This window comes from Phoenix dactylifera, chromosome 13, assembly GCF_051530095.1.
Source record: "Phoenix dactylifera cultivar Ajwa chromosome 13, Ajwa_hap1_PhDact_Kaust_v1.1, whole genome shotgun sequence".
NCBI classification, from domain to species: domain Eukaryota; kingdom Viridiplantae; phylum Streptophyta; class Magnoliopsida; order Arecales; family Arecaceae; genus Phoenix; species Phoenix dactylifera.
The window spans coordinates 16,656,984-16,729,072 of NC_143202.1; positions in this window are offsets into that span (position 1 = coordinate 16,656,984).

Genomic DNA, 72,089 nt, shown 5'->3' on the forward strand with positions numbered 1-72,089 from the left:
GATCCCCTGTAACAGCCGTACAAGGCGGAGCTCCACTACGCCCTGTCATGGCCGTACCCAGCGCTGCCCCACGACGTCCTGTAACGGCCGTGTCAGTGGCAGCTCTATCGTGCCCCACGATGATGAACCCCCCTAAAAGACCCCCCAGCCTGGTATATATGCGGCTGGAGGGAGGAGGGGGGGTAAGCGAGAACTTCTAGAGCATTCTCTTACTTGCTACTATTATCTCTCCTTCTCCTCCAATCTCCTCTGACTTATCGTCGGAGGGCCCCCACTACCCCAGTGGTGGTGTGAGGCTTGCTTGCAGGTTTCTCGGTGGAAGGTGGAGCGCAATCAACACCAACCAAGGCAACTCAAACGGAACCCCGTTCACACCGCTGTGCCAATCGTTCTCGGTTTGGACCACCAGCAACAGATATCTTAATGAAGATATCTATATGGAACAGCCTTTGGGTTTTACTTCCAGTGATGGAGATCACAAGGTCTGCAAGCTGCAAAGGTCCATCTATGGACTAAAGCAAGCATCTCGGAGTTGGAACACTCGTTTCGATGATGCAATCAAAATGTTTGATTTTATCAAAAACGAAGAGGAACCGTATGTTTACAAAAAGGTTAGTGGGAGTGCTGTCGTATTTCTCGTACTATACATGGATGACATCCTCCTGATAGGGGATGATATTCCCATGCTAACCTCGATCAAGGTCTGGTTGTTAAAAGAGTTCTCCATGAAAGACCTTGGGGAAGCATCCTATATTTTGGGAATAAAGGTCTATAAAAATAAATCTAAAAGGATGCTTGTCCTGTCACAGAATATGTATATAGAGGGAGTGCTGAAGAGGTTCGGCATGGAAACCTCTAAAAGGAGATTATTACCCCTTAGGCATGGGATAAATCTCTCCAAGAAGATGTGCCTTAACACATCTGAAGAGATTCAGCGGATGAGCAAGATCCCTTATGCTTCGGCTATAGGGAGCCTCATGTATACCATGCTATGTACGTGAAATGATATAGTATATGCTGTGAGTGTCACGAGCATATATCAGTCAAATCCAAGCAAGAAGTATTGGATAACTGTGAAGAATATTGTTAAGTACTTAAGAAAAACTAAAGATTTATTCTTGGTCTTTGGAAGAATATCAGAGTTGAAGGTAGAAGGATGCACACATATTGATGATAGAAAGTCTACATCAGAATATGTGCAATAATGGTTTAGTAAATTGGAAGAGTTCCAAACAACCAATCATTGTAGATTCTACCTTAGAAGCTGAATGTTAAGCCGTCTCTAAGGGTGCAGTGCAAACCTTTTGGTTTAAAAGGTTCATTGCAGAATTAGGTGTAATGTCATCAGATGCCATAGCACTCTTCTGCAATAACAAAGGCACCAAAGCACTAGCTAAGGAGCCAAAGGTCTCACCAGAAGCACATAGAGCGGAGGTTTAACTTAATAAGCGACTACCTCGAAAAGAAATAAGTAGAGGATCAAAAAGTAGACTCCACAGGAAATATGGTGGACCCATTCACTAAGCAGATAACTCAGTAGAAAACTAAAACCCATCTTGAGAAGATGGAGCTTAGATTTATGGCTAATTGGCTTTAGTGCAAGTGGGAGATTGTTAGAAGTATACCCTAGAAGCCAATTTGGCAGACGCATTATTTTATTCTAGGACATAATTTTGTACTTGACTATTTATTATTGAATAAATAAAAGGCATCTTTTTCATTCATGTTCTTATGTGTCCATGAATCGTCCAAGGAATTAATAAGATGATGACGCATATTCTCAAGAGTTGAGAATTTGAGGCATGTGTCATTGGTGATTAATTCCTGAATTGCTCCTGATCGATGGATCATCACGAGGACGATGATTGATCCGCTGAGATTAGTGCATATATTGCTTTCTTTGATGGACGAGTCTTGAGTCTACAATGTAGGGACACTGGAGCAATTGTGCAAGTGCTTGTTAGAGAACAAGGGTACTGAGCGTGACCAACACAAGAAGTCACTTGGATGTCTATCCACTTGTCAGTGACTTGCTTGATGTTGCAGTAGTGTGACTGGTCCTTTGACCTGCGATGCTTTGGCTACTCACAGTGAGGTTATTGTAGTTTGACTGCACAAATACATGGTCTCTAGCCATATGGGTCCATGCAGTGTAGATTGGCTGCAGTAGGTTCACTGTAGGAGTAGGGTATGCATCTACAAGGAATCTATCGACCCTGATAGATAAGAAGAGATCCTATGTGATTTATAAGACTGAGTTCGTAAGACCTCGGCCGGGGCAGATTGCACAGTGGAGAAAGAGTTCTCCGCTCTCGAACTTAAGTCGAATAAATCTTGACATATGACAGACGAAGAGGTTTGACGAGTTATCCATGACCTCCGTCCTGTAGGGATCCACGATAGAAGGACTGTATCACATGATAACTGCACCTAGAGGTTCATCATTCTATTCTGCTGAGTAGCCACTACATGCTGCTAGGTGTTACTGGTGGATGGTGGGACTCATAGGGGGAGCTCTTGGTGTTAGATGTATGCCCTAGAAGCCAATTAGGCTGACACATTGTTGATTCTAGGGACATAATTTTGTACTTGACTATTTATTATTGAATAAATAAAAGGCATCTTTTCATTCATATTGTTTATGTGTCTATGAATCGTCCAAGGAATTAATAAGATGATGATACATATTCTCAAGAGTTGAGAATTTGAGCCATGTATCATTGGTAATTAATTTCTAAATGCTCCTGATCAATGGATCATCACGAGGACGGTGATCGATCCGATCAGTGCACAGATCACTTTCTTTCTGGATGGACGAGGCTGGAGTCCACAGTGTGGAGACACTGAAGTGATAGTGCAGGTGCTTGTTAGAGAACAAGGGTACTGAGCGTGACCAAGACAAGAAGTCACTTGGATGTCTATCCACTCGTCAGTGACTTGCTTGATGTTGCAGTAGTGTGACTGGTCCTTTGACCTGCGGTGCTTCGGCTACTCACAGTGAGGTTATTGTAGTTTGACTACACACATACATGGTCTCTAGCCATATGGGTCCATGCAGTGTAGATTGGCTGCAGTAGGTTCACTGTAGGAGTAGGGTATGCACCTATAAGGAATCTATCGACCTTGATAGAAGAGGAGTGATCCTATGTGATTTATTAGACTGAGTTCTAAGACCTTGGCCAGGGCAGTAATATAAAGTGGAAAAAGAGTTTTCCACTATCGAACTCAAGTCGAATAAATCTTGACATATGACAGACGATGGGGTTTGACGAGTTGTCCATGACCTCCGTCCTGTAGGGATCCACGATAGTAGGACTGTATCACACGTTAACTGCACCTAGAGGTTCATCATTCCATTCTGCTGGGTAGCCACTACATGCTGCTAGGTGTCACTGGTGGATGGTGGGACTCACAGGGATTATCTCGATGATCGATAAATCCTAATGAGTTGAGTTGGAATCGTTCCAACCCATTGAAAGGAGTTTTCAATGATATTGTGATAGAGATCATAATATATCTCACTACTAGTCAGAGTAGAACCTATGGGGTCACACACACTAGAAGTATTGACCGATCCGATGGTTGAAAAGTGATTATGAATCACGAGTAATCAATTCGATTGATAAGAAGTTGAAGAAGGAAAGGGAATAAATTAATTGGACTTGAAACAAGAATCCTACTTCGGGTCGGATTCCTAGAGTCCTAATTGGATTAGGACTGGGAATCCTAGTTGGAGTAGGACTGGGATTCCTACTTGGAATAGGATTCCTACAATCCTAATGAGATTAGAAATTTAGAATCAAAATCGGATTCCTACTTGGAGTAGGATTCCTAGAGTCCTAATCAGATTAGGACTTTGGATTCAAATTAGAGTCCTAATTGGATTAGGACTAGAATTAAACAAATCCTAATTGGATTAGGATTTCTTAAGTCTAAATTAATTATTAATCTAATGAATCAACATGACTCCTAATTGGATTAGGATTGAAGAGTTCAATTGAGTCATGATTCATCCAAGTCCTAATTGGATTAGGACTAGCATAGATTGAACCCAAAATTGGCTAATCCTAATTAGATTAGGATTAAACCATGAGAGAGGCACCTAATCCTCTTTGGAAGACGATTAGGTTAACCAAGTAAGAGGGGAATCAGCCCCTCTCCACATGGCTAGGGCAACATGAAGAGAGGGGGCCGGCGCCCCCTCTTTGGAAAATTGTCTTGGAGCTCCTAATTGTTAGGAGCTCCACTCCTTATAAAAAGAGGACTAGGGCCGGCCCCAAGTAAGAAGCTCTCTCCTCTTCCTCCAAGCCGTGGCCACCCTCTCCCTCTCCTCCCTTGGTTCAGCCGCCATCAGCAAAGGGAAAAGAAGAGGAGGCGTCTCCCTCCTCTTGGTCTTCATCCTTGGCTTCAGCGCGTGCGAAGAGAAGAAGGCTGCGAAGGGATTTGATCTTCTTCCTCTTCTTCATCCTTCTTCTTCCTCCTCTCAAGTGCAATCAAGAGTTGATTGAAAGAGAGGACATCAGCCATCAAAGCTATCTCTGCAAGGGAGCTAGCACCCCGGTGAGATAGAGAGCTTGGATCGGATCCTGCTTCGTGTGGATACCCGTAGAGGCCGGACGTTTGAACGGCTTCAAGCGAACCCTCTTCCAAAACCACGAATTCAGATTTGCAGTGATCATCTACCCGCGCAAGGTGAAGATTTGATCTTCCTATTAGTTTTAAAAGTTTTAATTCTTACCTAATTACGAAAGGTCTCGAAACAACGTTCATGCGATGAACGTCGATCCCGCACATGCCTCTTCCGCTGCCATCTGATTTAATTTTTGAAATATCAGCGGCATGGGCGGGTTCCCAACAGTGGTATCAGAGCCTAGGCTTCGTAGATTAAGATAAGAATTAAATATCTAAAGGCTTATTAGATCTGAAAATTGAATGATCATGCATGCTGAAAAATTTTGCATGCAGATTTTTCAGGGGTGCTGATTTTTACATGCTGATTTTTATGTGATAAAAAGATGATTCTAATTGCATTGTTAATGGGATTACAAAGTTTAAAATCATGATTAGCATGATCAGCGACCTATGTCATGATATAATCAGTTAATTTTCAGATCTGAAAATTATAATTGTTGCATACGGTGATGATCATAGGATTCAAACCCTTTTGGTATCAAATGTAATGACCTGCGATGTGATCTGCGATGTCATGTAATTTTTCAGATGCTTGCATGCATCTTATTTGATGTTTTGAGAGGCCTGCGTGCCTCCTAAATGGGAGATGTAATTTATTTTATTTTTTTTTTATATCTGGTTGTATTTCTGTGATGTGATGTACGTCAACGATCAAGTCGAAGACAAGGCATGAGATGAACAGGGGTCTAAGCGGTTGATGGCGATTGGATCAAGAGTTGGTCAAGGATCGAATCAAGGAGGCTTGGAACCAATTCAAGAGTTGAAGACCACTTGATCGATTGATGTGCATGTGCTTGTAATATGACCTAATTAGAATCCATGATCATCACCTAGTTAAAGTTTAGCTTTAATTATTGCTGCGATTATAACTGCCTGCAATGCGCCGTTTGCATGTGATGTGAATGAGAGTCGGGTAGATAGGTTTACATATGATGTAACAAACCCAATTGAGACCTAAATCAAAACCTCCTCAATCAAGTCGAAGGTGAACCGACATGAGCAAGTCATATTAGATTAATTGATCTAATTGGTGTCTAGGAAAGCATGAAAGGTGGTTACTTAATTAGGACCTTACTCTCTGAGTAAGGGGAGCCTACCACCTGCTTACCTGGCCAATTGTTCGATTACCTCTTATGAAGGGCTCAAGTTGCAAACACTAAGACCTGATTAACCAATATTAAGTCAATAGGTCTTCCACTGTAGTAGAGCTGCTAAGGTCTTTCTGATGTTGATTTGTCTCGGCTGGACACAGTGGTCAAGTTGCATCGGGGGGTTGGACCTCTCTATAGACATGAGATGTTGTAGGGTAAAGGTGGGGTTGGGCACCAATAACTGTTAGGTGAGGACCCAATGACGACTTTATTCCTACGGTTATTGTTGGGTTGTGGAGCCTGATCCATTCCCTTTTTTCAAGACCCCTATGTGCACTATGGTGGTGGAGGATCAAGGGAAGACAAGCCGAAAAGAGTTCGAAAAGATTCAGAGTTGAATCAGCAAAGAAAAAATTTCAGCAAGGTCCGGAGCCGACTCCAGCAGACTTGGAGTCGACTCTAGCACGCAGGCAGACTTGGCACAGTCTTGGAGTCGACTCCAGATCCATAGGAGTCAACTCCCCAGTGTTGGAGTCGACTCGAGAACTCCAGGAGTCAACTCCCACAGGCAGACAGAGAGGCTTTTTCTGTGGACTGTGGCCGAGTCGACTCGCAGAATTGCGGGAGTCGACTCGAGCACGATTTTCGCGCGAGGCTGAGTTATGAACCGGGTTCAAGCCAAGATTTTTTGAAGCCCTAATCAAAGTAAGAGATTGGGAGGTATATATAGACTTCTTGTGGGACACGAGAGGTGTGTGGCAACCTTGAGAAACCCTAGAACTCATCAACGAGAAGTTTCCAAAAGGAGATCCTTTGTGTGCATCAGGAAGACGACGCGTTGCTCGTCTTGAGAGAGATTGTTTTGCTGTAAGAAAGAGAGTTTGTTCTCTTCTCTTGAATCTCTGTAACTTTCTTTGATTATATAGTGAAGTATTGATCTGTGCGGCTGTGGACGTAGGAGCAAGGGACTCCGAACCACATAAACTTGGGTGTCTTGTGCGTTTGTTATTGTTTCTTGCCGTGTTCTTTTTTCTCCTACTATTTCTTATATTCCGCAATCGTAGGGTTGAATCCCTAACAACTGGTATCAGAGCCATCTGGTTCAAAGGAAAAAGTGGGAGCAATGGCGGCTGAAGAAGGCAAGGTCAAGATTGACAGATTTGACGGCAAAGATTTTGGTTTCTGGAAGATGCAGATCGAAGATTATTTATATCAGAAGAAACTTCATCTACCTCTTGAAGGTATGAAACCGACAGATATGTCACAGGCCGACTGGGATTTAATGGATCGTCAGGCTTTGGGAGTTGTTCACTTGACGTTGGCTCGAAACGTTGCGTTCAACGTTTTGGAAGAGAAGACAACAGCAGGTTTGCTGAGAGCATTGTCGAATATGTATGAAAAACCCTCGGCCTCCAACAAGGTGTACCTGATGCGCCGTTTATTCAATCTGAAGATGAGTGAAGGTTCCTCTGTTACTGATCACATCAATGAGTTCAATCTGATTACAAGCCAGTTGAGTTCGGTGGAAATCAGTTTTGAAGATGAAGTTCGTGCCCTAATTCTTCTATCCTCCTTGCCAGAAAGTTGGGGTGCAACGGTGACAGCTGTAAGCAGTTCCTGCGGCTCAAACAAACTGAAGTTTGAGGAGGTCCGAAATCTGATACTCAGTGAAGATATCAGAAGGAGGGAGTCTGGTGTGAAATCTGGTTCGATTCTGAATACATCTGAAGGCAGAGGAAGAACTGTGCAACGCAGTGAAAACCGTGGCAGATCGAAGTCTAAGAGGAGGAACAAGTCTAGATCGAAAGGCGATGGCTGCTGGCATTGTGGCAAGATGGGCCACACGAGGAAGAATTGTTGGCTTAGAAAGAAGAATCCAAGCAAGGGGCAGAACGAGGTGTCCGTGAATGCAACCACAGATGAAGCCAACGATGCTTTGATTCTCAGCGTGGACAGCCCTATGGAATCGTGGATACTAGACTCTGGAGCTTCGTTTCATTCTACCTCACGGAAGGAGTGTATGCTAAACTACACTGCAGGAGACTTCGGAAAGGTTTATCTCGCTGATGATGAGCCTTTAGATATTGTGGGGACAGGTGAAGTTCATATCAGGATGATGAATCAGTCAGTGTGGAAACTGAAGAATGTGAGGCATATCCCAGGCTTGAAGAGAAACTTGATTTCTGTTGGGCAGCTTGACAGCGAAGGGTATGTTACTACCTTCGTAGGTGGTTTATGGAAAATCACCAAAGGAGCTATGGTGATAGCACGTGGGAACAAGTTGGGGACTCTCTATATGACCAATGACACCAAGGATACGGTGGCATTAACAGAAACAGGTGCAGATAGTTGTCTTTGGCATCGCAGACTTGGACATATGAGTGAGAAAGGTATGAAGATGATGGTGAAGAAGAACAAGCTAGCAGATCTGAAAACTGTTGATGTAGGTCTCTGTGAAGACTGCATATTTGGAAAGCAGAAAAAGGTTAGTTTCTCAAAGGATGGAAGAACACCGAAGACAGAAAAGCTAGAGCTTGTACACACAGATGTGTGGGGGCCTTCACCGGTTGCATCTCTTGGAGGCTCACACTATTATGTCACGTTCATTGACGACTCTACCAGAATGGTTTGGATTTATTTCATGAAGCACAAATCAGAGGTATTTGTCACCTTCAAAAAGTGGAAAAGTCTGGTGGAGAATGAATCTGGTGCAAAGATAAAACGACTAAGGTCTGACAATGGCGGTGAGTATGACAGCAGTGAGTTCAAGGAATTCTGCGCAGTGAATGGAATCCGAATGGAGAAGACAATACCGAGCACACCGCAGCAAAATGGGGTGGCTGAGCGAATGAACAGAACCCTGAACAAGAGAGCCAATAGTATGAGGATCCATGCTGGTTTGCCCAAGATGTTTTGGGCTGAGGCAGTCAACACCGCAGCGTATCTAATAAACAGAGGCCCGTCGGTTCCCCTAGATTGCAAATTGCCTGAAGAAGAGTGGACAGGAAAAATAGTAAATTTGTCACACTTGAGGGTCTTTGGGTGTGTCTCCTTTGTGCACATTAATGCAGAGAAAAGGGACAAGCTAGATGCAAAGTCCAGAAAGTGTTTCTTCATTGGATATGGTACAGATGATTTTGGTTACAAGTTCTGGGATGCACAGAACCAGAAGGTCATCAAAAGCAAGGATGTGATATTCAATGAGCGAGTTCTCTATAAGGACAAGAATACTTCAGATCTTGAGAGTGCAGGGGAGCAAAGCAAGGAAAAACAGCAAGTTGAGCTGCAAGAGATTACAGAAGAAGATGTTGCCAAAAGTTTTCAGAAAAATCCTGAAAATTCAGAAACTGTTGTGGCACAACCTCAACCAAGTATACCACAGCTGAGAAGATCAACAAGAATCTCGAGACAACCGGATAGATATTCATCCTCTTTACATTATCTGCTATTGACAGATGGAGGTGAACCCGAGTGTTATGAAGAAGCCATGGAAAGTGAAGATTCGGTGAAGTGGGAGTTAGCCATGAAGGACGAGATGAAGTCCTTGGATAGAAATCAAACTTGGGAACTCAGTTCACTACCAGAAGGCAAGAAGGCTTTACAGAACAAGTGGGTCTACAAAGTTAAAGAGGAACATGATGGCAGCAAAAGGTACAAAGCAAGGTTGGTTGTGAAAGGCTTCCAACAGAAGGAAGGTATCGACTACACTGAGATTTTCTCTCCGGTAGTCAAATATTCAACAATCAGAGTGATTCTGAGTATTGTGGCAGCAGAAAATCTATATTTGGAGTAGTTGGATGTTACGACTGCATTTCTCCATGGAGAGATTGATGAAGACATCTACATGCAGCAACCTATCGGCTTTGCAGTCCCTAGCAAGGAGAACCTTGTATGCAAGCTGAAGAGAAGTTTGTACGGTTTGAAACAGGCCCCGAGGTTGTGGTACAAAAAGTTCGATGGATTCATGATCAACAATGGTTTTGTAAGATGTCAAGAAGATCATTGCTGTTATCTTAAGGTACTTGATGGCAGTTTTATCATCTTACTTTTGTATGTTGACGACATGTTGATAGCCGGACCGAACCTACAAGAGATTGAAAGATGGAAGAAAGAGCTATCAAGGAAGTTTGCAATGAAAGACATGGGTGCAGCAAAACAGATGCTTGGGCTGAGGATTGAAAGGGATAAGGTGGCTGGCACACTGAAGCTTTCTCAAGCTAACTACATTGATAAGGTGTTGAATAGATTCAATATGACAGATGCAGATTCTGTGAAGACACCTTTAGCGAGCCATTTCAAACTTTCAAAAGAGCAATCACCCAAGGATGAAGAGGAGCTGAAGAAGATGTCAAGGGTACCATATGCTTCAGCTGTAGGCAGCTTGATGTATGCTATGATATGCACGAGACCCGACATTGCACATGCAGTGGGAGCTGTGAGCAGATACATGGCCAATCCGGGTAGACAACATTGGGAGGCTGTCAAGTGGATCCTAAGATATTTGAAAGGTACTAGAAATGTAGGCTTGTGTTATAGAAAAGGCAGTCAAACACTACAAGGTTTTGTGGATGCAGACCTGGGAGGTGATACTGACACTAGAAGAAGCACCACAGGGTATGTTTATACCATAGGCGGAACAGCAGTGAGCTGGTTCTCACAATTGCAAAAGATCGTTGCTCTTTCGACAACAGAGGCAGAATATGTTGCCATTACAGAAGCCAGTAAGGAGATGATTTGGCTACAAAACCTTCTGAAAGAGCTGGGCAGAGAACAGAACTGTAGTGTACTATTCTGCAACAGTCAGAGTGCTATTCACTTAGCTAAGAACCCAATGTTTCATGCGAGAACGAAGCACATACAGCTGAGATATCACTTCATCAGGAAGTTGCTAGAAGATGGCAGTTTGTTACTTGAGAAGATTCAAGGAGCAAAGAATTCAGCGGATATGTTGACTAAGACAGTCACTACAGAGAAATTGAGGCTATGCATGGCCTCAATTGGCCTCCAAAGCTAGTTGAATGGAGGTGCCGCACAGAGAATACAGATCAAGATATAGAAATTTGTTTATTTTTCAGAGAGATGCACAATTGGATGTATCAGTCTCCAAGTGGGAGAGTTGTTGGGTTGTGGAGCCTGATCCATTCCCTTTTTTCAAGACCCCTATGTGCACTATGGTGGTGGAGGATCAAGAGAAGACAAGCCGGAACGAGTTCGAAAAGATTCAGAGTTGAATCAGCAAAGAAAAAATTTCAGCAAGGTCCGGAGTCGACTCCAGCAGACTTGGAGTCGACTCTAGCACGCAGGCAGACTTGGCACAGTCTTGGAGTCGACTCCAGATCCATAGGAGTCGACTCCCCAGTGTTGGAGTCGACTCGAGAACTCTAGGAGTCAACTCCCACAGGCAGACAGAGAGGCTTTTTCTGTGGACTGTGGCCGAGTCGACTCGCAGAATTGTGGGAGTCGACTCGAGCACGATTTTCACGCGAGGCTGAGTTATGAACCGGGTTCAAGCCAAGGTTTTTTGAAGCCCTAATCAAAGTAAGAGATTGGGAGGTATATATAGACTTCTTGTGGGACACGAGAGGTGTGTGGCAACCTTGAGAAACCCTAGAACTCATCAACGAGAAGTTTCCAAAAGGAGATCCTTTGTGTGCATCAGGAAGACGACGCGTTGCTCGTCTTGAGAGAGATTGTTTTGCTGTAAGAAAGAGAGTTTGTTCTCTTCTCTTGAATCTCTGTAACTTTCTTTGATTATATAGTGAAGTATTGATCTGTGCGGCTGTGGACGTAGGAGCAATGGACTCCGAACCACATAAACTTGGGTGTCTTGTGCGTTTGTTATTGTTTCTTGCCGTGTTCTTTTTTCTCCTACTATTTCTTATATTCCGCAATCGTAGGGTTGAATCCCTAACAGTTATACGGTGGGTCTGACTTAACTAAGAAATGGGACCAATAACTGTTAGGTGAGGTCTTCATGGCTTAGAGACCAAGTTACACTGCACCATGCTTAAGAAGCATTGTACAAGAGTTGTACACTCATCATCTATGTGTCACCAATAACTGTTAGGTGAGGTGGCATGTAAATCGGTGGGACCGCAGTACCTACTAGAAACCCTAGTCGTGTGGGATTTTCGTTTTCCTACCAGGAGAGTGTAAGGAATTCGAGAAAATAGTGGGAGTTATATTTGTTCTAAAAGACCTTAGAACAGATTAGGATCAAGTACAAAAGTCTAACTAGAATCTTTACTCTCTACAGATACAATGTCGGCTTCAAACCCTTTGACCCGTATTCTTGAGACCAACTGACTGACCGGAACCAATTACAAAGACTGGCTTAGAAATCTCAAAATTGTTTTGGACTGTGAGAAAATAGGCTACATACTCGATTCAGATATCCCCACACTACCAACACGTCCTACTGATGTTCAGCGAGAGATGCATAAAAAGTGGTTGGATGATGACATTAGAGTAAAATGCTATATGATGGCATCCATGTCAAATGAACTCCAATGCCAGCATGAAAATATGAAGACTACTAGGGACATACTGGCACACCTGCAAAAGTTGTATGGTGAGCAGAGTCGCACAGCTCGTTTTGAAGTGTCCAAGAGGCTTTTTAAAGCGAAGATGCGCGAAGGGCAGTCTGTCCATGATCACGGTCTGACCATGATCAAGGACCTAGAGGAGCTTGAGAAGCTCGGTATGGACATGCACAAGGAATTACAAGTGGATTTGATCCTACAGTCACTTCCTGATTCATTTGGTCAGTTTATAGTAAACTACCACATGAATAAGATTGAATGCACTAAGACTGAACTCATAAACATGTTGGTAACTGCTGAGGGAGCCTTGAAAGGTTCAAGGGGCAATGTTCTTGCTACTGAGTTGACTTCTGGTTCCAAGAGAAAGTCTACTTGGAAGAAAAAGAAGCCTGCTAAGAAGCAGAAGAAAGACGAAAAGCCAAAGAAGAAAGTTCAAAGAAAAAGGCTAACGACAAAGAAAAATGTTTCCACTGCAATGTCGAAGGCCACTGGAAGAGAAACTGTCCTTCATACCTCGAGAGCCTAAAGAACAAGAAAGGTGACACACCTTCAGAAGGTATAAACTTGCTCATAATTGAAACTAATCTAACGGTTTCTTCTACTTCTAGTTGGGTTATAGATTCTGGTTCTAGTGCTCATTTGTGCACTACCATGCAGGGTCTAAAGAAAAGTAGAAGGCTGGCGGAAGGTGCGGTAACCCTTCGGGTTGGCAACGGGGCAAAAGTTGCTGCTGTGGCTGTGGGCACCTACCATCTGCGACTACCGTCTGGATTTAGTTTAATACTTAGAGACTGCTATTATGTACCTGCTGCCAGCAGAAATTTGATTTCTGTTTCATGTCTAGCACAGGAAGGTCATGTTTTTACATTTGACAAAGACTGCTGTTCTATTTATTTAAGAAATAAAATAGTCGCACGTGGTTTTATGATTGACAGTCTCTATCGTTTATATATGGATGTATCTGTGAATGTTACCGAGCAAGATGTGAGTGCCAAAGGATCCAAAAGATCCAGAGATGAGATAAACCAAAGATATTTGTGGCACCTCAGGCTTGGCCATATTGGAGAAGACAGAATGAACAAAATGGATAAAGATGGGCTTTTAGGCTCATTGACTTCTGAGTCATATCCAGTTTGCGAGTCCTGTCTTCAAGGAAAAATGGCTAGAATGCCCTTTGTAGGACATGGGGAGAGGACCACGAAATACTTACCCTAGTACATACAGATGTATGTGGCCCATTCGATGTGCTAGCCAGGGGACGTTATTCGTACTTCATTACCTTTACCGATGATTATTCACGGTATGGGTATGTGTATCTTATGAGACACAAGTCTGAATCTTTTAAAAAGTTCAAAGAGTTCAAGAATGAAGTAGAAAAACAAACTGAAAAACCTCTTAAGGCTCTTCGATCAGATCGAGGAGGAGAATACCTTAGTGGGGAATTCCGGAACTATCTCAAAGAAAACGGCATAGCCTCACAATGGACACCTCCGGGTACACCTCAACTCAACGGGGTGTCAGAAAGGAGGAATCGGACCCTATTGGATATGGTCAGGTCCATGATGAGCTTCACTGATTTACCTATGTTCCTTTGGGGAGATGCCTTACTCACAGCGATTTATTTGTTGAATAGAGTTCCCTCTAAATCCGTTCCTACCACACCATATGAGATATGGCATGGTAAGAAACCAAGTCTTGGTCATCTCAAGATTTGGGGATGTCCGGCCCACGTCAAGCGACTACAGGCAGACAAGTTAGAGGCTAGGACCATAAGTGCTCGTTTTATAGGATATCCTAAAGAGTCATTAGGATACAATTTTTACGTCTCAGAGGATCACAATGTGTTTGTGAGCCGTCATGCCATCTTCTTGGAAAATCAGTTTATCCTTAATAGAGGCAGTGGGAGGAAAATTGAGCTTGAAGAGAAAGTCTCTGAAAAGCAACGAGTCATGGATCCTATTGAACCCATTCATACAGAGCCAGTACACGATGTCCCTCGACCACCTCGTAGATCTAGTAGGGTCTCCCATCCTCCCGATAGATACTTGGGTATACTAGAAGAGGATACCGAGGAAATGTTCCTAGTGGGAGATAGGGATCACATACAGGATCCCAAAACCTACAACGAGGCGATATCTGATATCGATTCCAAGAAATGGCTGGAAGCAATGAAGTCAGAGTTAGACTCCATGCGTTCCAACCAAGTCTGGACCTTAGTAGACCCACCAGAAGGTATTGTACCTATTGGATGCAAATGGATCTACAAAAGGAAGATAGGTTCGGATGGAAAGGTAGAGACCTATAAGGCAAGGCTTGTGGCGAAAGGGTATAGTCAGCGCGAAGGCATTGACTATCAGGAGACTTTTTCACCTGTAGCCATGCTAAAATCCATCCGAACATTGCTTGCCATTGCAGCATTTCATGATTATGAAATCTGGCAGATGGATGTGAAAACTGCTTTCCTGAATGGATATCTTGATGAAGATATCTATATGGAACAGCCTTTGGGTTTCACTTCCAGTGATGGAGATTACAAGGTCTGCAAGCTGCAAAGGTCCATCTATGGACTAAAGCAAGCATCTCGGAGTTGGAACACTCGTTTCGATGATGCAATCAAAATGTTTGATTTCATCAAAAACGAAGAGGAACTGTGTGTTTACAAAAAGGTTAGTGGGAGTGCTGTCGTTTTTCTCGTATTGTACGTAGATGACATTCTCCTGATTGGGAATGATATTCCCATGCTAACCTCGGTCAAGGTCTGGTTGTCAAAAGAATTCTCCATGAAAGACCTTGGGGAAGCATCCTATATTTTGGGAATAAAGGTCTATAGAGATAGATCTAAAAGGATGCTTGGCCTGTCACAGAAAATGTACATAGAGGAGGTGCTGAAGAGGTTCAGCATGGAAAACTCCAAGAGGGGTCTCTTACCTCTTAGGCATGGAATTCATCTCTCCAAGAAGATGTGCCCCAACACATCTGAAGAGATTCAACGCATGAGCAAGATTCCCTATGCATCGGCAATAGGAAGCCTCATGTATGCCATGCTATGTACACGACCTGATATAGCCCTTGCTGTGAGTGTCACAAGCAGATATCAGTCGAATCCAGGTGAAGAACACTGGACAGCTGTGAAGAATATTCTTAAGTACTTGAGAAGAACTAAAGATTTATTCTTGGTTTTTGGAGGATCATCAGAGTTAAAGGTAGAAGGGTACACAGATTCAGACTTCATGACTGATGTCGATGACAGGAAGTCAACATCTGGATATGTGTTCTTGTGCAATGGTGGTGCGGTAAATTGGAAGAGTTCTAAACAACCGATCATTGCTGATTCTACTATGGAAGCCGAATATATCGCCGCCTCTGAAGCTGCTAAGGAAGGCTTCTGGTTCAAGAAATTCATTGCAGAGTTGGACGTGATGACATCAGATGCCATAACACTCTACTGCGATAATAATGGCGCCATAGCCCTTGCTAAGGAGCCAAGGTCTCATCAGAAGTCTAAGCATATAGAGCGGCGCTTCCATCTCATACGCGACTATGTTGAGAAGAAATATGTAGAGGTGCAGAGAGTAGACTCCGCGGATAACGTGGCAGACCCGTTCACTAAGCAGCTGAGTCAGCAAAAGACTGAAGCCCACCTTGAGAAGATGGGCCTAAGATATATGACCAATTGGCTTTAGTGCAAGTGGGAGATTGTTAGATGTATGCCCTAGAAGCCAATTTGGCTGACACATTGTTGATTCTAGGGACATAATTTTGTACTTGACTATTTATTATTGAATAAATAAAAGGCATCTTTTCATTCATATTGTTTATGTGTCTATGAATCGTCCAAGGAATTAATAAGATGATGATACATATTTTCAAGAGTTGAGAATTTGAGCCATGTATCATTGGTGATTAATTTCTAAATGCTCCTGATCAATGGATCACCACGAGGACGGTGATCGATCCGATCAGTGCACAGATCACTTTCCTTCTGGATGGATGAGGCTGGAGTCCACAGTGTGGGGACACTGAAGTGATAGTGCAGGTGCTTGTTAGAGAACAAGGGTACTGAGCGTGACCAAGACAAGAAGTCACTTGGATGTCTATCCACTCGTCAGTGACTTGCTTGATGTTGCAGTAGTGTGACTGGTCCTTTGACCTGCGGTGCTTCGGCTACTCACAGTGAGGTTATTGTAGTTTGACTACACACATACATGGTCTCTAGCCATATGGGTCCATGCAGTGTAGATTGGCTGCAGTAGGTTCACTGTAGGAGTAGGGTATGCACCTATAAGGAATCTATCGACCTTGATAGAAGAGGAGTGATCCTATGTGATTTATTAGACTGAGTTCTAAGACCTTGGCCAGGGCAGTAATATAAAGTGGAAAAAGAGTTTTTCACTATCGAACTCAAGTCGAATAAATCTTGACATATGACAGACGATGGGGTTTGACGAGTTGTCCATGACCTCCGTCCTATAGGAATCCACGATAGTAGGACTGTATCACACGTTAACTGCACCTAGAGGTTCATCATTCCATTCTGCTGGGTAGCCACTACATGCTGCTAGGTGTCACTGGTGGATGGTGGGACTCACAGGGATTATCTCGATGATCGATAAACCCTAATGAGTTGAGTTGGAATCGTTCCAACCCATTGAAAGTTGTTTTCAATGATATTGTGATAGAGATCATAATATATCTCACTACCAGTCAGAGTAGAACCTATGGGGTCACACACACTAGAAGTATTGACCGATCCGATGGTTGAAAAGTGATTATGAATCACGAGTAATCAATTCGATTGATAAGAAGTTGAAGAACGAAAGGGAATAAATTAATTGGACTTGAAACAAGAATCCTACTTCGGGTCGGATTCCTAGAGTCCTAATTGGATTAGGACTGGGAATCCTAGTTGGAGTAGGACTGGGATTCCTACTTGGAATAGGATTCCTACAATCCTAATGAGATTAGAAATTTAGAATCAAAATCGGATTCCTACTTGGAGTAGGATTCCTAGAGTCCTAATCAGATTAGGACTTTGGATTCAAATTAGAGTCCTAATTGGATTAGGACTAGAATTAAACAAATCCTAATTGGATTAGGATTTCTTAAGTCTAAATTAATTATTAATCTAATGAATCAACATGACTCCTAATTGGATTAGGATTGAAGAGTTCAATTGAGTCATGATTCATCCAAGTCCTAATTGGATTAGGACTAGCATAGATTGAACCCAAAATTGGCTAATCCTAATTAGATTAGGATTAAACCATGAGAGAGGCACCTAATCCTCTTTGGAAGACGATTAGGTTAACCAAGTAAGAGGGGAATCAGCCCCTCTCCACATGGCTAGGGCAACATGAAGAGAGGGGGCCGGCGCCCCCTCTTTGGAAAATTGTCTTGGAGCTCCTAATTGTTAGGAGCTCCACTCCTTATAAAAAGAGGACTAGGGCCGGCCCCAAGTAAGAAGCTCTCTCCTCTTCCTCCAAGCCGTGGCCACCCTCTCCCTCTCCTCCCTTGGTTCAGCCGCCATCAGCAAAGGGAAAAGAAGAGGAGGCGTCTCCCTCCTCTTGGTCTTCATCCTTGGCTTCAGCGCGTGCGAAGAGAAGAAGGCTGCGAAGGGATTTGATCTTCTTCCTCTTCTTCATCCTTCTTCTTCCTCCTCTCAAGTGCAATCAAGAGTTGATTGAAAGAGAGGACATCAGCCATCAAAGCTATCTCTGCAAGGAAGCTAGCACCCCGGTGAGATAGAGAGCTTGGATCGGATCCTGCTTCGTGTGGATACCCGTAGAGGCCGGACGTTTGAACGGCTTCAAGCGAACCCTCTTCCAAAACCACGAATTCAGATTTGCGGTGATCATCTACCCGCGCAAGGTGAAGATTTGATCTTCCTATTAGTTTTAAAAGTTTTAATTCTTACCTAATTACGAAAGGTCTCGAAACAACGTTCATGCGATGAACGTCGATCCCGCACATGCCTCTTCCGCTGCCATCTGATTTAATTTTTGAAATATCAGCGGCATGGGCGGGTTCCCAACACTTGGTTCATTTATACAAACTCTAAATAAGACTATTTTGAAACTCTTGAACCAAAAGTACTTTATGAATATTAAATCTAACTTTTCATATGAATACCAATTTGCTTACACTCAATGTTTTGTAATCATCAAAGAGGGAGAGATTGAGGATGATAATGTTATTTTGATGATTAACACAACTATTGAGGCTATATCAAATTAGAAATGCAAATTAACTTGATACATCATTGATAAATGGCACACCCTCGATACACTCATGTTACATTAGGATTATATGGTCAAAACCACTCTCAAGATTGATAAACGACATAAAATTTGTAATAGAGAATGGTAGAAAGCTCAAGAATTCATTTTGACAAAGTTTCATGTTAAAAATACCTAAAAGGGCAATTCGGTAATTTCTACTGTTAAGGGTATGAAACTTTATTGTGCCATGCATCATAATTTGCTTGGAATATCATATTGTTGTTTCAATGTGCATAACTAACCTTCAAAGTGTAGAAAAACATGGTTAGAGTCAACCTCAATTAGTTTGGAGTCGACCCCGATACGTTTGGCATGCCTTTGGAACACTTGGCACAAAGTAGGAGTCGACCCTAGAAGAGGTGAAGTCGATCCCGGCACATCAAGAAACATCTGGCACATTCTAGCACTTATGGCACGGATGAACAATACTTGGGTCGACCCAAGTGAAAGTTGAGTCGACCCCATCCTCAAGCCTCAAGAAAACAAGTCTCTGGAATCCCTGAGAGGGTCGACCCTAACTGAACTTGAGTAGACCCCACCTTGAGTCGACCCAACCTTGAGTCGACCCAAGTGAAGGAAGGCTGAAATACAAGATTCTGTATTTTCTGAGAGGGTCGACCCAAGAAAAGCTTGAGCTGACCCAAGTCTGATGAACAGTGATTTGGGTCGACCCAAGCACGAGCAGAAGCATAACGGCTAGTTGTGCAGAAGTGCTTTTTGGACTCCCAACGGCTATAAACGGCTAGTTTATTCAATCCAACGGTCAGGAAGGACTATTTGGAGGTTGGAGAAGTATTTAAGAGGGAGTATTCATCAGAGGAAGCAAGCTTTGGAATATACATCAAGTGCATTCAAGAGAGAACCCTAGCAAGGCAAGCTTCATTCAATTGCTTCATTCAAAGAGCCAAAAGGAAGTGGTTGAGCAGATTCCAAGAGACATTAAGAGCTCCACCAACCCTTGAAGAGTGAAGCAATCTTGACAAAGAAGAGAAGAGCCTTATTAAAGCGATAACTATATTCTAAACTCTTCTTTGTAGCTCATAATTATTTTATTTGCTCATTTAGGAGCTTTAGTTCCTTGTTCTTTATTCTTGTTGTAAGGTTTGTTGGTAAGCCCGTAAAACCAACATTGTAGGTTGTTGGTAAGCCCGTAAAACCAACGTAGGTTGTTGGTAAGCCCGTAAAACCAACGTAGGTTGTTGGTAAGCCCATAAAATGAACATAGGTTGTTGGTAAACCCGTAAAACCAACGTAGGTTGTTGGTAAGCCCGTCAAACCAACGTAGGTTGTTGGTGAACCCGTAAAACCAATTGTGAAGGTTCGTTGGTGAGCCCGTAAAACCAACATAGATTTTTGGTGATCCCGAAAAACCAAAGTATAAAGGTTTTTGTTGCCCAAGGTGACAAGCCAAGAGGGGGGGGGGGTGAATTGGTTTCTTTTGAATTTTAACTATCTTACTTGTGTTAAATGATGAGTTAGTGAACTTAAACAAATCACAATGCAAACAACAAGAAGTATAGTGGTTCGGTGCTCTCCTTAGCACCTACGTCCACTCCCCAAGCGACCCCTTGGAAATTCACTATAATCCCGCGGATTACAGTTGGATTGTTTTCCGGGCTCACAATCCAAAAATCTTTGTTGGTTTTACGGGCTCACCAACGAACCTATACACTTTGGTTTTCCGGGTTCACCAAAAACCTTTGTTGGTTTTGCGGGCTCACCAACGAACCTTTACACTTTGGTTTTCCGGGTTCACCAAAAACCTTTGTTGGTTTTATGGGTTCACCAACGAACCTTTACAAATTGTTCGACAAACAAAAGGAAAGATTCAAACTCCTAAATGAGCATATGAAACAATATTAACTACAAAGAAGAGTTAGAAAGTATTTATCGCTTTGAAGTGGCTTTGCTCTTCTTTGTCAAGGATGCTTCACTCTTCAAGGGAGGATGGAGCTCTTGATGACTCTTTGAATCTGCTCAATCCCTTTCTTTGATTCTTGAATGAAGCTCTTGATGAAGAAGATTAGGGCACTTTTGTTTTCTTGTGTACTCTTTGATATTCCTTTCAAAAGTTATTCTATCTAATGAATAGTGCCCCTTTAAATAGCTTCCCACATCCTTTGGTCATGCCCCAATAGTTAGAATTCAAAAACTAGCCGTTACTGACCTTGGGAAGGACAAAAAGTACATCTGCAGAACTAGCCGTTACTGTTCAGCCCGTGTTTGGGTCGGCTCAACCTGTCCTTGGGTCGACCCAACTTTGCCTTGGGTCGACTCAAATATTCCTTGGGTCGACCCTCTCAGAGAATACAGAAACTTGAATTTCAGACTTCCTTCACTTGGGTCGACCCAACCATTCTTTGGGTCGACTCAAAGTTCACTTGGGTCGACTCAACTTCTTCTTGGGTCGACCCTCTCAGTAATTTCAGAGAACCATTTTCTGTCTGTCTTTCTGTCTTGCCTTTGGGTCGACCCTCTCAGGGTTTGGGTCGACTCAAGCTTGGGTCGACTCAACCACTGTTTGGGTCGACCCTCTCAGTAAATCTAGAGAACATATTTCTTTCATGTTTTGAGGTTCTTGAAGTTTGGGTCGACTCATGCTTACCTTGGGTCGACCCAACTCACTGTTCATCTGTGCCAATTTTGCAGAAGTGTGCCAAATGACTTCTTGATGTGCCGAGGTCGACCCAATCAACCTTTGGGTCGACTCAATCTACACTTTGCTGCATCTCAAGGTTAGATTCATTCAAATGAACAAAGACATGTATCTATATCAATTCATACAGATATACTGAGAGTAATGAACTTATAAATGAAGTATCAATTTAACTTATAATATACTCTAGATAATTGCTTGTTAATCATCAAAATAACACTATCATCCTCAATCTCCCCCTTTTTGATGATTACAAAATAAAGAGTATAAGCCTATTGATACTTGTCTTTAAAAATAGTTTATAGAAGGGTTTAAATTGCTGAATTTCAGCTTTTCATATATAAGAGTGAAATCTCCCCCTATATTATTTAAATGTTGCCAATTGACTCTTTGAATTGCTCCCCCTTTCATTTATAATTCATTAGCGATGAAACTTCAAAAAATTTGAGATAAAATATGAGTTTCAGGTTATGTATCGGGGTGCGAGAGGTGCATGCCAAATTCTGAATTTATATGTGCCAAATTCTGAAATTTGATAGAAATTTTGATTTAATCAATTTCATTGTTACAAATTGCTCCCCCTTTTTGTTGCTTTATCTAATCTACACAAAATCTTTACTTCTCACCTAAATAAATACTCTTTCTTTACTTCTCCCCCTTTTTGTTATCATCAAAAAGATACATGGGAAAGATGCAATAAACAACAAACTTCAAACTTCATTGATCAAAATAGGAACATTTTCATACATTCATGTCCTAAAACAAAAAAAAACAGATACAATGTTCCTTAATCAAGATTTAAAGATACATGATAAAAGCAAGATACATATGAGAACTAGATATCTAGCCTAGGCTCTAAACATAGATGCTAAGATCAGCCTAGGGAGACTCTAACGGCTGGGATCTAGTCCTCATCCTCCTAGTGTACGTGGCGAGGGGAGGTCAAGCCTGGTGGGACTGTGTCTGGCGTGGAGCACGACGAGCTGGATGACTCTGTGCCGAAATCTCTGACTCAGCAGCCTGTGGCACAAATGGTCCATGGGTCTCTCTCTCTCCAGAGTGCTCCTATCTGCTGCCTCAGATCACTGATCTCAGCAGACATGACATCCAACCGGGCGTCCAATCGGCTCGTCAGCCCGTCAGTGATAGTCCTCGCCTGAGCTGACATGAGCTCAGTCATCCTGCTCCAGAACTCATCCGTATCTGTCGGAGGAACGGATGACGATGGTCCAGCCTCTGAGGGTGCAGTAGGATGATCCATATGCTCCTCATCCTCATCCTCTGGTGCATCTTCCTCTGGCGCCTCACCCTGAATGCCTGCTCCAGTGTGAATCCACTGCCCGTTCACTTTCTCATATCCCATGCGTATAAGTGTCCGTGCAGTGTATGTATCAGTATGATGCAGACTTTTGGATGCCTCCTCCTCGAGAGGTAAACCGTGCTGATGGAAAATCAAGGTGAGTATCATACCATAAGGTAGTGATACCCTGTTGCTGCACATTACCTTCCTCATCTGTCTCAGTATCATAGCCGGAAGATTTAGGGGAATCCCCCGAATCATACACTCCATCACAGCTAGATCTCGCTCTGTGATGAGATCGAATCTCCCGGTCTTTGGAAATAAAATCCTATTGATCATATCGAGCAGTAATCTCATTTCAGCGGAAAGAGAACTAGCTATTACCTTCGTGGAAAAGTCGAAGTTCTCATTTTCCATGATCAACTGTAGAGCTCTCATTTTGTTTTCTGGCTTTTCCGGAGTGGCTCCTATGCAGGGTAAATGAAGTAGCTCACTCAAGCTCTCCTCGGAAACTCGAATTCGAACCCCTCGAACTTCCGAAACAAGCCCTCCCATACCAGTTTTGAGGAAGGCATAGAACTCTTGTACCAATCCGGGGTAGATAACCACATCTAGGGAGCAAAGATACTCCCAACCTTGCCTTTGGATCCATTCCCAAATCCGAAACCCTTCTTGATTGAAGAACTCGGAATGGATCCTTCTCCCCGTTGTAACCGGCCTCCCCGCAAATCTTGCAAGTATCACTGAGGGGGAAGGAGGAGGAGGGGCCTCCGCACGTGCCTCACGTCGTGGAGACACGGGAGAAGGCTCGGTAGGTTGCCTTTCCTCCCGTTGGATCCGAGTTACTCTTCCGGATCTCTTGGCTACGGCTCTTTTGGGTCCCATTTCTCTAAGATCTCAAGAAAATCTACTGTTTGGAGATGATTGGAGAAGATTTGAGAGTGGGGAAAAGGTTTTTCGGAAGAAGATAAAGGGCAAACAGTGCCCTAGATAAGCTCTCGGGTCCCCTTTTATCAGTGGGGTCCCGACGTTGGGTCGACTCAAGATTTTTCTTGGGTCGACTCAACATTGGGTCGACCCATGTTCTGGGTTGGGTCGACCCAAGTGCAGAAATTTTCTTTTCTCTTCCTTTTTGCTTCTAAAAATTTTTCTTGCTTCCAAACCTTATAAATTCTCTCTGGGACAATGATACATGAGTAAGAAATCTCTAGATAACAAATTTGACTCATGTTTCATGGGATTTTAGAAGTTAGAGGAATGTATCATGAGACTACTAGCTCCCTTTTATATTTCTTCAATAAAAAGGATCACATATGCCTAATTCCCTTCTTAGCATGCAGAATCTATCTTCACTCAATGGTTTTGTAAATATGTCGGCTAATTATTTTTCCGTGCATATATGCTCAATACATACATTTCCATTTTGCACATGATCCCTAATAAAATGGTACCTTATTTCTATGTGTTTGGCTTTAGAGTGCTGAACTGGATTTTTAGTAAGATTGATGGCACTAGTATTATCACACTTAATAGGAATATTATCTAGTTTCACTCCATAGTCCTCTAGTTGTTGCTTGAGCCATAATACTTGAGCACAACAACTACCAGCAGCTATGTATTCAGCTTCAGCTGTGGACAGTGCCACTGAATTCTGCTTTTTACTAAACCATGATACTAAGTTATTTCCTAAGAATTGACATGTGCCACTTGTGCTCTTCCTATCTAATTTGCATCCGGCAAAATCAGCATCTGAATATGCAAGCAAATCTAGACAGGAGTCTCTCGAGTACCATAATCCTATATTGGTAGTTCCTCTTAAATATCTAAGGATTCTCTTAACAGCACTTAAATGTGACTCCTTAGGATCCGATTGGTATCTAGCACATATCCCTACACTGAATACGATGTCGGGTCTACTAGCAGTAAGGTAGAGCAAGGATCCAATTAGTCCTCTATAGAGCTTAATATCAATGCTCTTCCCTTTTTCATCTTTGTCTAGCTTACTAGTAGGATTCATTGGAGTACCTACTCCCTTATGATTTTCATTCCCAAACTTCTTTAGTATTTTCTTTGTATACTTAGTTTGATGAATGAAAATGCCTTCTTTGGTTTGTTTGATTTGTAAACCTAGAAAGAAGCTTAGTTCTCCCATTAGACTCATTTCAAATTCTCCATGCATTAAATCAGCAAATTCTTTGCACAGAGTATCATTAGTGGCACCAAAGATTATGTCATCTACATATATTTGTACCACTAACAGATTTTTGTCCTTTCTCTTGAGAAATAGAGTTTTATCTACATTTCCTCTACTAAAGTCATTATCAAGCAGAAATTTACTTAAACGATCATACCAAGCCCTAGGTGCTTGCTTTAATCCATATAATGCCTTATGTAATTTAAACACATGATTTGGCAATTCATGATTTTCAAATCCTGGAGGTTGTTCTACATATACTTCCTCCTCAATAATACCATTTAAGAATGCACTCTTCACATCCATTTGATATAATTTAAAATCCATAAAACATGCAAATGCTAGAAGCAATCTAATAGCCTCTAATCTGGCTACAGGAGCAAATGTCTCATCAAAATCTATTCCTTCTTCTTGATTGTATCCCTTAGCTACAAGTCTAGCCTTATTTCTTATAACTAATCCATTTTCATCTAATTTATTTCTAAATACCCATTTTGTTCCAATTACTGAATTATGCTTTGGTCTTTCAGTTAATGTCCATACATTACTTCTTTTGAATTGATTTAATTCTTCTTGCATGGCATTTATCCAATTAGTATCTTTTTCAGCTTCTTCATAAGTCTTAGGTTCTAATTGTGAAACAAAAGCAAGATAATCATTTAAATTTCTAAGAGATGATCGAGTTCTTACCCCTTGTGATGGATCACCAATGATTAAGTCTTTAGGGTGTCCATATGCATACCTCCATTCCTTTGGCAAATTTTGGGGTTGTGGTGGCACGCAATCATCTCCCTTGTCTTGAATTGGCACGTCATTAATATTCAACTTTTCAAAGTCAACAATTCCTGTATCATCATCAACAATATTTTCTTTCCTAGCAGACTCACTATCAGACTCATCAAATATAATATTGACTGATTCTTCTACTACTAGAGTTCTTTTATTGAATACTCTGTATGCCCTGCTAGATGTGGAGTATCCTAAGAAGATACCTTCATCTGACTTGGCATCAAATTTACTTAGATCCTCCTTGCCATTGTTTAAGATGAAACATCTACATCCAAATACTTTAAGATATTTAGCAGTTGGTTTCTTATTCTTCCAAAGTTCATAAGGAGTTTTCTTGGTTATTGGTCGTATTAAAACTCGATTTAGAATATGGCAAGCAGTGCTTATAGCTTCAGCCCAAAAGTACTTTGGAAGATTTGACTCACACAACATTGTGCGTGCCATTTCTGCCAATGTCCTATTTTTTCTTTCAACAACCCCATTTTGTTGAGGCGTTCTAGGTGCTGAAAATTGATGTGAAATACTATTTTTAGTACAAAATTCTTCAAAGTGTTGATTTTCAAATTCAGTACCATGATCACTTCGAATTGCTATTAAGGTGAGTTTCTTTTCATTTATGATATTATTGTATAGTTTCAAGAATGCTGAAAATGCTTCATTCTTATGTGCCAAAAATGAAACCCATGTATATCTTGAAAAATCATCAACAATAACTAGTCCATACTTCTTCCCTCCTAGACTCGCAGTTCTAGTGGGTCCAAATAAATCCATGTGTATAAGTTCAAAAGGCCTAGTTGTTGATACTATATTCTTTGATTTGAAAGATGATCTAGTTTATTTTCCCAAAGTACATGGTCCACAGATTTTATCCTTTTCAAAAATCAATTTTGGCACATCCTTTATTAATTCCTTCTTGACTAGTTTTGAGATTAATTCCATACTGGCATGTCCTAGTCTACGATGCCAAAGCCAACTTGTTTCATTTTTCTTTTCTTCATTAGTAATTAAGCATAATCCATTTTTCTTGCCTACATCATGAAGATCTACCAAGTAAATATTTCTTTGCCTTTGTCCTACAAGTACAATGCTATTATCTTTAGGATTTGTGATTATGCATACAGATGCTTCAAATGTGACTTTAAACCCTTTATCACAAAATTGACTTATGCTAAGCAGATTATGCTTCAATCCCTTAACTAATAAGACATTTTCTATAAAAATGGATGGAGTAATGAAAATTTTACCCTTTCCAATGATATGTCCTTTACCATTGTCTCCATAGATTACTACTCCACCCTTCTTTGATTCCAAGGTGACAAATTGGTCTACGTCACCGGTCATGTGTCTTGAACAGCCTCTATCTAGATACCATCATTTTTCCACTTTATCAGCTGCAAGACACCCCTGCAATCAAGATCAAGAAAGAGCTTTAGGTACCCAAGCTATGTTGGGTCCTTTAGGGTTAGTACTTGATGTTCCTTTTGGAACCCACACTTTCTTGAATTTAATCTTTTGATTAATACTTAATTTGTTTTGACTGGACTTTCTATAGTTACATTCATATGCTTTATGTCCTAATTTGTTGCAGCAATGACAAGTAATATTTTTATTTTTAGCTTTTACAAAAATGTTCTTTAAGAATTTTTGTTTCCTATTTGTTTTATATCCTAATCCAGCCTTATCATATACAGCTTTTTGACTATCAAGAATCATATTTAATTTGGTAGAGCTAAGTGTAAATTTATCTACCAAGGATTTATATTTTTCAGCATCTTCTTTTAACTTGATGTTTTCAGCAATTAGAGTCTTGGTTTCATTTGTAAGTTTCCTACTTAATGTTTCATAGTTATGAGACAGTTTTAACTTATCTTTGATAAGAGATTGATTTTCTTCTTTTAGAACTTTATTTTTAATGATAAGCTTCTTATGTTCTTCCATGAGTTCTAAGAATGCATTATGTAATTCGTCAACAGTAAAATCACATTCAAGTTCAGAATCTACCTCATCGTCATTGGCCATATGACACATTTGGGCCGTCTCTTAATGATCTTCCTCTTCCGAACTTGACTCCTCACTTTCACTCCATTCAGCCATGAAATTCTTCTTTTTCAGTTTTCTTGCCATCCATTTCAAATCTGGGCAATCTATCTTATAATGCCCGGATTTGTTACACTCATAGCAAATAGGAGTTTCTTTTTCTTTTTCTTTGTCCTTACCCTTTTCTTTGCTTGAGCTACCTTTGAGGAAGGGTTTCTTTTTATAAAATCTATTCTTACCTCTCATAAATTTTCTGAATTTTCTTCCAAGCACAGCCATCCCTTCTTCATCAAATTCATCATCATTATCTGAATCTTCTGATTCAGTTTGTTGTTTAGAGGTGGTAGTCTTTAGGGCAATGGGCTTTCTTCTCTTGACCTCTTCTTCCGAATTTTCCCTCATTGTCAACTCATGGGTCATGAGTGATCCTAGAAGTTCCTCTAATTGCAGTGTGTTGAGGTCCTTAGCTTCCTGAATTGCGGTTACCTTGGCCTCCCAAATTCTTGGTAGAGACCTGAGAATTTTTCGCACCAATTCAGAGTTAGTGTAAGACTTTCCTAAACTCTTAAACCCATTTATAATTTGAGTAAAACGAGTAAACATATCAGTTATGGACTCAGTAGACTCCATTTTAAACAATTCATACTTGTGTACTAATATGTTTATTTTTGACTCCTTGACTTGATTGGTCCCTTCATGAGTGACCTCAAGTTTGTCCCAAATTTCTTTAGCAGAGATGCAAGTAGATATTCTGTTAAATTCATTTATATCTAAAGAGCAATAAAGTAATTTATAGCTTTTGCATTTAATTGTGCCAATCTTATATCACTTTCATTCCAATCCATTTCTGGTTTGGGTATGATAGTGCCCTCTATATTAAGTGTGGGTGTGTGAGGCCCTCTAGTAATGATGTTCCATAATTCATAATCTAAAGCTTGAATGAATATCCTCATCCTAGCTTTTCAATATGTGTAGTTTGTGCCATTAAATAGAGGGGGTCTATTTGCGGATTGCCCCTCACTCATAATACATCCCACTTGGGTTGTCATGATCTTTAACTCTTGATTGTGAGATCAATGAGTACTATTGGAGCACCTTGCTCTGATACCACTTGTTGCCCAAGATGACAAGCCAAGAGGGGGGGGTGAATTGGTTTCTTTTGAATTTTAACTATCTTACTTGTGTTAAATGATGAGTTAGTGAACTTAAACAAATCACAATGCAAACAACAAGAAGTATAGTGGTTCGGTGCTCTCCTTAGCACCTACGTCCACTCCCCAAGCGACCCCTTGGGAATTCACTATAATCCCGCGGATTACAGTTGGATTGTTTTCCGGGCTCACAATCCAAAAACCTTTGTTGGTTTTACGGGCTCACCAACGAACCTATACACTTTGATTTTCCGGGTTCACCAAAAACCTTTGTTGGTTTTGCGGGCTCACTAACGAACCTTTACACTTTGGTTTTCCGAGTTCACCAAAAACCTTTGTTGGTTTTACGGGTTCACCAACGAACCTTTACAAATTGTTCGACAAACAAAAGGAAAGATTCAAACTCCTAAATGAGCATATGAAACAATATTAACTACAAAGAAGAGTTAGAAAGTATTTATCGCTTTGAAGTGGCTTTGCTCTTCTTTGTCAAGGATTCTTCACTCTTCAAGGGAGGATGGAGCTCTTGATGACTCTTTGAATCTGCTCAATCCCTTTCTTTGATTCTTGAATGAAGCTCTTGATGAAGAAGATTAGGGCACTTTTGTTTTCTTGTGTACTCTTTGATATTCCTTTCAAAAGTTATTCTATCTGATGAATAGTGCCCCTTTAAATAGCTTCCCACATCCTTTGGTCAAGCCCCAATGGTTAGAATTCAAAAACTAGCCGTTACTGACCTTGGAAAGGACAAAAAGTACATATGCAGAACTAGCCGTTACTGTTCAGCCCGTGTTTGGGTCGGCTCAACCTGTCCTTGGGTCGACCCAACTTTGCCTTGGGTCGACTCAAACATTCCTTGGGTCGACCCTCTCAGAAAATATAGAAACTTGAATTTCAGACTTCCTTCACTTGGGTCGACCCAACCATTCTTTGGGTCGACTCAAAGTTCACTTGGGTCGACTCAACTTCTTCTTGGGTCGACCCTCTCAGTAATTTCAGAGAACCATTTTCTGTCTGTCTTTCTGTCTTGCCTTTGGGTCGACCCTCTCAGGGTTTGGGTCGACTCAAGCTTGGGTCGACTCAACCACTGTTTGGGTCGACCCTCTCAGTAAATCCAGAGAATATATTTCTTTCATGTTTTGAGGTTCTTGAAGTTTGGGTCGACTCATGCTTACCTTGGGTCGACCCAACTCACTGTTCATCTGTGCCAATTTTGCAGAAGTGTGCCAAATGACTTCTTGATGTGCCGAGGTTGACCCAATCAACCTTTGGGTCGACTCAATCTACACTTTGCTGCATCTCAAGGTTAGATTCATTCAAATGAACAAAGACATGTATCTATATCAATTCATATAGATATACTGAGAGTAATGAACTTATAAATGAAGTATCAATTTAACTTATAATATACTCTAGATAATTGCTTGTTAATCATCAAAATAACACTATCATCCTCAGTTTTTGGATTGTGAGCCCGAAAAACAATCCAACTGTAATCCGCGGGATTATAGTGAATTCCCAAGGGGTCGCTTGGGGAGTGGACGTAGATGCTTCGGAGAGCACCGAACCACTATATTTCTTGTGTGTTTGCATTGTGTTTTGTCTTACTTTACTACAATTACTTACTCATCAATTAACTCGATTAAGAAATCAAAAAGTTAGAAAAACCAATTCACCCCCCCCCCCCTCTTGGCTTGTCACCATGGGCAACAAGTGGTATCAGAGCAGGTGCTCTATAATTCCTTGCCTTTTTGATTTTGACCTAACCGTCAAAGAGCCAAAGATCATGACAATTCAAATAGACAGTTTTCTAGAAGAGGGACAGTTAATTGATCGACCTCCACTATTTAATGGCATAAACTACACACATTGGAAAGCACGCATGCGCATTTTCATTCAAGCACATGACTATGATTTATGGAGTATCATAGTCAACGGGCTACACACAAACACTAATCATGATAAAAAAATGGCTCAGCAAAATGCAAAAGCCATGAATATTCTATATTGTGCATTAGATGATAGTGAACTTAATAGCATATCTTTTTGCATAACTGCTAAGAAAATCTGGAATATGCTTGAAGGTAAATATGAATGCACTAACATTTTTAGTGAATCTGAAACTAGCTCTGAAGAAGAAGAGCAGCAAACTGAAATTAAAAATTCTTGCTTTATGGCACATGAAGATAAGGTATGTATTGGAACACAAAGTGATTTCTCATTTCAAGATAAAGTACATGCTGAAACTTAATCTGATTTTACATTTGATGAACTTCATGATGTTTTTTCTGATCTATACTTAGAATATAAGAAGCTTAGTTTAAAGAATAAAAAGCTAAATCAGAAAAATCTATCTCTTGCTGAAAGCTGTGATATAACTCAGAAAAATAATAAATTACTTTCAGAAGACAATGAAAGACTAACTAAAGAAGTTAACAAATTTAAGCCTATAGTTGAAAAATTTACTATCAGCTCTGAAAAACTAAACTTAATGATAAATAATCAAAGAGCTGAATTTGAAAAGGCTGGATTAGGATATCAATCTTGGTACACACAAAAATCTCTTAATGACATATGTGTTAAATCCTCCACTATCTATCATAAAACGGATTCTAATTTATCTGATGAACCTAATGAACAAAAACAGAAAATTAAAAATCCATCATCTACTTATATAAAATCGATGTTTGTTAAATTTAATAAGAGTATGCAAAAATACATTTCTTATAATCCTAAAATCTGCAAGCCTATAGACAAAATAGCTATTAAGAAAATATGGGTTCCAAAAAGAACAATAATAGCTAACCTACAAGGACCCAAAAGAGCTTGGGTTCCTAAGTTGAAAATCTGAATATTTTCTGTAGGTGTGTCTAGCACTCAAGGCTCCAACAAAAGATGTTAATTTAGACATTGGGTGCTCTAGACATATATTAAAGAATGAAACTTAAAATATACTTAAGAAAAGTAATTGAAATGAAAAGAATAATGAAATTAGTAATCCTTGCATCTCATCATTCTCTTTGCCTTAGTATCTAATTAAAACATAAATTGCAGGTATTAATCAATTTTGTGATATAGGTAATATTTTTAAAAATATAATCAAATCACTTCATTTTATAGTATGCTTTACTTACTGCTGGATAAGTTGCTAAATGCAGAATAACTCTATGAATTCTCTATATGCTTGATTGAGAGTTTTTATCAATGGTATTATCTTTTATTGATCATAGACATGAGAATGTATACTTGGTATGCCTTTAAATATATGCACTATGAATACCAAGATTAAAGAAACCACTTTTGGCATATAAAATCAACTCATACTAGTATGTACTTAATCTTAAAAGACCTTGTCATTGGCTTACTTAAATTAATTTCTACAAGGTCAAAGTTTGCTATGCATGTCATCTAGAAAAACAAACTAGAATCATTTCGAAATCTGAAAACATTGTTTCCACCTCTTAGTCTTTGAAAATTCTCCATAAGAACTTATTTGGATCTTTAGGATAGTGAGCCTAGGAGATAAGCTTCTTGACTTTGTAATTATGGATGATTTTTCAAAGCTAACGTTGGTTTTATTCTTGGCACTTAAATTGAAATATTTTCTGCTTTGGCACAAACTTACAAAAGGTCTCAAATGAAAAAGGTTTGCAAACTGTGAAAGTATCATGGCACAGTTTTGAAAACCAATTTGTTAATAAGGTTTGCACAGAAAACGGTATTGAATACAATTGTTTTTGCACCAAGAATATTATTACATATAGGGGTTATAAAAATATAAAAATAGAATCTTTGTTGTGTAAGAACAATGCTTTGTGATAGCAGTTGATTAATGTTATCATCACAGCTTGTCATATTATAAGGTTTCTATTAAATCTATTTTTGAAGAAAACCCCATGTGAACTCATGAAAAACAGAAAATCAAATGGTGCATACCTTCATGTTTTTTCAGTTATACATGTTATATTCTCAAGAATGAAATATATGCCAAATCTGATAAAACAAGTGTTTCTTTGGATATTACTCTCTAAGCAATGCATATAGAATATTCAATGAAAAGATACCAGTTGTAGAAATGTCAATTTATATTATTCTTATTAAAACTAGATCTTTTATTGAGAATATAGTTTGTCATTTTTGCTTCTATTTAAAAGATATTAAGAAGAATGAACAAGATGATAATTGGTTAAGTTAAACTAAATCATTTTGAAAGGGATAAAATTTGAAATCTTATTGAAGAATCTGAAAAAATTTTATATTTGGAACAAAACTGAGTTTTTCAGAAACACACTTAATTAAGAAGAATTTGTGATTACTAAAAGAATTAATCAAAAAAGATGCAATAGATCTTGATGAAATTTTTGCATGATTAGAAGCCAAAGATAACCACTTTCATTTGATTGTTTTATGAGACTTGTATTTTGTCAAATGAATGTGTAGAATGAACTTCTGTGTGGTTATATTATTAAAATTTTTATGTAAAAATAACCATCTATATTTGAAAAATATTCATTACAAACATGATAAAATACTATTTGATTTAGAACAAGCACCAAGAGCATGATATGAGTGATTAAGTAACTTTTTGATAGAAAGTAATAGTGATAAAACTATGTATCAAAAAGAAAAATTTTGATATCATAATTGCTCAAATATATATTCATGACATTATTTGTGGTGCTACTAATGAAGCTTTATGTAAAGTTTTTTTTTCTTTCTAAGCTCATACAGGGTGAGTTCGAAATGAGTAAAATGGATGAACTAATCTTTCCTCTCGAACTCCAAACTAAGACAAATAAGAAAGGGGATCTTCATTGGCCAAAGTAAGTTCACAAAAATATTCTTACAGAAGTTTGGCATGAAGAAAGGTATATCTATGACCCCATATTGTAGAGTTTAAAAATAATGAGCAAGGTAATTTTACTGTTTGAAGCTGTATTACTATATCATGCAGCTTGTAGGCCAAATTGTTGCTCATTTTGTGCTTATATGCAAAGATATCAAACTAATTCTAATGAATCACATCTAATTGATATCAAAAGATTCATAAAAATCTGTTAAGATAATAAAACTAAGTAAGTACTCCAATCTTAGGTAAAAGCAAAACAAGCATAATATATTCAGCACATTTGTAAGAATTATGTGAGCATTCCTTTGGATGGGATAAAATCCATAATCAACTACAATAGGAAGAGTTTGGAGTAAACATTTTTAAAGAGAAAAGTTTAACCTTTCTACATTGCTCATCATAGGGATGGTGCCAATGGGGAGGCTAGTGGTAGTACCCGGCATGATTTGACCCAACTATTCGGTGTAGGGTATATTAGGAACGGCATAAGAGGGAGGCTAGTGGTAGTACCTCATGCCCCTTCCAACTCCACCGGATAGGGAGCAAATAGAATATAGAGCATAGAAAAGTAAAACCGAAAAACAAATGAAGATAATCAAAATGTTCATTGAGTGGTTAAAGAAAGAAATTAAAAAAAAAAAAGATTTTGGAGAATAACTCAATATGATTCCTAGATGAAAACTACGGTTTAAGAAAAATAGAATTAATTTTGATGTCTTGGTTGTTTGCTCCGATACGTATATGAAACATATCTTTTTCTATCTTATAAGATACTGAAATTGGTCTAAATGATGTGTTTTTCAATAATCTTGATTGCGAACAAATAGTTCTAAGCATATGATTTTGTTTTGATATTAAAAAGATTTATTGTGCTACATGTATACATTGCTAAGAAAACATGACTAAGAAATTGAATTTTATAAATATACACTTGAATGATTTTCTATATGCTTTTCTCCTACATAATTAAGTGCTTCTATCATTAAGAGAAAAAGCTATTTTTAGGGGAGAGTGAATGATCTTAAGGCTATTTTAGCTCACTCAAATGATTCATAAAGAAAAGAAAATGTAATTGCTTTTGAAAGAAATTTGAGCTTCAAAAGAATTATTTTCAGATCAATATTTCTGTGCATATTCTCAAAAGTTAAAAGGAAGCATAATTTGTTCTTGAAAGACTTAAAAGAGTGATTGCTATAAATTTTGAAAAACTCTAGATCACTCTATATCACAAAATTTCAGTTCATTCATGCTTATCATTAAAATCTGAATTTCAATAAAAGAAAAGAATATTTAAACAAGAATGTATCTTTTGAGGGAAAGCCTTAAATATTCAATCTTCTTGCATTCTGCATCTTTTTCAAAAGTCACTTACATTTGATGCATACTTTGAATGTTTTATGTTTGATTCATAATCATTCTTGTCAATTTCTAAATTTAACCGCTTTACTTACAAAGCATGAATTAATATCAAGAGCCTTACATAAATGAAAGAGAAATGAATTTTCTTAAAGCTAAATCATTAAAGGTTACTCTATGAAAATTTGGCAAAGAACTTTTAGTATGTTTTTAATGTCTAACTGATCTAAAACTGATATCAAATTTAAGCATATTTTGGTATTAGACTTTGTGATTTATTGAATATCTTTTGAAAGTTGGATTTTCATCTGTACTTAATTGGTAAATCACTTGAAAAGAATTCCATTTGTCTTAGTATTGAAAATTTACTTTGGAATCTATGAATAAGCTCTTATTGGCTTGCACTTTAGTGTTTCAATCCTGAGCCAATCCATTTTAATTGATTTTGATGCTATGATCTTTAAAGGAGTAAAAGAAAGTCTTTAAGAAAGCTTTAAAAGAACTTTCAAAGCCCTGAATTTTATGTATCCTACATTGCATAAATTCATATTTTAGTATCTATGCCCCAATACTTTTATATCATGAAAGAACTTTGAAGTCATTAAGAATTAAGGATTCAACATAATCTTATGTTTTTCGAGTATACAATTTTTGATCTTTATCTGCTCTTATACTATACTCTGAAAATTAATTAGATTGCTCTCATGTTGCTATATACTTAATATATTAAAAAAAAAGAGGGTGTTGTATTTTCATTCGTGCTTTCTTTGAATATTATTCTTGATACTCCTTGAAATAACTTGAAAAAGATTCCATCTACACTTGATTTGAAAACTATCTTTGGAATCTACATTTAGAGATCACTTCTGGCTCACATCCTAAATGTCTCATTCTTAAAGCCAAACTTTTCATTCTTGATTTTGATGATATCTGTTACCCCTGAAATTGTTTCAGGTTTAATGTTTTTTTTTTTGAAAGAAAGGTAAAAGAACTTTAAAAGAATGTTAAAATCATCAAATTTGATGTGATCTCATCATAATTTTGAAACTACCTTAATTGGCTCTGATCTATACTCATTATCTTGCCCTGACATTATTGCCTTGAGTTACGTGATTCATATGCTTGCAATAATTTGACATCCATTGAATGAAATATTGCCTTGTGCTTAATGTTTCATTATTTTGCAATCTTTTTGATATTGTCAAAAAGAAAAAGAAATATCTGAGTATATGCTCATAATGCTTTATGTTTTGAATTGAATATAAATCAGCTTAGATTGAAATATGTTGAATATGTTAAAGCTGATTAACTCTAAAGCATTATCATGAAGTATGTTCCTAAGTATCTCCCAAATATTGTATTTGTTTTGACTTATATTTGCTCTTTGTGGTAGTTTGTATTTCTTCTCTAAAACATAGTGCTTTTGGCATAGACAATGTTTCTCTTGAGTCATGATCTTTGTGATTGTCATAACAATACTATCCATTGCTATTCATTCTTTTTGATGATGACAAAAAGGGGGAGAAAGTATAAGAGAGAAACTAGAAGCAAATTCTATAGGAAATATAATTCTATAAACAAAGACCGTATAAGGAAGAAAATATAAAAGGTATATATTGTATACTTACGGGGGAGACATGTATTATACACTAAAGGGGGAGACATTTAACAAAGAGAAAATCTGAATCTGGCACATAATCATAGAGATTTTTCTTGCCTCGATACATGACTTGAAACTCTTGCTTTGACACAAACTTTTAAAAATTTTGTCTTAATGAAATACAAGAGTAAGGGGGAGCAAAGCTAAAACTCATTTGGCATCCATTTGGATAGGATAGGGGGAGCTCTTGGTTCATTTATACAAACTCTAAATAAGACTATTTTGAAACTCTTGAACCAAAAGTACTTTATGAATATTAAATCTAACTTTTCATATGAATACCAATTTGCTTACACTCAATATTTTATAATCATCAAAAAGGGAGAGATTGAGGATGATAATGTTATTTTGATGATTAACACAACTATTGAGGCTATATCAAATTAGAAATACAAATTAACTTGATACATCATTGATAAATGGCACATCCTCGACACACTCATGGAACATTAGGATTATATGGTCAAAACCACTCTCAAGATTGATAAACGACATAAAATTTGTAAGAGAGAATGGTAGAAAGCTCAAGAATTCATTTTGACAAAGTTTCATGTTAAAAATACCTAAAAGGGCAATTCGGTAATTTCTACTGTTAAGGGTATGAAACTTTATTGTGCCATGCATCATAATTTGCTTGGAATATCATATTGTTGTTTCAATGTGCATAACTAACCTTCAAAGTGCAGAAAATATGGTTAGAGTCGACCCCAATTAGTTTGGAGTCGACCCCGATACGTTTGGCACGCCTTTAGAACACTTGGCACAAAGTAGGAGTCGACCCTAGAAGAGGTGGAGTCGATCTCGGCACATCAAGAAATATTCTGGCACATTCTAGCACTTATGGCACGGATGAACAATACTTGGGTCGACTCAAGTGAAAGTTGAGTCGACCCCATCCTCAAGCCTCAAGAAAACAAGTCTCTGGAATCCCTGAGAGGGTCGACCCTAACTAAACTTGAGTAGACCCCAGCTTAAGTCGACCCAACCTTGAGTCGACCCAACCTTGAGTCGACCCAAGTGAAGGAAGGCTGAAATACAAGGTTCTGTATTTTCTGAGAGGGCCGACCCGAGAAAAGCTTGAGCTGACCCAAGTCTGATGAACAGTGGTTTGGGTCGACCCAAGAAAAGTTTGGGTCGACCCAAGCACGGGCAGAAGCATAACGGCTAGTTGTGCAGAAGTGCTTTTTGGACTCCCAACGGCTATAAACGGCTAGTTTCTTCAATCCAACGGTCAGGAAGGACTATTTGGAGGTTGGAGAAGTATTTAAGAGGGAGTATTCATCAGAGGAAGCAAGCTTTGGAATATACATCAAGTGCATTCAAGAGAGAACCCTAGCAAGGCAAGCTTCATTCAATTGCTTCATTCAAAGAGCCAAAAGAAAGTGGTTGAGCAGATTCCAAGAGACATTAAGAGCTCCACCAACTCTTGAAGAGTGAAGCAATCTTGACAAAGAAGAGAAGAGCCTTATTAAAGCGATAACTATATTCTAAACTCTTCTTTGTAGCTCATAATTGTTTTATTTGCTCATTTAGGAGCTTTAGTTCCTTGTTCTTTATTCTTGTTGTAAGGTTTGTTGGTAAGCCCGTAAAACCAACATTATAGGTTGTTGGTAAGCCCGTAAAACCAACGTAGGTTGTTGGTAAGCCCGTAAAACCAACGTAGGTTGTTGGTAAGCCCGTAAAACCAACATAGGTTGTTGGTAAACCTGTAAAACCAACGTAGGTTGTTGGTAAGCCCGTAAAACCAACGAAGGTTGTTGGTGAACCCGTAAAACCAATTGTGAAGGTTCGTTGGTGAGCCCGTAAAACCAACATAGGTTTTTGGTGATCCCGGAAAACCAAAGTGTAAAGGTTTTTGGATTGTGAGCCCGAAAAACAATCCAACTGTAATCCGCGGAATTATAGTGAATTTCCAAGGGGTCGCTTGGGGAGTGGACGTAGGTGCTTAGGAGAGCACCGAACCACTATATTTCTTGTATGTTTGCATTGTGTTTTGTCTTACTTTACTACAATTACTTACTCATCAATTAACTTGATTAAGGAATCAAAAAGTTAGAAAAACCAATTCACCCCCCCCCCCCCTCTTGGCTTGTCACCTTGGGCAACATTAGGACCTAACCAAGAGTGACCTTCCTAATCCTCCTTAGAGGAGGATTAGGTTAACCATGAAGGAGGTACACACGCCCCTCCTCCTTTTCCTTGCTTGGTGCGGCAAAGAAGAGGGGCCGACGCCCCTCTTGGAATTTAATCAAGGAGCTCCGACAAAGTAGGAGCTCCACATGCTATTTAAGAGGAGGCATGGGGCTGACCTAGGGCATTCATTGAAGCCCTCTCCCTCTCCAATTCGTGGCCCCCTCTCCTCCCCTTTCCTTGGTTCAGCCGCAAGCAAAGGAAGAAAAAAAAAGGTGGCCTCTTCATCCTCCCTTCTTCCTTCCAACGCAGGGAAAAGAAAGAAGGCTGCAGGGGCTTTGATCTTCTTCCTCTCTTCATCCTTCTTCTTCCTCCTCCCAAGCACAATCAAGGGTTGATTAAAAGGGAGGACATCAGCCATCAAAGTTATCTCTGCAAGGGAGCTAGCACCGCGAGGAGATAGAAAGCTTGGATCGGTTCCTGCTTCGTGTGGATACCCGTAGAGGCCGGGCACTTGAACGGCTTCAAGCGAACCTTCATCCAAAAACCACGATCATCAGTTTGCGGTGATCATCTACCCGCACAAGGTGAAGATCTGATCTTCTAATATTTTTAAAAAAGTTTTTAATCCTTATCTATCTACGAACGGTTTTAAACAATGTTCATGCGATGAACGGTTGATCCCGCGCATGCCTCTTCCGCTGCATCTGAAATTTTTGAATTTTTTCTGTGGCATGGGCGGATATTCTAACACTCCGGTCTGTAGGGATCCACGATAGAAGAACTGTATCATACGATAACTGCACCTAGAGGTTCATTATTCCATTCTGCTGGGTAGCTACTACATACTGCTAGGTGTCACTAGTAGATGGTGAGACTCACAGGGACCATCTTGATGGTCGATGATCCTTGGTGAGTTGAGTTGGAATTATTTCAACCCATTGAAAGGAGTATTCAATGATATTGTGATAGAGATCGCAATATATCCAACAACCAGTCAGAATAGAACCTATGGGGTCACATACATTAGAGGTATTGACCGATCCGATGGTTGAATGTGATTAGGAATCACAAATAATCAATTTGATTGATAATTGGTTAACCCACTAAGAGTTAGTGAGTTGAAGAAGGAATAATCGCAATCGGATTGCAATTTAATTTAATTCAATTTAATTAATTGGACTTGATCACGAGTCCTACTTGGAGTAGAATTCTTAGAGTTCTAATTTAATTAGAATTTCAAATTAAATTAGAGTCCTACTTGGAGTAGGATTTCTAAAGTTCTAATTGGATTAGGACTGAAATTTCAGTAGTCCTAATTAGATTAGGAGTTCTTAAGTCCTAATTAATTTTAATCTAATTAATCCCATGACTCCTAATTATATTAGGATTGAAGAGTTCAATTGAGTCATGGTTCAATTAAATCCTAATTAGATTAGAATTTGGAGGAAATTGAAATGGATGCAAATCCTATTTTGAATAGGATTGAATCCTAACACTTGGACCCAACCCTCCCCACTTACTTAGATTAAGTGGGGGCTAACCAAATGGAAGAAGAGGGAGGGGCCTATACCCCTCCCTTGGCTGGTGGCGTGAAGGAAAAAGGAGGGGCCACGCCCCTCCTATTTTGAATTCACAAAGGGATAAAGATGAGCTCCTAAAATTTAGGAGCCCATCTCTATCCACACACCATAAAAGAGGGGTTCAAAGGGGCTGCGAATTTTTCATGGTTTTTCCTTAGGATTTCGGCAGCAAACTCCTCCTCTCCTATCCTTCTTTGAGCCGCAAGCAACAAGAAAAAAAAGGAGCCTTGGCGGCTCTCCTACTTCCTCCATTTTGGTTCCAACACAAAGGAAAAAGAAAAAGGCTGCGGGCTTTTGTTCTCCTTCCATTAAACCAACCTTCTTCTTCTTCCTCCCTTAGGCATTCAAGAGTTGATTGAAAAGAAGGATATCAGCCATCAATAGCCATCTCTGCAAGGGAGCTAGCACCCCGGGGAGATCCAAAAGCTTCGATCGGTGCTTTACCTAGTGTGGATACCCGTAGAGGCCAGACGCATGTGTGGCTTCCATCGAATCTTCAACAATTCGACGTAAATCAAATTTGCGGAGACCATCTATCTGCACAAGGTGAAGATCTTATCTTCTTAATAATGCAAAATGGTTTAAAATATTTAATCCTAATATATCTATAAACGATGTTTTAAAAATACGTTCATGCGATGAACGGGATCCGCGCATGCCCTTCCGCTGCAGATCTGAAAATTTTTAAAATTTTTCTGCGACATGCATGAGATCCTAACACTTGGGGCTTTGCATGGAGAAAAAAGGAGGGGCGTACACCCCTCCTTACTGGTTGCTAAAAGAGATAAAGATGAGCTCCTAAAAAATGGGAGCTCATCCTTATCTCTTAATAGATTAAAAGAAGGAGAAGTGTGACCCCTCCTCTTTATGATTTTCCTTGGCATTTCGGCAACACCTCCTCCTCTCCTCTTCCTGCTTTCAACCGCAAGAGAAAAGGGAGAAAAAGGAAGTGTGGCTTGGCCTTCTTCCTCCTCTTCATTGGTTCTAGCGCAAGAAAAAGGAAAAGGCTGCGAAGGGGCTTTTGTTCTTCTTCCTTGATCCATCCTTCTTCTTCCTCCTCGCTTGGCATTCAAGAGTTGATTCAAAGGAAGGATATCATGCTTTTGTTCTTCTTCCTTGATCCATCCTTCTTCTTCCTCCTCGCTTGGCATTCAAGAGTTGATTCAAAGGAAGGATATTAGCCATCCATAGCCATCTCTGCAAGAGAGCTAGCACCCCGGGGAGATACGAAAGCTTCGATCGGTTCACTACCTCGTGTGGATATCCGTAGAGGCCGGACGTGTGTGCGGCTTCAAGCGAACCTTTCAACAAATCCACGAATATCAGATTTGCAGTGATCATCTATCCGCACAAGGTGAAGATCTGATCTTCCTAATGATGTAAAAGGTTTAAAAGCATTTCATCCTAATCTATCTACAAAAGATGGTTTTAAAATATATTCATGCGATGAACGGGATCTCGTGCATGCCTATCCACTGCGCATTGAATTTTTCTGAAATTTTCTACGGCGTGTATGGGATCCTAACAGTGGTATCAGAGCCATGGTTATGTAGATTAAGATTAGGATTAATCATTAAAGGTATATTAGATCTGAAATTTAAAAGGATTATGCTTGCCGAAATTTTCTGTATGCAGAATTTCAGGTTGCTGATTTTTTTTGCATGCTGATTTTTGTATGCTTGGATTAATGATTCTAATGCTTTGATAATTTGATTACAAATATTTAGAATCATATCTTGCATAATCAGCAAGTCATAAGATGACATAATCAATTAAATTACAGATCTGAAAATTATATTTATGCTTGAGATGCGTATGGTGATGATCATGGATGGACCCTTTTAAATGTGTTGAAATGTTCTGTGATGTTATGTGATGGCATGTAATTTTGATTTTCAGATTCCTGCATGCATCTTAAATTCATGTTTTAGAGACCTGCATATCTCATAAAAAAGGGTTGTAATTTATTTTTTTATTTTTAAATTAATCTGGGATGTAATGTGTGATGTACGTTGCACATCGATGGTTGATCGAAACATACCTCAACAAGCACAACTTGTGCGGATCAAGATCGAGTCAAGAGTTGAAGGCGATCTAACCAATTGACGTGCATGTGCTTGTACTATAACCTCATCCTGGATCCATGATCATCACCAGTTACATTTAATTTTGATATTATGCCTGGATGTTTATGTTTATGCATAGTGGGTAGATATATATTTGCATGAGATGTGGATAGTCAATCGTTAGAGAGCTAAATTAAAACCTCCTCAATCAGTCGAGAGTGAACCAACATGAGCTAGTCATACTAGATTAATTGATCTAATTGGTGTTTAAGAAAGCATGAAAGATGGTTACTTAATTAGAACCTTACTCTTCGAGTAAGGGGAGCCTCCCACCTGCTTACCTGGCTAATTGCTCGATTACCTCTTACGAAGAGCTCAAGGTTGCAAACACTAAGACATGATTACGCAATATTAAGTCCATAGGCCTTCCACCGTAGTAGAGTTTCTAAGGTCTTTTCGGTGTTGATTTGTCTCGGCTGGACACAGTAAGCAAGATGCATTGGAGGACTGGACCTCTCTATTAGACATAAGATGTTGCAGGGTAAAGCTGGAGTTGGGCGCCAATAACTGTTAGATGAGAACTTAATAACGACTTTATTTCTACGGTTATACGGTGGGTCTGACTTAACTAAGAAATGGGACCAATAACTATTATGTGAGGTCTTCATGACTTAGAGACCAAGTAGCACTGCAATTTGCTTAAGAAGCATTGTACAAGAGTTGTACACTCATCCATTTATATGTCACCAATAACTGTTAGGTGAGGCGGCATATAAATCGATGAGACCACAGTACCCACTAGAAATCCTAGTCGCGTAGGGTTTTCGCTTCTCCATCAGAGAAGTATGAGGGATTCGAGAAAATAGTGAGAGTACATTTGTTTTAAAAGTCCCTAAAACAAATACGGATCAAGTATAAAATCTAACTAGAATGTTTACTCTCTACAGATCACAATGTCAGCTTTGAACCCTTTGACCCATATTCTTGAGACCAACCGACTAACCGGAACCAATTACAAAGACTGGCTTAGAAACCTCAAAATTGTTCTGAGTTGCGAGAAACTAGGCTATGTACTCGAAAATGACATTCCTAGGATACCATCACGTCTGACCGATGATCAGCGTGAGATGCATGAAAAATGGACGGACGATGACATTAGGATCAAGTGCTTCATCATGGCATCCATGTCAAATGAACTCCAATGCCAGATTGGGAATATGAAGACTGCTAGGAAGACATTTGAAAGTGAATCCTAGGTTCTTCAGTATTAAGCATGCTGAATTTTTTTTTCTTTTTAAACCATCGCTGAACCTGATCGGGTTGCCTACGTACCCCTTCATAAGAGGGATCAAGCCATACGTAGTTCTTTTTAAGTTTTAAAATGCAGCGAAAAAACTGAATCAAATAATTTAATTCATGCATGCTTACAAGATCAAATCTAGAAATCAGCACCTTAAGAACACATAGGATTATGCCAGAATCGTTTAAATAATTATGCTAAAATTTTTATACATGATTAACTATCAGATCTGAAAGGTAAATACTCTATTCCGATTAATCTCCGAATATCCATCGAATGGATTCTGGAGATAACTCCGTGAGGAGCCCCAAAGAAGGGTAAAACCTCGAAAAATCAGACCTAGACCTAGACTCCAAAATAAAATATTGATGTGGGATTAATACCTTTTATGATAGAAGAAACTTTTGGATCTGATTCTTGACTTTGCAGCCACGCACACGAATGGCCTCTATGAGAAGTACACGCGAAGCCCTAGGTAGATCGTCTTCCATGGGAGTGCTAGCTCGCGCAGGAATGTTGCATGGCTAAAGCTGTCTCCTTCTAAACACTCAACCTTTGATTGTTCTTCAAGGATATGGAGGATGGACGTGAGGAAGAAGGATAAGAAGGGATGGAGGCCCTCAGGAAATTTTTTCAGAATTTTTTGAAACTTCTAAATATTGTATATATTGAACCCAAGGCATGGGGGTCTTTTATAGCTAAAAGACCATCCCACGCCTCACACCTAATTTAGCCAATTAATTTAGCTGATAAAATCCCTAAAAAATTCTGGTGGTTTGGTAGCTAAGAGGAGATAAACATATCCAAATTTTGTACATTTTGGATCCCTAAAAGATAGGAATTTATGCATCCAAAGTTCAGCCGTAGACCATCCTATTTCATGCACCATGCAATCCCTACAAATTAGGAAATTCATCTAAATCTTTCTAGGTGCCATTTTTATAGGAAATATAGATCCACGCCTCCTCTCTTCTTATGCTAATTTTTGGCCAAAAATAAGGAGGATAGGCATGGAAAATATTGGAGATAAATCAAGGTGTCATTCTTCTCCAAAAAGATAAGGATGGGTTCCTAAAATTTAGGGATTCTTCTTCTTATCTAATTCTGATTATTTGGACTCATAATCCTTATCAAATAAGATCTTCTAATTGATTTAGATAAAGCCCAATCCAAATGGGTCAAGTTCCATCAATTTGGTCAAGCTCAATCTACTTGGGTTGAACCCAATCCAATTAGGTCAAACCCTGATGCAGCCCAAATTGAATCCTATTCAATTTGGCTCAACCTAAGCCCAATTACTCAATCAAATTGAGTTCAATAGCAATCTAATTGCTAATTAATCCTTTAATAATTCAATAATTATTTTAATGCAACTTTTGCTTAGGATAATTTGTCAATCGAATTGACCAAATTACCCTTGAATGATTCTTAATCATCAATCAGTCATTTGATCAACCTAGAAACTTTTATGCGTGTGATCTTATAGGTTCGAACCTAAGCCGGTAGTATAGGAACATCTTTCTATACTAATCGATGTAACCATCTAGCAATGGTACCCGACATCCGGATAGGCCGAATATATGCGAAGCAAATATTCTGAAATCCTGAACTATGGTTACTGTATAATTCAATCCCTTTGACTCCTAATGTCAGGATGACTTAGAAATCACTGTCAACCCTATAATTAGTACATCCATTATGTGATTAACTTTAGATATCCCGTGACTCCTCACTGGAAATACCCTGGCCAAGGTTTTGCTAAATTAATCACAAGACATTATCTTCTATTTTCAGGAGGGGTCAATTCCATCTTGACTCACAACTGACTATGCAAGTACTTGACTGCACCCAGCGACCTTCCGCCACTGAATTAAGAATTTAGGTAGTCCGGTACTAAAGTACAGTGAGTTGCTTGCTAGTCACAGGTTGCGGTCTCAGGTCAGAGGGCCAAACTTATACCCATATCTACTCGGAACATCTCTTGACAGTAGAACATTCTGAAATTGGTCACGTTCGGTGAAATGTGCTCCTACACTTCACCTGTGTGGCATACCAGTGTCTCCCCACTTCTTGGTTAAGAGGACAATCAACGTATATGTCACACAACGACCTAATCTCGATAATGTTGTCGTCCTAGTAACAACATATCATTTGATCGCGAACAAGTTTAAGGACTCAAAGATAAATCCTCCTTTATCATAACATAAGTCCTAAGGACTTCATCATATAAGAGTTCATTTGAAGATGAAATGATGAATAATGCCAAATAACACTTTATTAATTTGTCAATTCATTTACAAAATTCAATCATCAATATGCTGACGATTGACATTTAGGATACAATTTTCAACAACTCCCACTTTGCCTAAAGCCAATCGACACAGTATCTAATACCCATCTTCGACTTGTGTTCGTTGAACTCTTTGATGCCGAGGACTTTGGTAAATGGGTTCAGGCAAATTTTCTTTTGTATCAATTTTCTATAGAATCTGCCATTGTGTGCAGCTTGGAACTCTTCCAGCAGATGGCCCCACCCTTAAGAGTAAAGATATATCCCGACACGCTCTTGCTATCATCTTGATCTGACTGAAAATTTGAATCGGTATATCCTTCAAGTTTTAAGTCAGAATCACCATAGACAAGCCACTGGTCTTTAGTATTTCTCAAATACTTAAGAATGGTTTTCACAACCTTCCAATGGTTGCTACCTGGATCAGACTGGTATCTGCTCACTACTCCTAGTGAGTATGCCACGTCTGGTCTAGTACATGTCATGGCATACATTATAGATCCCACTACCGAAGCATATGAAATTCTATCCATACTCTCTCTTTCTTGAAGGGTTGTCGAACAATCCCTTTTAGAGAGGTTAATTCCATGGCCCATTGGAAGATAGTCTTTCTTGGAATTAATCATACTGAACCTCTTCAGTATAGTATCAATGTATGTGGATTGGGATAATCCAAGCAATCTTTTAGATCTATCTCTATAGATCTTCATCCCTAGGATGTAAGATGCTTCTCCCAAATCCTTCATGGCAAATTGAGATGATAGCCAAACCTTTATTCCTTGTAATGCAGGAATGTCATTCCCGATTAAAAGAATGTCATCCACATACAAAACTAGAAATATGATTACAGAACCATTAACCCATTTATAAATGCAAGGTTCTTCTTCATTTTTAATGAAGCAATACGTTTTGATTACCTTATCAAAGCGTATGTTCCAACTCCGAGAAGCTTACTTTAATCCATAAATGAACCTTTGAAGCTTGCACACTTTAGACTCATCTACAGATGTAAAACCTTCAGGTTGTATCATATACACTTCCTCTTCTAAATCTCCATTTAGAAATGCGGTCTTTATATCCATTTGCCAGATTTCATAGTCTAAATGTGCTGCTATCGCAAGCACAATCCGAATAGACTTGAGCATTGCCACAGAAGAAAATATCTCATCATAGTCAATACCATAACGTTGATGATATCCTTTAGCAACCAGACGGGCTTTAAAGGTCTCTACCTTTCCGTCTGCGCTCCGTTTTCTTTTGAATATCCACTTACACCCTATAGGTTTAATCCCTTCGGGTGGGTCAACTAATGTCCATACATCATTGACCTTCATGGATTCCATTTCGGATTGCATGGCTCCAAGCCATTTATCAGAGTCATACCTATGCATTGCATCCATATATGTGATCGGATACTCATCGTTTTCATCAAGTTCGATAGAATCCCCATCCCGGACCAAGAAATCGTAGTATCTGTCCGGCTGATGTGGTACTCTACCTGATCGCCTTAATGGTGCATCTAAGATGGGTTCTGGATCTGATCTAATCAACTCCGACTCAATTGGTTCAGTGGATGTGTCGGATCTTCTACATTTTGAACTTTCCTAAGCTTAACATTAGAGCTTTTAGTTCCTTCACTAAAAAATTCTTTCTCTGGGAAAACAGCTCTATTACTTACGAACAAGTTTTGTTCTTCAGCAAAGTAGAAGTAATATCCTTTAGTTTCTTTAGGATAACCAACAAAGAAATATTTGTCAGACTTGGGTTCAAGTTTGTCTGTCTTCAAACGTTTGACGTACGCTAGACACCCCCAAACCCTAAGGTGAGAGAGCATCGGTTTACGTCCAGTCCATATCTCATGTGGTGTTTTATTTACAGACTTACTTAGAACCTTATTTAGAATATCATGTGGTGTTTTATTTACAGACTTACCGGTATCCAATACCCAGGTCGAATTATCACAAATAGAAAAATTGCAAGGTGTTATCATATAAGTACCTTGATTGGCAACTGATTGCCCACTTTTTTTAGGCCGGTTCGGATCGAGGGATGCAATGTAAAGAGGACAGTTCCTCTTCCAATGTCCTTGCTTCTTGCAGAAGAAGCACTCCCCCTTGCTTTGATCAGCCTTTTTATTCTTTTTCTGACTAGGCTGAGCATGGTGCACCTGTTTCTTTTGGATTTTATTTTTCTTTTTTCCTTTCTTAAAGGGACCACGACCCTTGGATGAACCTCCCACTAAGTTCACCGTCTTCTTAAGAAGTTGGTGATCATTCTCAAACATCTGTAGTAACCCCAACAATTGGTGATAATTCACTACAGGTTTCGTCATACGAAAATGAGTGAGAAAAGGATGGTATGATCCAGGCAATGAGTTTAGTATGGCATCCTTCCCCAATTGATCATGAAGGGGAAAGCCAAGAGAGCTTAGACGCTCGATTAACTCAATCATGTACAGTACATGGTCAGTTACCGAGGTTCCTTCTTTCATTCGGGCGCTGAAGATGGCACAACTAGATTTGTGCCTCTCAACGTCGTCAGAAATTCCGAATGATTCATTCAACACTTGAATAATGTCTTCCAGCTGCGCATTCTCAAAACGCCTACTAAACTCATTATTCATTGCAGCGAACATAATGCAATGGACAGTAATATGATCACTGAGCCACTTTTGATAAGTGTCTCTGACCGTACCCCGTGCATTAGCAGAGGGCTACTTAGGTGCCGGATCTGTTATCACATAAAAGATCCATTCATGCTCTAGCACAATTTTCAGTTTCCTATACCAATTATTGAAGTTGGGACCAGTCAACTTGTCATTATCCAATAATGAGCGAAGTGACAAATTAGTGGCCATTTCTGTATAAAAGAAAATTTGGCTATTAGTATATGAATTGACTAAACACATTAGACTTGGACTTTAGTCTAAAGGTACTTTCACTATTTTATACAAATTGGTACCTCTACCTCCAATTCGAAAAATTACTCTTAATTCTTTAGGAGGCACTAGAACCCAATAGATCACATATAGGCCCGAGTGTGGCTCGGCTAACCCATATGCACCTATTGGTAGGTTCTTAACTAATTGCTTCACCAAGCAACTTCCAATGATGATTTTACCATAGGTTTTTTGGCAGGCGTGTGGCGCCTCCACCGAATACCATAGTCAGATCCAACCATTAAATGATAGGGTTAAGTCTAATCAACTAATAGACGACCAAGCCCGAGTGTGGCTCGGCTCACCTGACCGCCTATTAAAGGTACACTTAACTCATCATATATTGAATGACAATTCCAATGCTTGATAAGTACCAAGCGTGTGGCGCCTCCAATAATTATCAAAATATTGGACCCATTATTACCCAACTTAATGGGTGGCTATGACCTAGTAATCACTATAACCATTTCATTTTAAGGACCTAATAATTTTAGAGAATTTCATAATTAGGATAGATGAGAAGATCCGGTTAGTCTAATTGCTGAGTTATGCTCCGTTCGATGCGACGTTCACAGGAGAATTCGAACGGAATGTCGTTCATCGTATGAACATGCCTCGCATCGTAGAATTCAAAAAATTTTCTGGATCCAAATCCAGAAGATCTTTAAACTCATTAGGAAGGGGAGATTACGATCTGAGGAGGGTTGATTAAGATTTATAAAACCGAAACAAAATTAGAAGTTATTAGATTTGAAGATCTCATCTTCAAAAATTCTGCAGGTGTAGAACACCGCAGCCTGATGATCTATTCTAGGTTCTTGTTTGAGCCGCACAATTGTCCGGCCGCTACAGGTATCCACACGAGGTTCTAATCATCTGAGAATGGGTCTTACCGGAGTGCTACCTCCTTGCAAAGACCTCTCATGACTATCATAATATTGGAAGATAAAAATCTGCAGCATACCTCTTTGAAGAAGAACGCTTTTTTCTTCAACCTTGCTCGCAATGGAGAAAGATGGGGGATGAAGCTTTAAGCGTGGATCTTTCTTGCCTTGCTTCCGTGGATGAAGAGGAAGACGAGGTCCCCTTGCTGCCGTGGTGAAGGGAGGAAGAAGAGAGGGAGAGAGGAGGCGTGGGGATCTAGGATTATAAATTCAATGCACATGCCTCCCCTTTTATAGATTGGGTTTAGAGCTTCTCCTAATCTTATTAGGAGTATGGGACTAAAACCCACCCTTGGATTAATGCCAAATATCCAATCCTTGTGCTCATAGATACATGACATGTGTCCACTTAATCAATTGATTAATTTTTTAATCACATTAGGATTCCTAATCTTATTAGAAAAATTAATTGATTTGGGAGCATGCATCCTATGACGCCATGTAGACTTTAAAGTCCGCATAGTATGAACATGACTTAAGTTATATTCATCCTACGACGACATGTGGTCTTTAAAATCCGCACAAACCTTGGTTTAATCAAATTAACCCAATCATGAACCCAAATCAATTTGGGTCGAACCCAATTTGATTTGGCTATTAAATCAGCCCAATTGCAATCCAATTGCAATCAATTCCACTTAATTCTTCTTCCATTAACTCACTAACACTTAGTGGGTTAATTCAATCACCAATCATATTGATGATTGATTTCTATTGTGATTCCAAATCACAATTATGATAGTCTGACTAATTAAATCCTCTATGTGTGTGACCCAATAGGTTCTATTCTGACTGGTAGTAAGACATATTGAGATCTCCATCTCAATATCACTGTAACTCTTTTTAGTGGACTGAAACGATTTCAGTTCTACTCCAGGATTCACTGATCACCAAGTGAATGCTTTCGAGTCTCACAATCCACTAGTGACACCTAGCAGTATATGGTGGCAACTCAGCAGAATGGAATGTCTGAACCTCTAGGTGCAGTTAGCGTATGATACAGTCCCGCTATCATGGATCCCGATGTGACGGAGGTTTGGATATCTCGTCAAACCCCATCGTCCGTCATATGTCAAATTTATACGACTTTCAGTTCGAGATATGGAAAACTCTTTTTCCAAAATACCTAGCCAGAAATTTATCGAACTCAGTCTCATAAATCACATAAGATCACTCCTAATCTATCAAGGTCGATAGATCCCATCTAGATGCAATCCTATTCCAAAATGAACCTACTGTAGCCAATCCGCACTACAAGGACCCGAATGGCTAGGACCCAAGTTCACATGCTCATCAAACTACAGCAACCTCATAGTGAATAGCTGAGGCATTGCAGGTCAAAGGACAAGTCATACAACTGCAGCATAAGTAGTCACTGACTAATGGATAGACATCCATATGACTACTATCTTTAGTCATGCTCAGTACTTTGTTCTCTAACAAGTACTTGCATAATCACTCCAGTGTCTCTACACCGTGAATTCGAGACTCGTCCATCTGACTAAGTGATTTGTGTACTAATCTCAGTGGATCGATCACCGTCCCTCTGATGGATCCATCGATCAGGAGCATTTAGAAATTAATCCCTAATGACACATGCCTCAAATTCTCAACTCCTTTGAGAATATGTGTCATCATCTATTAATTTCTTGGACAATTCATGGACACATACAAAACATGAATGAAAAACAAAGTACCCAATCTTATTTATTAATAAGTGTCAAATTACAAATTTGTGCCCCAGATTATAAATATGCATCAGCTACGTTGGCTTCTAGGGCATACTTCTAACACTAATTTCTCCCACTGACTTCACCAAATCAGATTAGACTGAAACTGGTTAAGGAGGCACCTAAATCAGTCAAACTAATTTTTCTTATAGGCATGGACTAACTCAAATCATTAAGTGATTCAATAAAAATGTGATTGACCATGTCGGCCAGGTAAGTGAGATCGGTGGAAGGGATATACCATTAACTCGACAAAGACAAATCAGTGCGAGTAGCTCCCAATTAAAAATCATCGGTCAAAACTGCCAAACTTACCTTAGACACCGACCGGTTAATCAATTTCGATTTGATTACTCAAATGACTCGGGCTACACCTCTGAGCCTAAATCAAGTTCCATCTTGGTCTAATCAAAGATATGAACTTGATCCATCTACAACTATTGTAAATTGACCTAGAATTTTCTTGACCTAATCTAGTTACTACTTAATTAGATTTGATCAATTAATTCTATTTGTCCATGTATGATTCTAACCTTAGGTCTAACCCAATCCTAGGAACTTGATTCAAGCTAACCCATATACCCAAAGAATTATGCAATGTCAATTAATTGAGTTACAATTCTATTTCATAACACTTAATTCTCAATTAAGTTTAGACTTATAAAAGTTTTGATCATTGATTAATTTCTTGTGTTCTTCCATGAGTTCTAAAAATGCATCATGTAACTCTTCTACTGTAAAATCACATTCAAGTTCAGAATCTACCTCATCGTCATTGGCCATGTAGCAGATTGGGGTCGTCTCTTGTTGATCTTCCTCTTTCGAACTTGACTCCTCACTTTCACTCCATTCAGCCATGAAGTTTCTCTTCTTAAGTTTTCTTGCCATCCATTTCAATTCTGGACAATCTATCTTGAAATATCCGGGCTTGTTACACTCATAGCAAATTGGTGTTTCCTTTTTCTTTTCTTTGTCCTTACCCTTTTTCTTGCTTGAGCTACCTTTGAGGAAGGGCTTTTTTTTATGAAATTTCTTCTTTCCTCTCATGAACTTTCTAAATTTTCTTGCAAGCATAGCCATTCCTTCTTCATCATATTTCTCCTCATCATCAGATTCTTCTGATTCAGTTTCCTATTTTGGAGCGGTAGACTTCAAGGCAATGGTCTTTCTTTTCTTGACCTCATCTTCTGAATTTTGCCTCATGGTCAACTCATGGGTCATGAGTGATCCTAGAAGTTCTTCCAATTGCAGTGTATTGAGGTCCTTTGCTTCTTGAATTGCTGTTACCTTGGCCTCCCAAACTCTTGGTAGAGACCTGAGAATTTTTCGCACTAGTTCAGCATTAGTATAAGACTTTCCTAAGCTCTTTAGCCCATTTATGATTTCCGTGAATCGAGTAAACATTTCAGTTATGGACTCAGTGGATTCCATTTTAAACAACTCATACTTATGTACTAATATATTTATTTTTGACTCCTTGACTTGATTAGTTCCTTCATGTGTGACCTCCAGTTTATCCTAAATTTCTTTCGCGGAGATGCATGTAGATATTCTATTGAATTCACTTACATCTAGTGAACAGTAAAGTACATTAATTGCTTTAGCATTTAGTTGTGCTGGTCTTCTATCACTCTCATTCCAATCCATTTCTGGTTTGGGAATGATTGTGCCCTCTATACTAATTGTGGGTGTGTGTGGTCCTCTAGTTATGATATTCCACAATTCATAATCTAGAGCTTGAATGAATATCCTCATCCTAGCTTTCCAGTATGTGTAATTAGTGCCATTAAACAGAGGAGGTCTATTTGTGGATTGCCTCCGCTCATAGAACATCCTACTTGGGTTATCATGATCTTTGTCTCTTGATTGTGAGATCAACAAATACTATGTGAGCACCTTGCTCTGATACCACTTGTTGCCCAAGGTGACAAGCCAAGAGGGGGGGTGAATTGGTTTCTCTAAATTTCTACTTCCTTAATTGAGTTAATTGATGAGTGAGTGAAGTTAAAACAATACACAATGCAAACACACAAGGAGTATAGTGGTTCGGTTCTCTCCTAAGCACCTATGTCCACTCCCCAAGCGAACCCTTGGGAATTCACTATAATTCCGCGGATTACAGTTGGATTGTTTTTCGGGCTCACAATCCAAAAACCTTTACACTTTGGTTTTCCGAAATCACCAAAAACCTATGTTGGTTTTATGGGCTCACCAACGAACCTTCACAATTGGTTTTACGGGTTCACCAACAAACCTACACCGTTGGTTTTACGGGCTCACCAACAAACCTTTACAAGGTGATTAAGAAGAAGAAAAAGGTTGAAACTTCTAAATGAACAAATATAACAATTATGAGTTACAAAGAAGAGTTTAGAATATAGTTATCGCTTTGATGAGACTTCTCTCTTCTTTGCCAAGATTGCTTTACTCTTCAAGGGTTGATGGAGCTCTTAATGTCTCTTAGAATCTGCTCTGTTGCCCAGAGATGGTCACCCAAGAGGGGGGTGAATTGGGTGTTTTAAAACTTTTCGCCTAATTAAAAATAAAACACACAAATATATGCACTAAAGTAAAGAAGGAGGAATGAGAAAGGTCAATCGCAAACACAAAATTTTATAGTGGTTCGGAGCTTCCACTGCTCCTACATCCACTCCCCAAATCACCTTTGGGAATTTCCACTATAATCCAAGATTACAGTACGGTAGTTTTGCGAGTTCACTACCTAACTCGTTGTTTTACACCGGGCTCACAACAAACCCTAACACCCCCAATTTCACTTAGGCTTGGGACGCCTTTCCCTTGTTCCAAGTCTCTTGACTGGAACAAGCACCACAATGAAAGAGTTTACACAGAAAAGAAAAGCTCTAGAAAAGCAAATATGGCAATGATGAACAATAGAACCCGGAAGAATCCTTTTGCCGTTGGAAGCGTGGGAAATGGTGATTCTTCCGATGTGGATCGCGTAGATTTGAGTGTGAGCTTTGAATGCACGAGCGGAAGAGAGTGGTTGAGCTTGAAATCACTTGGGAAGCTTGAAAGCACTTGATTTCTTCACTTGAATGCACTCACTCTCTTGAACTTCTCTCTCTTGCTTCTCTCTTAAATGATCTAGCTTTTGGATTGGTGAAAAGTTGTTTTGAAGCACTTAAGAGCTCCCTTTTATAGCCCAAAAAGCAAATATAGCCGTTAGAGATAAAGTAAAAGAGATTTGAAATTCAAACCAAACCTGTAAAAGTTGTCAGTCGCGTCCCAGGCGTTCCGGGGACGTCTCCGCTTCAATGCGAGACATCTCGGCTACAAGATTTTACTTTTTACGTTGTCTGGGGTCGACTCGGCACTTTACGGGGACGACTCTACTTGTTTGCACTTTTTGAATGGGGACGACTCCGCTGTCTCGGGGTCGACTCCGCTTCTTTATCTCCGAAAAACATGTCCTCTGGAATTTCCAGAGAGAGCCGACTCCGCTCTTTCAGGGGACGTCTCCGCTGCCTTATCACCGAAAAAATCATTCTCTGAAAAACCCTGAGAGAGCCGTCTCCGCTATCTTGGGGACAACTCGGGAAGTCTCCTTTTTACTTGTGGGGACGACTCTGCTTGCGGTGGGGACGTCTCGCGCATATCTCTTGAAAACTGCCTTTCTGCCGCCACTGAGAGAGTCGACTCCGCTACTGAGAGAGTCGACTCCACTATCGTGGGGACGACTCGGCAGGTGCCGGGGACGTCTCCAAGTGTGCCAGTTCTTCCTGTTTGTGCCAGAGACGTCTCTGAGACTATCAGGAGACGTCTCGGCTGTCCCTGAACTTTTTCTTTCATCTCAAAAAATTCTTCAATAAATTCATAAAAATTATGGGAACTTGCCTAGACATTTCTTAACAATATTCTTAATAAAACACATGAATTTCTCAATTAAATTGTTAAGATAAATGGAATTATACTCTAGTGTTTTGTATTCATCAAAATCCATTAGGGGGTCAACAATCTCCCCCTTTTTGATGATGACAAAACACTGAGTATATGCAAAATTCGAAATTTAAACATATACACAGTATTTGCTCAGATGTACAGGTATAAAGATAATTGAAAGCTAAGTTCTTTTTGACTCCCCTTTTCTTTTCCAGAAGGGCAATTATCTTAAATCCAATATTCTTCAATTTTATCTCTTCCAATTCAACTTTTAAGCATGAATTTTGTATTTTGCATTCCAATGTATCCATATTGGTTCTACTCCCCTTATCCATATTGGTTCTATGGTTCTACTCCCCCTTTTTGTCATCAACAATGAAGGGGACAAATTATCTGTGGGTGCTTAAAGCATACTTCCTAGTAAGATTCAGCATATTTTCATGAACGACTCAAGAATATTCAAGTTGTGCTCCCCCTGTCCAAGTCATTTCTATTAATGAATTCAGTCATTCATATCACTCCCCCTTTGTTTTGGAATTCATTTCAGACTCATCTTTTTGTTTAGTATAGTTATCACAAGATGTGCCCCCTCTGTTTTATATGCATTGTTTCTTTGTATCAAATTTGAACACTCAAGGTATGTGATAAGATTTTTATGGCACATCACAAACTCACATACACAATCACATACACAGAGTTAGAAATGTACACATGGTTTCAAAAGAGATTGCATGTCATTCATATGTCATTGTAAACCTTTGAAGTCAGTACATAGTCAAAAGAAGAAATCATTACAAGTATTGATTTCTAATACAAAAAGTGTTTCAAAATAGCCTAGGGTTTACAAAAAGAAGATTCCTAGATGTTTACAAAGCGTCCCTTATCGGCGACGTTGCTCATAAATCCTACAAGCTGCATCTATAAAAGCATTGATTGAATCCATTAGGGTCTTAAATTGATCTCCCTGTGACTTGTGGAAGGCTGCCACAAGTGCTTCAAATTCTTCAGTTGCCATTTCAATCCTCCCTCTAAGTTGGGCAACTAAAGTGCCCACATTGCCTCCTGGGCTTGTCAACTCTGTGAGGCTCTTGGAAATGGTCTTCAAGCTGTCCTTGAGCTCTATTGATCTGAATTTTTGGGAGGCATCCACACCAATTATTTCATGTGTTGTGGCTTCAATTTGACTTCTAATGTCCTTCAGCTCTTGTAGAAGCACTTCATGTGAAGCTCTGAAGGGGGCCAACTCTGTAGAGATCATGGATCTCATCTCCTCCCTCATTTGTTGGCAAATGGCAGATGCTAGGGTGCGCATCTGATCTTCTGAAAGAAAGGAGGGCCCGCTAACTGGAGGAGGTGGTGGCATGGATGTGGAAGGTCCAGCTGAGCTGGAGGGTATATCAGGGATATCCAAGTGGCTAGGTGGAGGAGAGTGATGGTCAGACTCATGATGTGGGTTCTCGAGCTCTAGGATTTGGGCTTTTCTCTTTGGTACCTTCACCCACGACCCATCTATCTTATGAAATTCCATTCTTCTCATTGTGCCCTCATTATAATAGTCGGTGTTTCTCAAGGGCTTTGCAGGTTCTAATGTAGTTTAGCATAAGTCTAGGGAGGTTTAGGGGTATCCCTAGTAGGATATGGTGCATTATAACTAAATCTCGCTCCGAAACAAAATCGAAGCGACCGGTTTTGAGAAATAGGACCCGGTTGACAATACTTAAAAGAAGTCTCATCTCTGCATTTAGGTCCTGGAAATTGACAACATCAAGAGGGCCGCAGTCCTCTCTTCCTAAAAGTAGATTTAGGGCTGATTCCCTTTGGGAATGTGAGGTTGGAGCCTCACCGTCCTTAGGGATTTGTAAGACAGTGGATAGGACATCTTCATTGACTTCTACTAATGTCCCCCGGACATATGCAGTGTACCCTTGGTCCCCTAAGGCCATATTGCTAAAAAGTTCTCTAACTAGGCCGGGGTAGGTCGAGGTATTTAGGGTACAAAGGTGCTCCCACCCTTGGGCTCGGAGTCTCTCTCCAATAGAGAACCCCTCATGATCTAAAAATGAGAAATCTATGTACCTTCCGGTCGTGACTGTGCGATTTGCACAGGAAATAGTCGTGGTTGGCGGAGCAACCGGAGGAGACGGCGGGGAATGTTCTTCCCTCCGTTCCTCATCGTCGGCCGCTGCCCTAGGTCGCCTTCCACGGGTTGTCCTAGCTCTTTTGGGTGCCATGATTGGAAATCCTAAGAAAAAGTGGAGAAGGAGGCTAGGGTTTGTGATGGAGAACAAATGGAGGCTAGGGTTTTCGTTTTTGGTCGGGGATGAGAGAAGATAGCTCGGGTCGGCTCGAGCTGTTTCACTTATTTTAAAAACTCTAGTTCGGTCCCCGAGACGTCTCCGCGACTAAGGCGAGACGTCTCGCCTGGGGGGACGTCTCTGCGACTTGCCAGAGACGTCTCCGGCACTGAAAAATTTCAGACTGAATTTTATCTTTTTCCAAATTTTTATTTAATCGCCCTAAACAACATGATTTCTTTTGATAAACACAGAGTGAATTTGTTTGTGATCCTCCCCATTAATAATACACCCTATAATAATTTGGTTATGATTTTTGAATTATTAATATTGAAATGAGGAATGTTTGACCAAATTTCGAATACCTATGATATAGGCTCTGAAAATATCTCTATGAAGAGTCCAAGGGAGGGTAACCATCCTCCGGAAAGTCAAACAGTTCGTCATTTAGATTAGATGGATTCATGCTTTCACTTATATTGACCTTGAGATGGATTACTAGTTTGAGTAGCAAAGCAATGCAATACAAATTCAATTCATTTGCTAGGATCATACAAGCTTAAAGCATTCCTCAAGAAATTGAATCTATCTTTACAAAGGGGCTTTGTAAAGATATCAGCCAATTGATTTTCAGTACATACATATTCAATCATCACATCATTTTTCAGCACATGATCCCTAATAAAGTGATGCCTAATCTCTATATGCTTTGACTTAGAGTGTTGGACAGGATTTTTTGTTAAATTAATTGCACTTGTATTATCACATTTAATTGGTATATTATCCATTTTGATACCGAAATCTTCAAGTTGTTGCTTAATCCAAAGAACTTGGGCACAACAGCTTCCAGCTGCAATGTACTCAGCCTCAGCTGTGGACAAGGCAACTGAATTTTGTTTCTTGCTAAACCAAGAAACCAAATTGGCACCCAAGAATTGACATGTGCCACTTGTGCTTTTTCTGTCGAGTTTGCACCCGGCAAAATCAGCATCGGTATAAGCAATTAAATTTATGTCAGATTGTTTAGAATACCATAAGCCTACATTAGATGTTCCTACTAGATATCTAAAAATTCTCTTAACAGCTTGCAAGTGTGATTCCTTAGGACATGCTTGGTATCTAGCACACATACAAACACTGAATAATATATCTGGTCTACTAGCAGTAAGGTAAAGTAGAGAGCCTATCATACCTCTGTACAATTTGCAGTCTATACTTTTACCTTTTTCATCTTTGTCAAGCTTGCAACTTGAGCCCATGGGTGTGCTGATTTCCTTTGCATCCTTCATCTTGAATTTTTCCAATATTTCCTTGATGTATTTGGACTGACTGATGAAGATGCCCTCCTCTGATTGTTTTATTTGTAGCCCAAGGAAGAAGTTGAGCTCACCCATCATGCTCATTTCAAATTCTCCCTGCATAAGCTTGGCAAACTCTTGACAAAGACTATCATTAGTAGCACCAAAAATTATATCATCCACATAAATTTGTACAAGCAATAAGTCATTTCCTTTTCTTTTAATAAAGAGGGTTTTGTCTACATTTCCTCTCTTAAATTTGTTTTCAATTAGGAAATTACTTAATCTTTCATACCATGCCCTAGGGGCTTGCTTAAGGCCATACAATGCTTTATGCAATTTATACACATAATCTGGATGTAAGTGATTTTCAAAACCTGGAGGTTGTCCTACATAAACTTCCTCCATTATATAGCCGTTTAAAAATGCACTTTTTACATCCATTTGATAGAGTTTAAAATCCATGAAGCATGCATATGCCAAAAGTAATCTAATAGCTTCTAATCTAGCAACAGAAGCAAAAGTTTCATCAAAATCTATTCCTTCCTCCTGATTATATCCTTTGGCCACTAGCCTGGCTTTGTTTCTTATTACTATCCCATCTTCATCTAGTTTATTTCTATATACCCATTTGGTGCCTATAATTGAAACATTAGGGGGTCTTTTCATTAGAGTCCAAACTTTATTTCTTTCAAATTGATTTAATTCCTCTTGCATAGCATTCATCCAATTATCATCTTTTTCAGCTTCTTCTAGTGATTTAGGCTCTATTTGTGAAACGAAAGCAAGATAATTACTAGTATTTCTTAGAGAGGATCTAGTTCTTATACCTTGTGAAAGATCACCAAGGATTAGATCCTTTGGATGACCATGTGCATACCTCCATTCCTTAGGAAGATCTTGAATTCTTGATGGAGGTTGATCTTCTTCACCTTGCTGATTTGTATCTTCTTTGATCTCATCCTCATGTTGTTTGTCTTGTATGGAGAATTCCTTCATTCGGTCTTCAAGTATACCTGCATCACCATCTTCTTCTTTTCTAGAAGAATCTCCATTAGCTTCATCAAAAACAACATGAATGGATTCTTCAACAACAAGAGTTCTCTTGTTGAAGACCCTGTATGCTCTACTAGATGAGGAATAACCTAAGAAGATCCCCTCATCTGATTTAGCACTAAATTTGCTTAGATTGTCCTTTCCATTATTTAAAACAAAGCATCGACAACCGAAAACATGAAAATAGCTTATATTTGGTTTCTTACCTTTTATTAACTCATAAGGTGTTTTCTTCAAGATGGATCTAACTAATGCACGGTTCAAAATGTGACATGCAGTATTTATTGCTTCAGCCCAGAAATATTTTGGTAGATCCAATTCGCACAACATGGTACGAGCCATATCTGCTAGTGTGTGATTCTTCCTCTCTACCACCCCATTTTGTTGGGGTGTTCTAGGTGCCGAGAAATTGTGATTGATACCATTTTCGTCACAAAACTTTTCAAAGTGCTGATTTTCAAACTCGGTACCATTATCACTCCTAATTGCTTTTAATTTAAGATTGAGTTCATTCGAAACTCTATTATGAAACTTGATAAAAGCGGAAAAGGACTCATCTTTATGTGCAAGAAATGAAACCCATGTAAAACGTGAAAAATCATCAATAATTACAAGACCAAATTTCTTACCCCCCAGACTAGCAGTTCTAGTGGGTCCAAACAAGTCCATGTGAATTAGTTCCAAGGGTTTTGTTGTTGAGACTATGTTCTTAGACTTGAAAGAATTTCTTGTTTGTTTCCCTAATTGACATGCAGCACAAATTTTATTCTTTTCAAAGTCTATTTTTGGTAGTCCTTTAACTAGATCCTTTGTAATTAATTTAGAGATTAAATCCATGCTAGCATGCCCTAACCTACGATGCCATAACCAACTAGTCTCATTGACTTTGGGATTCATGGCTACAAGACATTGGTCATCCTTCATGGTGAGATCATCAAGATCTACCATGTAAACATTTTCATGCCTATGTCCTGTGAGTATGATCTCATTATCAATTGGACTACTAATTATGCATAGTGATGATTCAAATGATACTCTAAATCCCTTCTCACAAAATTGACTTATACTTAATAAATTATGTTTTAGTCCATTAACTAACAATACATTATCAATGAATGAGGAGGGTGATATGGAGATTTTACCAACACCAATGATTCGGCCTTTAGCATTGTCTCCAAATGTGACTACTCCTCCTTCTTTTGATTCCAAGGTGACGAAGAGACTCTTGTCACCGGTCATATGCCTTGAGCAGCCACTATCAAGATACCACATTCTCTTTTTATTTCCGGCTGCAAGGCATACCTGCAAAATGATCACGTGAAGCTCTTAGGTACCCAAGTTTTCTTGGGTCCTTCGTGGTTAGTGTAGTTGGTTCCCTTAGGCACCCATACTTTAGTTATGTTTTTAGCTTTCACAAATGTACTCTTGTTAGTTTGGATCTTTCTTTGAATACAAGAGTAGGCTTTATGTCCATTCTTTCCACAATGAAAGCATGTAGGTTTTTCAGTTTTTACATCTTTTACTTTTACAAAGAAATTCTTTAGATACTTTTGTTGCTTGTTAGTTTTATATCCTAATCCGGCTTTATTAAAAACAGCTCTTTGATTTGAAAGAATAAGATTTAATTTTTCAGAGCTTTGTGTAAATTTTTCAACAATTGGTTTGTACTTATGTACCTCATTCTTAAGATTCAAATTTTCTTTGACTAGTTCTTCCTTATCCTTTTTAAGAGATTCAACATTTTGTGCAAGTGAGGTATTATTATCAAGTAGGGATTTTACTTTTAGATTTAATTTCTTAATTACTATTTTTGCCTTTTCATTTTCAATGGTAAGTTTTGAATTTTTGATTTCTAGGTTAGTAGTGTTAATATTTTTAACGTTCTCCTTTTCAATTAATAGGTTTTCAATATCTTCCTTCAGTTTTTGATTGGAGGCTTTTAATTCTTTATTTTTTGCTCCTAACATACTACAATCACCCATAAGTTCTTGAAAAGCTTCATACAATTCTTCTAAAGTAAAATTTATGGTTGGGTTTTGACATACCTCGTCGTCTTCGAACGCCATGAAGCACAAATTGGCGGTCTCTTCCTTCTCTTCCTCGGAGGATGATGTGTCACTATCATCCCATGTTGCCTTCAATGCCTTCTTCTTCTTCTTTCCAAAATACTTCTTTTGTTGAGGACATTCGGAACGAATGTGTCCCGGTCTCTTGCAATCATAGCATATGATTGGGTCTCTTTCTTTTTCCTTTTCTTTTTTCCAATCATTTCTCCCTCCAAATTTCTTTCTTGGGAAGGGTTTCTTTCTTCTCATGAATTTCTTAAACTTCCTTACTATCAAACCCAAGTCCTCATCTTGGCTTTCTTCTTCACTCTCACTACTCTCTTCTTCACACACACTTGAGGTAGCCTTGAGTGCGATTGTCTTTTTCTTCGGCAACTCTTCTTCATGTTGCTTCATCGTGAGCTCATGCGTCATCAATGACCCCAAAAGTTGTTCTAGCTCCAAGGTGTTGAGGTCTTTGGCTTCTACGATCGCCGTGACCTTTGCTTCCCATGCTTTTGGCAAAGACCTGAGAATTTTACTCACAAGTTCCGGGTTAGTGTAAGATTTACCCAAGCTCTTTAGACCATTAATAATATCGGTAAAGCGTGTAAACATGCATGTAATAGTTTCATTAGGTTCCATCTTAAACAATTCATATTTGTGAACTAGAATGTTCACTTTGGACTCTTTGACTTGATTTGTACCCTCGTAGGTAACTTCAAGCCTATCCCATATTTCCTTAGCGGAACTACATGTGGAGACTCTATTAAACTCATTTACATCTAGAGAACAAAATAATGAGTTCATGGCTCTCGAATTGAGTTGAGCCATCCTATCATCATTCTCATCCCAATCCTCCTCAGGTTTGGGAACTCGAATGCCATTAACCACGTGTGATGGTTCTTGTGGTCCCTTGACTATAACCCTCCACAAGGCATAGTCTTGTGCTTGAATGAAAATTCTCATTCTAGTCTTCCAATAGGTATAATTTGTCCCATTGAAGAGTGGAGGTCTATTGGTTGCTTGCCCCTCGGCAGGAACATTGTTAAAGGGTGTTGCCATCTAGATCTTTGGCTAAGACGGTTAGGTCTTTCAAGAAATACACAGAGCACCTGCTCTGATACCACTTGTTGCCCAGAGATGGTCACCCAAGAGGGGGGTGAATTGGGTGTTTTAAAACTTTTCGCCTAATTAAAAATAAAACACACAAATATATGCACTAAAGTAAAGAAGGAGGAATGAGAAAGGTCAATCGCAAACACAAGGTTTTATAGTGGTTCGGAGCTTCCACTGCTCCTACATCCACTCCCCAAATCACCTTTGGGAATTTCCACTATAATCCAAGATTACAGTACGGTAGTTTTGCGAGTTCACTACCTAACTCGTTGTTTTACACCGGGCTCACAACAAACCCTAACACCCCCAATTTCACTTAGGCTTGGGACGCCTTTCCCTTGTTCCAAGTCCCTTGACTGGAACAAGCACCACAATGAAAGAGTTTACACAGAAAAGAAAAGCTCTAGAAAAGCAAATATGGCAATGATGAACAATAGAACCCGGAAGAATCCTTTTGCCGTTGGAAGCGTGGGAAATGGTAATTCTTCCGATGTGGATCGCGTAGATTTGAGTGTGAGCTTTGAATGCACGAGCGGAAGAGAGTGGTTGAGCTTGAAATCACTTAGGAAGCTTGAAAGCACTTGATTTCTTCACTTGAATGCACTCACTCCCTTGAACTTCTCTCTCTTGCTTCTCTCTTAAATGATCTAGCTTTTGGGTTGGTGAAAAGTTGTTTTGAAGCACTTAAGAGCTCCCTTTTATAGCCCAAAAAGCAAATATAGCCGTTAGAGATAAAGTAAAAGAGATTTGAAATTCAAACCAAATCTATAAAAGTTGTCAGTCGCGTCCCAGGCGTTCCGGGGACGTCTCCGCTTCAACGCGAGACGTCTCGGCTACAAGATTTTACTTTTTACGTTGTCTGGGGTCGACTCGGCACTATACGGGGACGACTCTGCTTGTTTGCACTTTTTGAATGGGGACGACTCCGCTGTCTCGGGGTCGACTCCGCTTCTTTATCTCCGAAAAACATGTCCTCTGGAATTCCCAGAGAGAGCCGACTCCGCTCTTTCAGGGGACGTCTCCGCTGCCTTATCACCGAAAAAATCATTCTCTGGAAAACCCTGAGAGAGCCGTCTCCGCTATCTTGGGGACGACTCGGGAAGTCTCCTTTTTACTTGTGGGGACGACTCTGCTTGCGGTGGGGACGTCTCGCGCATATCTCTTGAAAACTGCCTTTCTGCCGCCACTGAGAGAGTCGACTCCGCTACTGAGAGAGTCGACTCCGCTATCGTGGGGACGACTCGGTGGGTGCCGGGGACGTCTCCAAGTGTGCCAGTTCTTCCTGTTTGTGCCAGAGACGTCTCTGAGACTATCAGGAGACGTCTCGGCTGTCCCTGAACTTTTTTTTTCATCTCAAAAAATTCTTCAATAAATTCATAAAAATTATAGGAACTTGCCTAGACATTTCTTAACAATATTCTTAATAAAACACATGAATTTCTCAATTAAATTGTTAAGATAAATGGAATTATACTCTAGTGTTTTGTATTCATCAAAATCCATTAGGGGGTCAACATGCTCAATCACTTCCTTTTGACTCTTTGAGTGAAGCACTTGGATGAAGAAGATTAGAGCTCTTATCTTTCTTGTGTGAGCTTTGATATTTTGCAAAAGGATGTTTTCTCTGATGAATAGTGTCACTTTAAATAGTTTTTCACATCCATTGGACTCCCCCCATTGGTTAGATTTCAAAAACTAGCCGTTACTTACTGTTGGGAGGACAAAAAGTACTTCTGCAGAACTAGCCGTTATGCTTCTGCCCGTGCTGAGGTCGACCCAAACTTTTCTGGGGTCGACCCAAACCACTGTTCATCAGACTTGGGGTCGACTCAACTTTCACTGGGGTCGACCCAACTTTCACTGGGGTCGACTCCTGCTACATTGGGGTCGACCCTCTTAGGAAACACAGAACCTTATATTTCAGCTGTTTTTCACTTGGGTCGACTCAACAATTTTTGGGGTCGACTCAAGGTACAGTGGGGTCGACTCAAGTTCATTGGGGTCGACCCTCTCAAGAATTCCAGAGACTTGTTTTCTAGAGGCTTGAAGATGGGGTCGACTCAACTACTGTTCATCCGTGCCATTTTTGCAGAAGTGTGCCTGATGGTTTCATGATGTGCCGGGGTCGACTCCACCAATCTTGGGGCCGACTCATTCCACACTTTGCTGCAACTTAAGGTTAGATTCATCCATACAATCAATGAAATATACTTCAAGCAATTTTGAATGTATGCCATGGTAGTGCTATATACTCTTAACAATGAAAATTACTATTGTCCCCTTAAGAGTACGTTTAACTTAAAACTTTGTGGAATTAGAATTTAGAATTCACTATCCCTTTTCTATCGCAATTTTATCACATTATTAATCATTGAAATACATCTTGATCTCATTCTTCTATTGTACCGAGAGTGACGAACTCAGTAATGATGTATCATGTTAACTTGTAGTATTTAATTAGATATTTCCTCAATGGTTGTGTTAATCATCAAAATACCACTATCATCCTCACATATACATAACAACATGAATTAATTCAAACAACATACATCTTATGTATTTATTTTTTCACTTTTATTTTCAGATCTGATTTGTTCATTAAAATCAGAGATCAAATGAATCATAAACTTTATATAGATCTAATCTAAACAATATTATGATTTCAATTTATTCATGTTACTAATCCTAACACAAACATGCCTCATATGCATCCAAAATTTCAGATCTAGTTAATCATGCATAATCAGCAATTAAATCAATCATAAAAATACTTTAGATCTAATCTAAACATATTCATGATTTTAGATTTAATTACAAAAATTAAAACATAAAAATTTAAACACGAACCTGGCTCTGATACCACTGAAAGTGAATCCTAGGTTCTTCGGTATTAAGCATGCTGAATTTTTTTTTTTTTTTTTGAACCATGGCTGAACCTGATCAGGTTACCTACGTACCCCTTCATAAGAGGGATCAAGCCATACGTAGTTCTTTTTAAGTTTTAAAATGCAGCAAAAAACCGAATCAAACAATTTAATTCATGCATGCTTACAAGATCAAATCTAGAAATCAGCACCTTAAGAACACATAGGATTATGCCGAAATTATTTAAATAATTATGCTAAAACTTTCATGCATGATTAACTATTAGATATGAAAGGTAAATACTCTATTCTGATTAATCTTCGAATATCCATCGAATGGATTCTGGAGATAACTCCGTCAGAAGCCCCAAAGGAGGGTAAAACCTTGGAGAATCAGACCTAGACCCAGACTCCAAAATATAATACTGATGTGGGATTAATACCTTTTATGATAGAAGAAATTTTTGGATCTGATCCTTGACTTCGCAGCCACGCACACGAATGGCCTCTATTAGAAGTACAGCCCTAGGTAGATCGTCTTCCACGGGAGTGCTAGCTCACGTAGAAACGTTGCAATGGTTGAAGCTATCTCCTTCTAAACACTCAATCTTCAAGGATATGGAGGATGGACGTCAGGAAGAAGGATAAGAAGGGATGGAGGCCCTCAGAGAATTTTTTCAGAATTTTTTGAGACTTTTAAATATTGTATATATTGAACCCAAGGCATGGGGGTCTTTTATAGCCAAAAGACCATCCCACATTTCACACCTAATTTAGTCAACTAATTTAGCTGATAAAATCTCCAAAAAATTTTGGTGGTTTGGTAGCTAAGAGGAGATAAACATATCCAAATTTTGTACATTTTGGATCCCTAAAAGATAGGAATTTATGCATCCAAAGTTCAGCTATAGGCCACCCTATTTCATGCACCATGCAATCCCTACAAATTAGGAAATTCATATAAATCTTTCTAGAAAGATTTAACGTGCCATTTTTATAGAAAATATAGATCCACGCCTCTTCTCTTCTTATGCTAATTTTTGGCCAAAAATAAGGAGGATAGGCATGGAAAATATTGGGGATAAATCAAGGTGTCATTCTTCTCCAAGAAGATAAGGATGGGTTCCTAAAATTTAGGGATTCTTCTCCTTATCCAATTCTGATTATTTGGACTCATAATCCTCATAAAATAAGGTCTTCTAATTGATTTGGATCAAGCCCAATCCAATTAGGTCAAGTTCCATCAATTTGGTCAAGCTCAATCTACTTGGGTTGAACCCAATCCAATTAGGTCAAACCCTGATGTAGCCCAAATTGAATCCTATTCAATTTGGCTCAACCTAAGCCCAATTACTCAATCAAATTGAGTTCATTAGCAATCTAATTGCTAATTAATCCTTCAATAATTCAATAATTATTTTAATACAATTTTTGCTTAGGATAATTTGTCAATCGAATTGACTAAATTAACCCTGAATAATTGTTAATCATCAATCAGCCATTTGATCAACCTAGAAACTTCTATGCGTGTGATCTCATAGGTTCAAACCTAAGCCGGTAGTATAGAAACATCTTTCTATACTAATCGATGTGACCATCTAGCAATGGTATCCGACGTCCGGATAGGTCGAATATATGCGAAGCAAATATTCTGGAATCCTGAACTATGGTTACTGTATAATTCAATCCCTTTGACTCCTAATGCCAGGATGACTTAGAGCTCACTGTCAACCTTATAATTAGTATATCCATTATGTGATTAACTTTAAATATCCCGTGACTCCTCACTGGAAATACCCTGGCCAAGGTTTTGCTAAATTAATCACAAGACATTATCTCCTGTTTTCAGGAGGGGTCAATTCCATCTTGACTTACAACTGACTATGCAAGTACTTGACTGCACCCAGTGACCTTCCGTCACTGAATTAGAAATTCAGGTAGTCCGGTACCAAAGTACAGTGAGTTGCTTGCTAGTCACAGGTTGCGGTCTCAGATCAGAGGGCCAAACTTATACCCATATCTACTCAGAACATCTCTTGATAGTAGAGCATTTCGGAATTGGTCACGTTCGGTGAAATGTACTCCTACACTTCACCTGTGTGGCATACCAGTATCTCCTCACTCCTTGGTTAAGAGGACAACCAACGTATATATCACACAATGACCTAATCTCGATAATGTTGTCGTCCTAGTAACAACATATCATTTGGTTGCAAACAAGTTTAAGGACTCAAAGATAAATCCTCCTTTATCATAACATAAGTCCTAAGGACTTCATCATATAAGAGTTCACTTGAAGATGAAATGATGAATAATGCCAAATAACACTTTATTAATTTGTCAATTTATTTACAAAATTCAATCATCAATATGCTAACGATTGACATTTAGGATACAATTCCCAACAATATTGGCACACCTGTAAGAGTTGTATGGTGAGCAAAGCCTCACAGTATGCTTTAAAGTATCCAAGAGGCTCTTCAAGGCAAAGATGCGCAAGGGGCAGTCTTTCCATGATCACGGTCTGACTATGATCAAGGACCTAGAGGAGCTTGAGAAGCTCGGTATGACCATGCATAAGGAATTGCAAGTAGATCTGATCCTGCAATCCCTTTTTGATTCATTTGGGCAGTTTATAGTAAACTCCCATATGAATAAGATTGAATGCACTAAGACCGAATTGTTGAACATGTTGGTAACTGCTGAAGGGGCCTTGAAAGGTTCAAGGGGCACTGTTCTTACTGCTGAGTTGACTTCTGGTTCCAAGAGAAAGTCTGTTTGGAAGAAAAAGAAGCTAGCGAAGAAGCAGAAGAAAAATAAGAAGCCAAAGAAGGAAGTTCAAAAGAAAAAGGCTAATAACAAAGAAAAATGTTTCCACTGCAACGTCGACGGCTACTGAAAAAGGAACTGCCCTTCATATCTCAAGAGCCTGAAGAACAAAAAGACAGACACACCTTCAGAAGGTATGTTAGACTTGCTCGTAATTGAAATTAACCTTACGGTTTTTTCTACTTCTAGTTGGGTTATAGATTTTGGTTCTAGTGCTCACTTGTGCACTACTATGCAGGGTCTAAAGAAAAGTAGAAGACTGGCGGAAGGTGCAGTAACCTTTCGAATTGGCAATGGGGCAAAAGTTGCTGCTGTAGCTGTGGGCACCTATCCTCTACGACTACCGTCTGATTTTAGTTTATTGCTTAGAGACTGTAATTATGTCCCTGCTGCTAGCAGAAATTTGATTTATGTTTCGTGTTTAGCATAGGATAGTCATGTTTTTACATTTGATAAAGACAGCTGTTTTATTTATTTTAGAAATAAATTAGTTGCACGTGGTTTCATGATTGACAGTCTCAATCACTTATATGTCGATGTGTCTGTGAATGTGCCTGAGCAAGTAGGGAGTATCATAGGATCCAAAAGATCCAGAGATGAGATAAACCAGAAGTATTTGTGGCACCTCAGGCTTGACCATATTAGAGAGGACAGAATGAACAAAATGGAGAAAGCTGGGTTTCTTGGCTCATTGACTTCCGAGTCATATTGATGAGAATGCAAAATGTCAATTTTTCTTCCTTAATGTTTAGTCTTTTATACTTATTTTGTGCCTAAATGTACTCATTATTCTTATATTTTGATTTAGGATGCAATGGAGGCATTAAGTGCAAAACGAAGCTAATTAGGTGATTTTGGACAGTTTCAACATTGCTTCATAATCTTATCATAACCTTCTCATCCGAGCTCTGATTGAGATGATTCAAGATGCTGTGGAATGCCAAGAAAAAGATATACAACTTTTATGTTTTGAGTTTTGAGAGATACTGGGTTTATCAAGGTCAAAATTGGTCTTGAAATTGCTGCACGTCCTTAGCCTGTAGTACGTGGATTTGACTCGGTCAATTTTCAGAAGTCTCCATATTTGATGCACGAAAATCCCAGCTGGAAACACCACTTTCCTAGTTATATTAAGACTTTATTTTATTTTTTTAATTAGCCAGATTTGATTATTTGTTAGGAGATTTTTTAGGAAGGGATAAAGGTGAAAGAAAGGAGGCTGCACGGACTCCTCTTTCTCTTTTCTCTTGAAGGACTCCTCTTTCTTTTTTCTCCTTGAAAGTGTGCATCCATGACTTTGCGTGGCTAAAGCTTTTATTGGTCTAAGGAAACAGAAGCCTCGGAATCCATAAAACTGTGAGATCTGAATTGTTTTTATTGTTCAATTTATGCTTGAGTATCGGATGTTCTTCTGTGCCTACTTTCATGATTGTTTTGTTTAATTGCTAGGAGGCCTACTAGTTTATTATTCATTGCAATCCACTGCTAGGTTAGATATCAGATCTGTAATTGTTTGATCCCTTTAATCTGTGAAACAACTAAGATTTAATGATTTGCTGCGTTAGAAATTTTCCGATCTTAGGAAGAACATCCGACTAAATTAAATGCAACTGCTTGTGTTTGTGTGGTTTAGCTTCATTAATCTCTCTAATTCTTAAAGCTGCTACTACATTAAACCTTTAGCGCTTGTCTTGGGTTGTTTAGTAGTTAGGATTAATTAGATCGCTTGTTTTTAATCAACTATGACTAAGAAGAGATAGGAATATAGTTCCAACGATGAATATTCAAAGTGCGAATTGATATATATCTGCATCAATGATCAGTTATAAAATTCCGATGGTGGACGTTGACTTAGACCAAGATTTGTTCTTTTGATTGATTTCAATACTTTAATCTGAATTTTCTTTAGTTGTTTTATTGTTTTCGTTATACTCTAAGCCCCCCATCCTTATTCAAGTAGCATAAAACTAGGCTAGATACTCTCCATGGGAACGATCCTTACTCGCACTACTACATATATATTTTTAGGAGTATAGGTTTTATTTTTGGTTGCCTGCGACAGCACACCAAATTTTGGCGTCGTTGCCGACGAGTGATTCTAGTTGATTTTTGTGCTTATTGTGATCTTTATTTCGTGCTTGAAATTTTTGAAAAAAAAAATCGTTAGTTTTCGATAGTTACAGTTTCAACAAAATTCTGATTTTTGGAAGAACTAGGCCTAGTTGCTATAGTTTTCTGAAGGTAAATGACGTTCTGAGCAAGACTAGTTAATCCTTTGGATTACTAGCCCCCCCTATCGAGGCCAAATTCCACTGTTTTCTAGGTTTTCTTAGGCCTTTTTGTGTTTTAGCGTAGAATTTTTATTTATTTTTATTACTCTAAATTTTTTTTTCTGATTTGTTTTTCATGGTTTATTAGAGTTTCCTTGATTGTTTATGACTGTAACTCGCTCTTCTAATCAAGGTGATTTGTAGTGTGATCCAGAAATAGAGAGAACTTTGTGCAGGTTGAGGAGGAAAGCTCGGAGAAATTCTGAAGTGAACGATCTAGCTCTTGATTTCCTATTTGCTAGCGATTCTGATTTAGAAGAAGAGGAAGTCATAGCTTTGAAAGAGCTTGCTGCCCCTGATTTGAATCAACAACCCTTATGCATAACATTCCCTACTTTAGATGCTACTACTTTTGAATTAAAATCTGGACTAATACATTTCTTGCCCACTTTTCATGGCCTTGCAGGGGAAGATCCTCACAAGCATCTAAAGGAGTTTCATGTGGTATGCACGATTATGAAACCCACGGGGATGACTGAAGAGCAAATTAAACTAAGAGCCTTTCCATTTTCTTTGAAGGATTCAGCTAAGGATTGGTTCTATTATCTACCATATGAAAATATTACCACATAGAACGAGATGAAGAGATTGTTTTTAGAGAAATATTTTCCAGCTTCAAGGGCGGCCAACATTCGAAAAAAAATTTATGGTGTAAGGCAGCAAAACGGAGAGTCCCTACACGGATACTGGGAACGTTTCAAGAAATTATGTGCAAGCTGCCCCCATCATCGAATTAGTGAGCAGCTACTTATCCAGTATTTTTATGAGGGCCTTC